The 60490-nt window shown below is 51.4% G+C and overlaps 1 protein-coding gene across 3 annotated transcripts; it reads left to right on the top strand.

Moving 5' to 3' along the window:
* The first annotated feature begins 13488 nt into the window (after positions 1-13488).
* Positions 13489-37080, top strand: FGD2 (FYVE, RhoGEF and PH domain containing 2). Of its 3 annotated transcripts, none has more exons than XM_028120523.2 (16): positions 13489-13693; positions 17007-17241; positions 18859-18939; positions 19639-19787; positions 21740-21896; positions 22111-22249; positions 22791-22849; positions 22932-23078; positions 23788-23880; positions 30855-30934; positions 31020-31050; positions 31437-31529; positions 32128-32259; positions 35436-35582; positions 36139-36285; positions 36630-37080. In XM_028120523.2, the coding sequence occupies exons 2-16, from the start codon at positions 17140-17142 to the stop codon at positions 36843-36845; spliced, it is 1773 nt and encodes a 590-aa protein (XP_027976324.2). In that variant the 5' UTR covers positions 13489-13693; positions 17007-17139; the 3' UTR covers positions 36846-37080. The 3 variants fall into 3 exon arrangements, with proteins under 3 accessions (XP_027976324.2, XP_027976323.2, XP_027976322.2); XM_028120522.2 differs by having other exon boundaries at positions 13489-13745; positions 36672-37080; XM_028120521.2 differs by having other exon boundaries at positions 13489-13745.
* Positions 37081-60490: the final 23410 nt, after the last annotated feature.

The raw sequence follows: 60490 nt of genomic DNA, 5'->3' as shown, positions 1-60490 counted from the left end.
ACAGCAAGTACCCTGTCCCTGTTTGTATCCGGGCCCACCCTCACCCCCAACAGCACCTGGAACAGTGCCCTGCTGGCAGAGGAGGTGTTCAAACGTTTATCAAAACAAATTGAGTATCCCAGAGTCTGCAGGGATACAGCAGTGGGGCACCCGCTCCATTTGCCGGTACTTATCCTGTGTTCTTTGTGAAAAAGTGCTTTAGAATAGACGTCTGCCTTCTGACCACCTGGTCCGGGTTTCCTTCAGTCAGCCCTGACTCCCTTCCTCCCTTTCCCCCTTAAAAGCCACCTCCTCCCCCCTTGCCACTCCCGACAATAAGTACTCCATACACTGCCCACATCCAAATCCTGCCCATCTTTTTGTTTTTTTAAGATTTTATTTATTTGACAGAGAGACACAGCGATAGCAGGAACACAAGCAGGGGGAGTGGGAGAGGGAGAAGCAGGCTTCCCGCTGAGCAGGGAGCCGGATGCAGGGCTCGATCCCAGGACCCTGGGAACATGACCTGAGCCGAAGGCAGATGCTTAACGACTGAGCCACCCAGGTGCCCCAAATCCTGCCCATCTACCCCCTTCCCTTCCTCTCTCCCCTCCTTGGGCTCTCTAACCCAGGCTTGTTCTGGTCTCAATCACTACAAAGCTTTCTAGCCCTTTCAAGTTACACGTTTTCCTCTTCAAACACAACCTTCATCAAACCTACCGCTAACCCCCAGGAGCACTTTAAATGACTTCCTTTTGCCGGGATTCTGATTTAGCTTTCTTAAAGAAATCTTAAAGTTAAGTTCATTCACAGCCTCAAGTAACGTTGCAACAGCACACTCACTCTCCACCCAGAAATCAGGCTTCTGGATGGGGCGCGGTAGGGGTAGGGTGGGCTGGGAGAGGAGCTTGCTTCACCTTACTTCTGAAACTTTTTCACACAAACCTCCTTTTCTGGGCTTTTCCTCACCATCTTTCTCCACTTGTTTTTCCTTCTGGACTTGACTGGTGTTCACTGCTAGGCCTTTAACTCTGTCCTACTTACATGGTCACCTAACTTTTTGTGTGTGTTTGGTCCTTGGAGTCTGAGGCTCCATGGAAGGCAGCTACATTGTGTTGTGTGGTCTACAATGTAGCTGCCTTGCATTGTTTTGTATCTTCCTCCGCAAGGAATATGGGATTATGGGGACATACATCAAGTAAGTGTTCAGTAAATTGGTTTTAAGTGATTGAACAAGTTCCCTAAGCAAAGAGATTAAAGTAAAAATAGATCAGCTAAAGCAATTATATCTCTAGGGATCTGAGCAGAAGCAAATGCAAACTGCACCATAGCTATATTTCCACAACCCAGGGCTCGCAGGGGCACCAGTAGGAAGAAAAAAATCCTCACAGGAAAAAAACTACAAACCACTCAAAAACACATCCCGTCATGAAAGTGAATGGGCAAAACAGGAGGATTAATACTCCTGGGAACTTGACGTAATAAGGCAATCTGGAAGAGACTTTTAAGGGGGGAAATGTATTTTCAAGTGAAGGCAAAAATAAAGACTAAGAAGTACTGGAGGAAAGGACAGTGTGCAAAAAGAACAGGAATATTTGAAAAGAAATCAAACAGATCATTTAGAAATGAGAAGTATACTTATTGAAATGATTGAATGAAAGAAAATCTTGCTCAGGATTCCTTCTGCTGAGCAACCTAGAAATAGTACTTAGAGCCATACTTAAGTACTTATACTTAAGAGTACTTAGAACTATAAAGCAGTTAGCTCTGGGCTGGATTAGTGGCCCCCTGTGGTCCCATGACCATCTGCAATTACTTACCACAGTATTGTGGCTGCCTGCTTTCTTGTCTGTCTCCCTTGTTAGACTGTAAATTCCTTGAGAGCAGGACTGTCCTATTCATGCTGGCACAGTGCCTGGGCACATGGTAGAAACCCACTAAATGTTTTCTAGAAAATGAATGAATAAGCAAAAATACTTTAAAAAATTGTACAAAGTTATTATGGTAGCACCACTTACAGAATGAGAACTTTAGGAAGACCCATATGCCCCAAAGTAGGATAAACAGCAGAAAAATTAACAAGAAATAGGACTGTTGTAGACCTTGAGAATTGCCAAGTATATAAACCACCAATCCCTGGAGTGTGTGGGGAACTATTGTTACAATGAAAAGAGAGTACAAAATACTAAGTACCCATTATTGCAACTAGGTTGACATCACACTAACCAGGTTAGGAGTGCAGCTGAGATAATACTAAGGTCGGCGTGAGATTTTAGGCCTCACGCGGGGAGGGGCAAGGCAGATACTGGAGAATTGGAGATATTGGAGAATTTACTCTGCTTTAAAGAAGATGGGCTCGTTCTAGATGTAGGCTCCCTGTTTACTAGTTCTGGGTGAGAACATTCTGGCTGCTGTCTCTGTTCACTCTGGGTGGGGGTGGGGAGCACTGGCCTTCCTTCTGTCATGGAGCCCTGGGGTTCTGTGCAAAGCAGGTTGGTTACCTTGTGGTGTAGGAATGCTTCCACCCAAGGAGTAAGGAGTTTCTCACTAGCTGGTAACCGCCCAGCTGTTCCTGTCCAAGGGGACTCTCTGAATTAGGGGAGCAGAGAAGCGTGCTAAGAGAGAGCCACCCAATTCAGGAAACACCTCTTGTTCTAATTATGCCAAAAGAAGGTACATTATAACTGATCATCTCAGGAATCCTGGCATATTGTGCAGGTCACCAGGAATGTCTTGGCATGAGGAATCACTAAACCTTCTGAGAGAAACATGGGAGACAGGCTGGGCTGACATGTGCGAGAGTGGAGGGGCGCCTGGGGGGCTCAGTCAGTGAAGTGTCTGCCTTCGGCTCAGGTCAGGATCCCAGGTCAGGATCCCTGGGATCGAGCCCCACATCAGGCTCCCTGCTCCACGGGGAGCCTGCTTCTCCCTCTACACTTACCCCCTGCTCATGATCTCTCTTTCTCACTCTCTCTCTCTCAGATAAATAAATAAAATCTTAAAAAGAAAAGAAAAGAAATGGTGCAGGTGTGGAGAGGGGAATTAGGGCCTCTGCACCATGGGGAGATGTGGCATCTCACTGAGCATCGTGCTCACCCTGGTGTCAAGGGATCAAACGCCTGCTTGCTTTGTGCTCTGCCCTAAAGCTCCTCTTGGTAGAGAAAGGTGCGTGTATCTGAATCTCTCATGGCCAACGTCTATTTGTCCTAAGAGGCGGGGAGAAGTTTCTTCTGCTGCAATCCATAAAAATCAAACATGAGTGGGCCCTTGTCCAGAGCTTTGGGTGAATCTGGGGATTAAGATGGTATCATTCAGGGGCGCCTGGGTGGCTCAGTCAGTTAAGTGGCTGCCTTCAGCTCAGATCATGATGCCAGGGTCCTGTTGGCTCCCTGCTCAGCAGGGAGTCTGCTTCTCCCTCTCCCTCTCTCCCTCCTCCCTGGAGCTCATGCTCTCTCTCTCTCACTCACTCTCTCTCTCTCAAATAAATAAAATCTTGAGAGAGAGAGATGGTATCATTCAATGGGAGACTATCCAGCCCTGCAAAGCAAAGAGCTACTGATAGCAGGCAAAGGCACAGATGAGCCTCAAAAACATTATTCTGAGTGAAATAATCCAGACACGAAAGAACTCCTGCTGTATGGTTCCATTTATATAACATTCTTAAACAAGCAAAATTAATCTGCGGAGATAAAAATCAGAACAGTGGCTGCCTATGGGGGAGGAATGGCTGGAAAGAGGCCTGAGGAACTTTCTGGGGGGTGGAAACGCATTCATCTTTGTTGGGGTGGTGATTACACACGTGGATGCCCTTGGGAAATCTCACCAAGCTGTTCTCTTCAAACCTGGGCATTTTATTGTATGACCGTGATTCCTTGAGGAAAAACTATTTCAGGACTAAGATTCTTGTTTCCTCTTAGTGGGTATCTAGGGGAAGGTGCTGTCAAAATGTCAACTGCACACATTCATGTGAGTCCTTATGTAACTAGAAAAACAACACGACTCCCTTCTCTACTGCTTCCCTACCAGCCCTTGGCAGAGTCTGAATCCTTGTATGTAGTAGCATGCTGGTCGGTTCGAAAACCGGTCCTCTAGGAAGAAAAAAATTCCGATTTGTAGCACTTGCCAATTCACGAGGTGGAAATACTCTCACTGTGACTGATTTCAGGCTGCTAATGTGACATGTCACTGGGCAGGGAGTTGGGAAGAGATAGGCGCGACTGACTTGCTCAAGCCAGTGGGAATGGACCCCAGCCTTTCTTGTGAAGCTTCAGGGGAGTCCTGACAAGAGCTGAGCGAGCAGCTGTTAAGCATCGTGTGGTTCAGGAACCAGCAATCTCCTACTATCCCGAATGTGAAGGATGGTGGACGCTGCCCCAAATCGATTGTGTGAAATCCTGACCCCATCTTAACTGGGGTCAGCCTTGTAAGATACAGCAGGGTAGCGACTTTATCACGGGGGTTAGCAACATGTTGGCAGCATCAGGATTTTTAAGTGAAAGGATGGGGTTGTCTCATTTAAAATTCCCCAATTTAGGGGCACCTGGGTGGCTCAGTCGTTAAGCGTCTGCCTTCGGCTTAGGTGGTGATCCCAGGGTCCCGAGATGGAGCCCCGCATCGGGCTCCCTGCTGTGCGGGAAGCCTGCTTCTCCCTCTCCCACTCCCCCTGCTTGTGTTCCCTCTCTTGCTGTGTCTCTCTCTGTCAAATAAATAAATAAAATCTTTAAAACACACACACACAAATAAATAAAAAATAAAATAAAATGCTTTAAGAAAGCCATACTGGTGATTCCAGTGTGCACCTTTTCTTTTTTTCAGGAAGCACTATTTAAGGTGTCTTACCCTTGGACTAGGGAAAAAGTCACGGGCAGTGGCCAGTATTCTTCCCTTCTCAGGTTGTAACTCCCATTCCTGCCTGTAATAAAGGGGCCGGGCAGTGAAGGAGGCGTGGCTTACCCCAACCCTGCTGCTGGGGACGGAGTGGAAGAGGCATCTGGTCTAGAAGACTGGGGCTGGGCTTCCAGCAGGGACCAGAGGCAGAATGAGCTTTGGCTCACAGTGCAGGCAGCTGGATGCCCTGGAGCTTCTGCCCTGTGAGAGCTCAAGAGGGACAGAAAGTAAAAATTCCTCTTGATTCTTTCAACCAATATTTATTGAGTACCTACTGTGTGGCCAGGCATTGCTGTAGATGCTGAGGATATAGCAGTAAGCAAAACAGACAAAAATGCCTGCCTTCCTGCACTGACATTCTAGTGGGGGAGACAGACAGTACACATAACCCACAAATCAGATGAGAAATCATCTGTATGAGAAAGTGAGAAGCGAGGAAAATAAAGCAGGGAAGGGGGACTGGGAATGTGTGATGGGGTTACAATTTGGGGAGTATGTGGGAAAGAGGAAAGGCCTTGGTGAGAAGATGACATTAAAGCAGAGATTTGAAGGAGGTGAGGGGGAGGGCCGTGCAGGTATCTGTCTGTCTGGCAGAGGAGAGTTCTAGGAAGGAGGAATGGCAGGTGCAAAGGCCCTGAAGTGAGCATTTGGCAGTTTGGAAGGCAGAGAGGAGCCCAAGTGCTTAAGCAGAGTGAGAAAGAGAAGAGTGGTAGAAATGAGGTCAGGGAGCCGGTAGGGCTATGGACTTGGCTATGACTCCCAGTGAGACATAAACTAGACATATCCCTGATGTAGACCAGTGGAAGGTAGCTTTCGAAAATAGTGGGGAAACTAAGACTAGAGTAGTGGACATTCAGCCAGGCTTTCTTTCAGATTTGCCCTGTGGGGACCTGGGGAGGGGGGTCATTCACATTGGAGCACTCAGGAGAGAACTGGGGTAGATGGAAAGCCAAACTCAGAGAGGGCAGAAGATTAAGGAAGAATCCTGCACTCTCCCACGACCCCTCCCGACATGCTCAGAATGTCCTGTTGCCAACTCAGGAGAGATCTGGGGAGGGCCTACTAAGTGGCAGGCACTGTGCTCACTTCTGGACCCAGAGATAAATAAGCCAAGGTCCTGCCCTCTCAGGCTTTTTTGTAAGGACTAAGGCCTCAGGCAAGCTTTGGGCATATCCTTTGTTGTCTTTTCTCAAGTTCCTAGGCCAGGGGCTATCTGTTGAAAGGAGGAAGGGAGAAAGCTGGTAGGAAGAAGGGAAGGAATCGTGCCGCTCTTTGATGGGAGAACTGGATTTGAGTGGGCTCGTGCGTGGGGGGGGTTATGGAATAGCACTCCCGGAACCATGTAAGAGGGAGCTGAGTAACAGAGCAGGTGCCTTAGTGGGGTGCACACCCCAGACACTTCTCACAGGCAGAGAAGTCCCACTGTTGTGTGGGAAGACGGGAAGAGGTAGCTCAGGTTGGGAAGTGGGTCATGGAAGAAAGGTCGCCGTGGGCAGGGCAGCGGGCTGTGCAGGAACAATTTGTTCTCTTGTTTCCACTTGGAAGCCTGTCAGTCCTCTCCAAACTGCTCGTGTTTCTCCGTGAGCTGCTGTGGAGGCCCCAGCAGTCCTCGAGAAAAGGCCCACAGCTGTGTGGAGAGAAAAGGAGTGACCCTGGGTGTGAGGCGCCACACGCTCGCCGTGTGCTCACACCCTGGGCGTCCACTCGGGCGCGGCCTGGCACCATTCCCGGGCTCTGGCCTTGCCCGGCTGGCTCCCTTCTTGGCGCCCGGGCCCTGGCTGTGCAGAGGGGCCCCCCCTTCCTCCCCCAGAAACACAATCCCTCCCTCTGCCCCTTTGCAGCCTCCCAGGAGCCTATCTCCTGCCTCCTGCACAACCGCACCTCCCTCTTCATTCCTGGTTTCCCAGGCCGCCTCCCGCGGCCCCACCTGATGCCCGCCTCTGGTGACCTTGAGCCCTTCCTGAATAGTGGGGTGGGTGCCGGGGCCTGGCACAAACCTTGCCCAATCCGCGAGAATGCCAACTTGGAAACCTGATCGTTTGCACACTGAAGAAGAAAGAGCTGTTCTGTTCTTCACTGACGTCCCCGTGGCCACCCACGTCAGGGCTGACACACATTTGCTGTCTTGTCCTTCAGCCATCTTCGTGGCCCGAGAGCAGCCCCTCCGCCCCGGTGGCCAGCCCTCGGCGAGCACACACTGACAGTTTACTTTGGCCTCCCCGTGGTCCCCGTGGAGCAGACTGGCTCTGCATAATGACGCCGCACAGCCCGAAAGCATGGAGGACCACCCAGACCACAAAGGGGCAGGGGTATACAGCAGCCACATCAGGGAGGCTTTCTGGGAAAGGTGACGGGCAGGAAGGCAGACGGCCACCTGAGGCCTGCCACCCACGCCCGCTGAAGGGGGCCGGCGGCAGCACCGAATCCTCCAAGAAGGCTTTGGTGGGATTTCCGCCTTTCCGCCCAAGGGACAAGTGGGACCATTCTGGCTGTTTGGGGGAGGACAGGGAAGTCTATGAGGGACACTAGCTTTTTCAGCTTCCTCCCCCTAAGTCAGGGCCTGGCAAGGCAGGCCATTGACACGGGTGGTGTGGCCTCTTCCCCCTTTCCCCCCCCACCGCCCCAACACAGAGCCTCCCAAAGACTGGTAGTGGGGTAGAGGACAAATGGGGGGAGGGGGCGCTGGGAGGTGGCAGGCGCGGAGTGGGGTGGCAAGGCTGCACCAGCCGCACAAACGGGTTTCAACTGGCTGCCGGCATCTTCCCTGGAGCCACATTATCCCAAACTCGCCAGCCCGTCTGTCACAGACCATTAAGCTCTCAGCAGGTGCTGTGCTTGCCTGAGGCTGGGGGCGGGGTTGGGGGCAGATACCTGGGAACACACCGGTCTGTCCCCTCCTGGCCTTGGCTCGCTAAAGAGAAATGCTCCTCTCAGGAGTCTTCATCCCCCCTTGTGAAAGCTATGCCCTCATGAACCCCTGGAGATTTCCTGTGTGTGCACACACGTGTACCAGCACACACACCACATCCACACATACATACCACCCTCACACCACACACCCCAGACACAAACATATCACACACACACACACACACGCACACGCACGCACACACACAGCATCCAGGTCCTAAATCCTGACACCTCTTCCCTGGCAGCCCCCTCTCCCCAAATGCCCCCTGCTGCTCCAGGGCTGCCAGTAAGAGACCCTTTGGATGCCTCTAGTCTGCACACAAAGTCCTTTGCCTCTCAGGGCAGAGCGGTCTTGACAGCCAGCCGTGACTGCCCGGCCCTGCAGTTCCTGCTTGGGCATCCCTCCCTGCCTCTGTCCCTCCAGCTTTCCCCCTGTCTGGGCTGCAGGGGATTGAGCTCTTCCAGCCTCCTTAGGGCTTGAAAGCAGAGGAGTGAAAACATGAGACTTACCCATGCCAAGGACCCCAAGGGCCCTGGAGATGTTGCCCTGGGCCCAAGGGCCCTGGAGAGGGAGACGTGTTCCTGCCTAGAGGATCAGGGACTCCTCTGCTTAAAACTCTGTACCCACTCCCCTTGGCTCGCAATCACCTCAGCTCAGCAGACAAAGCCCCGCCAGGGCCAGACCCCTGGGCTCCCCTCAGCCTGTGTCCCTCCATTCCCCAGTGCCAGGACACCCAGATGTGCTAGACTGTCTGCTCTTCTTCCTGGTCTAGCCTTGGTCTCTCAAGTCCACACCCCTTTGTACATGCTGTTCCTTCTGTTTGTTTTTAAGATTTTACTTATTTATTTTGAGAGAGAGAGAAAGAGCACAAGCAGAGGGGTGTGGGGGATGGGGAAGAGGGAGAGGGACAAGCAGACCCCCCGCTGAATGGGGAGCCTGACAGGGGCTCCATCCCAGGACCCCGAGATCATGACCTGAGCCGAAGTCAGATGCTTAACTGACTGAGCCACCCAGGTACTTCTATTCCTTGTTTTGAATGCCTTTTCCTACCTTGTCCACCTGGAGAGTTAATTCATCCTTCACCCTTCAGGTTGCCTCTGCCAGGAAGATTTCCTTAATAGCACCCACTATTGTCTGCAGACTTTGATGCCCTTTCTTTGGTCCCTTGTTCAAAGCATTTCCCACATTATATTTTAGTGGTTAACAGGCACATCTTCCTCATTAAACTATGAGCTAAGGGGCAAGGGACTGAATTTCATCTATAACTTCTATCCTAAGTCTGACACATAGTAGGTGCTCAAGAAATACTTGGCAACTGCATGCATGACTTAATAACGTGGGGCAGAAGAGATCAAAATAAATAGAGAGGAACACCGGGTCTCCCTCAGGAGGGAAAGGAATGCCAGTGGTAGGTAACAAGGAAGGCTTCCTCGAGGAAGCGAACAGGCTCTTGACAGAGTAGAGACATTCCAGGGAAAAGGAACTGATTGGTCAAGACAGGGGGGTAACCATAGCAAAGGTCTTCAGTCAGGAGCAAGAATGTTTGTAGGCACCATTCCCTGAGTGTCTACTCTGTACCAGGCCTTACTCTGAGCCCTTACATGTTACTAACCCATTTAATCTGCGCAACCACCACGGGAGGTTGGCCCTCTAATGATCCCCATTTCACACATGAGGAAAAGTGAAGCTCAGTTACTGGCCCAAAGCAAATAGGTTGGATTTGACGAAAGAAGTAGAGCAACCAGGAGTGATAGAGAGTATGGGATTTGACCTTCTATGACAGGGAAGCTACTTAAAGAAAATCTTTTATTTTTATTTTTTTGACAGAGAAAGTGGGGTGGGAGAAGGGCAGTGGGTGAGGGAGAGAGAAAATCCTAGGCAGGCTCCACGCCCAGCACGAGCCCCACCTGGGGCTCGGTCCCACAACCCTGAGATCAGACCCTGAGACGAAATCAAGAGTTAGACGCTTAACCAACTGAGCCGCCCGGGCACCCCAGGGAAGCTACTAAAAGAATCGATGCCTCTGAGTCTAAGCTCTTCACGCAGGCGGTGGGGAAGGGAAGACGGGCGTGAAATGGGGGGGAGCAAGAATGGACCGAACCAGTGAAGAAGAGCTGGGGGTCTGCAGGATGGACGGGCCGCCACCTCCAAGCCAGCAACCTCGATGACCGAGGTGACCTGCAGAAGCAGCCAGCGCCGTTTGTCCTGGAGCTAACCACCCAGATGTCCCGGGAGCTAGACAGGCTGAGGGAGCTGGGTGGAGAAGCCACTGACACGCTTCAACAAGTGTGAGCTACACTGGCATGTCCTCCGGAGCCAGCATGGCGGCGGCAGCCCCTCCTGAATCCACGGTCAGTTTGCGGGGGAGAACATTCTGGAACTGGGTTCCACTCAGTTCAGGTGACATAGCACGGAGCCACCGCTCAAGGTCACAATCCGGACCTGGAAGAAATGGCTGGGAAGGTTAATCAGAGCCAGACCGGGAGGGTCTTGAGGGCATACCAAGGAATTTGGGATTTTTCTGGCTTTGAGTTGGTGGCGAAGGTGGGACGTGTCCCTGGTGATGTCCTGAAGGTGTTGGGCATACTCGGGCTGAGGGGGGAGGGCAGGAAGAGGTGCCTGTGGAGCCCGGGGGTAGGTTCTGAGTTGGTGGTGCAGGCTGTGTGTCAGTGAGGCCACAGGGCCTGTGTGGAGCCCCGGGTGGTGCCGGCAGGTGAGAAGCAAGTCAGGGAGGAAGGCCAGCAGTGAGGGGCTGAGGTCAGAGAAGTGGGGGGACGAGGGAGGCCGAGCCCTGGAAGACTGTTCGGGCATCATGGCTCTCCTTCCTGGGCCGATGCAGCTCTGATGGCGCCCATGCCACGTTCAGAGTTGGGCCATTAGGTGGCCTCCTGCCGGTGCCCCTGTGCACTCTCCCAGCTCCACGGGAGGGGCAGGTCGTGCCTAGACTGTGCTCTAGAAACCCAAGGCACTGAGGGCTGAGACAAGCCTCTGGGCTCAGGGTGTAACATTTGTCCATTCCACATGCCTCCTGAGGCCCCACTATGTTCTAGACACTGGGCCAGGTTGGGGATCCAGGCCTGGGGACATGCCCTGCCCACAGGGAGCCGGTGTATAGTCTGGCGGGAGGCAGAGGAAGCAACTGGGTCCTGCAGTCGAGGGAAGAGGAGCACCAAGGAGAGAGGCCTCCCCAGACCTGGAAGGACATCCAGGAAAAGCGGGGCTTAAAGATTAGATCTAAGCAAGCCCCTGGACCGAACCACCGTGGATAGGAAATCCAGGGGTCAGCCCTGCAACCGGCAAAGTCCTGACCATGGGACCTGTAGGGCCAGCAACCCAGTGTCCTCTTAGCTGCATTGTGTGGGAAAACAAAAAGAATGAAGTAAACCTGTGAGTGGAAAGAGAGTTCATAGATGGGACATTGTAACATGGGGACTTTATTTGAATCCTGATTTTTATTTTTATTTTTTTTAAGTTATTTACCCCCAACGTGGGTCTCGAACTCACAATCCCCGAGATCAAGAGTCACACGTTCTACCGACTCAGTCAGCCAGGTTTCCGTCGCTCCTAATTAAAAAAAAAAATGATGATGGATGAGTCTGCTCAGGCTGCCGTAACAAAATACCACAGCCTGCGAGGCTTAAAAAGAACACGAATTTATTTCTCACCATCTGGAGGCTTGAAGTTCCAGATAAAGGCACTGGGGTTCTGTTTCAGGTGAGGTCTCTCTTCCTGGTTAGCCTCACGTGGCCTCCCCTCAGAGAGTGTGCAGGCTGTGGGGAGAGGTGGGTGTGAAGAGATTGCTCTTCTTAGAAGGCCACCAGTCCTTAAAAGGACCTTACTCATATGACCTCATTTAAGCTTAATTACTTCCTAAAAGCCCTATTTCCCAATATAGACACCTTGGGGGCTAGGGCTTAGTAGATGAATTTTAGGGGAGGACTCAGTCCATAGCAGATGACATTTATGAGGAAATTGGCACTTTGAATGCTGACTCAGTATTTGATTATATTGAGGAATTATTGGTAACTATCTCTCGGGGTATGGTAATATTGTTTTACGTATATACATATACATGTGTATAACATATGTATGTATGTATGCATATAGAAAAATATTACCATATATGGATGTGTGCGTGTGAGTATATATGTGTCTCCTTATCTTTTAGATACACACCAAAATATTTATGGGTGCAATCATCTGACATCTAGGATTTGCTTCAAGATGATAAGGGGGAGTGAATGTGGCTGCAGATGAGGCGGGGCTGGCCATGAGTTGAGGGTTGTTGGGTCTGGGTTATGGGTTCATGGGAGTGCATTATGTTATTCTGTCTACTTTTGCATGTGTTCTAAATTCTCCATAATAAAAAGTGAAAACAAAAAGTGAAGAGGATTTGGGCGCCTGTGTGGCTCCATTGGTTGAGCGTCCGACTCCTGATTTCGGCTCAGGTGGTGGGATCGAGCCCCCCCCCCACCCCGCCGCTGCCCCTTGGGCTCCATGCTCAGTGGGGAGTCTGCTTGGATTCTCTCCCTCTGCCCCTCCCCCCACATGCTCTCTCTCCCTTTCTCTCTCTCAAATAAATAAATCTTTAAAAAAATGAATAAATAAATAAAATCTTAAAAAAAAAGTGAAGAGGATTAGTGAAGTTTAGGGTTGGGGGGAGGAGCCAGGCATCTGCTAGAAGAAATTGCTGAGGCGAAGCTCTGAGCTGGTGGGGCAGGTGGGTGTGTAAGGCCCCAGGGGTTTATAGGCGCTGGGGCATGAAGCTGTGCCAGGCACATCGAGTATCAAGATGACTAAGGCTCAGTCCCTACGCTCCAGGACAAAGACGAGTCTCAATGGGGGGGCCTGCTTCAGGACCAGTGAGACTAGAACCCAGTGGGAGAGCCCTGAAGGGCCAGTAAGGCTGGAATCAGAGGAATACAGGCGATGGGCGTTTGTTGTGGAAGGGCTGGGAGACCGGGTGGTAGAGGAAGCTTCCAGCAGAGACAACCCAGCATGCTAAGAGCCGGGAAGTCTGAGGATGTAGCAGCAAGAACGTGGTCATTCCAGTTCTCAACCAAATCTCTGCTGGAATTGTAGGCCACTCACCTTTGCTTTGGAAATCTGACTTCTTTTGTGTCCTTACTGGGTGACTTTGGTCAAATTACTTGATCTCTCTGATCCTCAGTTTTTTCTTCTGTAAGATGGGGACAGTAATAGGGCCCGCCTCATAAGGCTCTTGTGGGATTAAATGAGAAACTCAAGCACTAAAAAGAGTATGCGTTAGCTGTTACTATCGGAGTTTCAGGGAGGAAGCTGCTCTCCCTTGGGGCAAGGAGGTGGAGATGGCAGCCATTAACATGAAAGCCCCGATGGGGAGGTGAGAACAGCTCTGTACTCCTCCCTGCTAGCCCTTAACAGGTTTGTGATCTATTTTTAATTTAAAAAAAGTGGTTTCCTCACAGCAGTGAGCAGCTGGTCAGATGCAGAAAAGAAGTTGCTGAGAAAGCCTCAAGTAAAATCCACGGGGCCTTATGCAAAAGCATGGTTGGCCAAGATCAGCCATGGGCTGGCTCCAGAAACTACCTCTGGGCCCTGTTGCCCTCTTAGGGTGGCATTTGGAATGAGGTGTGCAGAAGTGAAAGGTCAGACCCTGTGAGGGAGGGGTGGGGCCTGAGTGGGCTCCTCCCTCTGTGAGGAAGCACAGGCCTTTCCCCTTTGGGGCTGTGGCTCTGGGACCACTTCCTCCTTCCTTCCTCTGAAGCCGGGAGCAGACCTACTGAGCCCTCTGGAAAGACCAGAGCACGTTCCAGGATGCCTTAGCCCCTCTGTGACCCCAGGTGGGGGTGGCTGAGGGTGCTGATTGGAGGTCTCCCTCCCTGCTTCAGGGGTGGCTGGGGACCACCGTGGAGGCCTGAAGAATGGAGGGAGAAAGTAAGAAGCTGGCATCTCTGTCCAATCTGGTGACTGTGTTTGAGAACAGCAGGTATGGGGTGGTGGGGGTGGCAAGGGTCGCCAGGGCCAACTGGTGGCCTCCTGTAGCTCCTCTGCCTGGCCGGGGCCCCCCTCTGCCCACCGCCAGGCCCTGGAGCACAGACCCTCCCAGTCTCCAGGCTGAGGATCAGTGCCCCAGCTACCTTGGGCCCTCACACTGAGCAGTTCTCTCTCTGGGCCCATCCTGGACACCTCCTCCTGTCTGGGCAGGGCCTGGGTTCCTTGCAGCATAGAGGAGTGTGGTCAGGCCCCAGGAGCTGGGCAGCGGGGAGGGTGTGTGCACTGATATGTTGGGGAGCATCCAAACATGTGTAGTTATGAGTGAGCGTGGGTGGGCCCAACACAGCGTTTGGGCTGCAGGACTCCACCCATTGCCTCTCCCTCAAAAATAATAGTAATACTTACTGAGCACGCACTCTTTATAAGTAGGACAGCCATATCATTTATCATTCAAATCAGGGCACAGTTAAAACTGGAAGTGGATGCCATTAAATTTTTTTGGCAGAGGGGAGGGGGCCATAGGAAAAGCTGAGACTATCAGGCAAACCCGGATGTATCAGCAGCCTACCTTTGGGGCACTGTTCTAAGCGACTTGTGTGACTTTTTTCATTTAATTATTTAACAGCCTCCTGAGGGTAGATCTATTTCTATTCCCATCTCTTGATGAGACAGTGGGTGTACAGAGAGGCAGGGAGGCTTAGAAGGCTTTAGGTTCGTGGGTAGGGGCTTCCATCTGAAGGGAAAAAAACTGGGCCAGATGTATGGTGGTCATTGGTGGCCCCGGCAGGGGTGGTGTGTGTGTGTGTGCGTGTGTGTGTGTGTGTGTGTGTGTGTGTGTGTGTATCTATCTGTCTGTCTGTCTGTGTCTGTGTGACATTAATCTACTCTGCAGGCATTTCTTTCTTTTTTTCTTTTTTTGAAGATTTTATTTATTTATTTGTCAGAGAGAGGGAGAGAGAGAGCACAAGCAGGGGGAGCTGCAGGCAGAGGGAGAAGCAGGCTCCCCACTGAGTAGAGAGCCCGATGCAGGACTCGATCCCAGGATCCTGGGATCATGACCTGAGCCGAAGGAAGACACTTAACCAACTGAGCCACCCAGGCGTCCCTCTGCAGGCATTTCTTAAACCCAGGACTGTGTTAGGAACTGTCTGGAAATAGACTCTAAAGTAGAAATTTGCTTCAGTAGATTTACTGGGGATAGTTTTGGGAATGACACCTGTCAGGTGCGGGATGCAGCACTGGGAGAAGTTGAACTGTGCGTACTTGCAGCAGAAGCCCCATCCTGTCCCAAGGAGCTCTGAAGCTGAGATGTCCCTCAGGTTATTCTAACTGAGGCAAAAGCAAGTCCACATGGACTAGTCATTGGATATGGACTTGACCTGGGATGAGGCAGCTGTCTTCCAGGGAGGAAAACTCCCAGAGAGGGACCCGGTCTGCAGCTGTCAGCCACCATACCACCAGCATCTGGGGGAAGAGAGCCTCAGTCCTGAACGGGGTGTGGGTGGCACAGCACAGCATCACCCAGGAACCGTAGTGGACACAGGAGCTGTAAGAATGATCCCTGCCGGGAGGATTTCTCTCTTTGAACGTGAAGCTCATGGAATTACTGTGATGCCAGGTCACAGACAATAGATATCCTGAGAGGAGTCCAGATCCTGTGCTGAGGGCCCTCAGAGCAGACAAAGACTTCTGTGGGCTTCATGGTGGATGTGGCATAGATGTGGGCCTAGAAGGGCAGCTCAGCTTCTTGAGCTGGTGACCTTACCCCACCTCTCCCAGGGTTCTTTGCCAGGCACGTTCTAGTTCAGCACCGAGGACAGCTCAAGGCACCGCCATCCTGACCCACCACCCGCCTCTTGGGGTGTGGGGAGAGAACACCACCCCACTCAACAGGCCAGGCCTGCCTGGTGGAGACCCTCGGCATGTGTGCTGTGCCCAGGCAACACCGGGCCGGAGGAGGCAGCCCACAGACAAGAATGGGGTCAGAGGAGGCCTTGTCCGCAGGGTGAGAGCCACCCCTTACCATGTGAGAGGCCCCATGCCAGCAGCCTTGGCTTTGGCTTTCTTGTGAGGTCTCCTAGAACCTTAGCTGATCTGAAACTGAGGAGTGAAAAGGAAACAGAAGCTGGCCTGGGGCACTTGGAGGGAAATGCAGAAGCTGAAACCAAATGTAGAACAGAAAGCCTGAGGCCCAGCTATTTCCGCGGGCTGAGGAACCAGGCACTGGGGTGCCACACAGGGGTGGAAGAGCCCATGAGGAGCCACTGGGGACTGGCTTCCAATCCTCTCTCTACCGCCAACCAGTTGTGTGACTTGGGGCGGATATGTTGACCTTCTGGACCTGTTTTTCCTTGACTCAAATGGGGAGGGGCAGTTTAGGGCAAAGGCTCAGGAGCCAGCATGCCTGATCTGAATCCCACATTTGCCACCCCCTAGCTACAGGTTACTTAGGCTCTCTGTACCTCAGTTTTCTTAGCTGCAAAACCAGAGTAATGAAAACCTTTCTCAGAGTTTTGGAGACTTTGTACCTGTCTGTGTCCTCCACCAACCAGCCTGTCTGTCTCATTGCAAGCCTTTCCATACCAAAAGGAATGGGCACAGCCCAAATTGTGGGATATATTCAGTGAGGGTGGCCTCTTTTATCTAAAGAATTTACCTAGCCTGTAGACCCTGTAGGTAGAATAAACACACACAAAGTTACACTTCAAAGGCCCATTCCTGGAGGAACAAGGAAACTGCTTCCAGACTGGTTTTTCCCCCCACTAGAGGTATAGAGAGGGCACAGTTCCCATTGAAAGGCCCCAGCTTTAGCAACTCTGCCCTCCCTGTAGAGTGTTCCATGGCTCCCACCTTCTCTCCATATATAAGTTACTAAGATTTTAGGGCCTTTCCTGCTGCAGAGACCAAAACCAGATGTGAGGCATACAGGTGAGGGTGATCTGGGGCCACTTAGAAAGCACTGTATGCAGAGGAGGGGTTCCTCATTGCATTTTTAAAGAGGGAAGTATGTAGTTCCACAGAAAACAAAACAAGTCCATGCTGACTCATTTTGAAGACTGGAGTTCCCTCCAAGAAGATGATGGGGAAGGAAGTGGATGTTTTACTTAGCAAATTCCTCCTGAGCGCCAGGCACTCCGGGGCCACTTCATATCTGTGATTTGCATTAATCACCCCTCGATCCCCACCAGGGAATTGCTATCCTTCTTCCTATTTTATAGCCAGGAAACCCTCAGATCTGTTTTGTTCACCTCAGGACTCCAGGAGCAGCATCCAGAGTCTGCAAGCCGGAGATTGAACATTGCCACCCTGGGTGCAGTCCTCCCCCACCTGCAGAGCCGTGGAAGGAGCCCAACCTTGGGGAGACCCTCGAGGGGTCCGAGCCCAGGATGGTCAGCAGGAGGTACCTGAGCTCCCTGAAGAACAAGCTGTCCAGTGGGCCCTGGAGGAAATCTTGCCAGCCTGGGACCCACCCTGGGCCAGGGACACAGGTGCCTGAGGGCTAGAGCGGAAGTGGGGAGCTGGGGGGACCCCTTCACTGACCTCCTCCCAGCAAATTCTTTCCCAGCCAAAGCCAGCACTTCCCAAAGCAGGGGTCTTGTGTCACCAGAGATCAGTTGAAAGCTAGATTCTCCCCTCTTAATGGCCTTAGATTAAATGCCTACAATGCACCTCACTGTTGGCATGATTTCGGTCCCCCTCACTGTGGGAGTCTTTTAGGCAAGGACATTAAAACTCAGCTTTAAGAATTTGTCCAAGGCCACACAGTTTGGAATGGTCTCCATTTTGTGAACCTGGTACTCTTCCCAGGTGTGTCCTCAGTTTACCCACCGAAGAGGCAAATAATCCTCCTTCGAGGGGGTGATTAATGCAAATCCAGGAATATTAGTGCTAATCCTGCCCTTAGACTGATTCTGGACAGGCCACCTCCCTGGTCTGGGTGTCGGTTTGGTCGTCTGTGGAGTTTAAGGGCTAGGCAGCATGATCCCGCATACTCTAGAGCCAGATTGCCAGGGATCGTGCCCCAACTCTTCTGCTTCCTAACTGTGACCTCGGGCAAAGTACTTTAACATCTTTGTGCCTGTTCCCTCATTTATAAAATGGGGATGGTGATCATAGTAGTAAGTTCTGGTTACCAGTCACTGCATAACAAAGCATTCCAAAATGTGGTGGCTGAATACAATTTATTATTTCTCACAATTCTATGGGTTGACTGGAATGCTCCAGGATGGTTCTTCTATTGGTCTCACTTGGGGCTTTTGGTAGTCAGCTTGGGGCTGCCATGACAAAATACCACAGACTGGGTGACTTACCGGAAATAGATTTCCTTCCAATTCTGGAGACTGGAAGTCCAAGATCAAGGTGCTGACAGGGTCGGTTTCTGGTGAAGCCTCTCGTCCTGGCTTATCGATGGCTGTCTTCTAACTGTGTCCTCATGAACATACTCTCCTGGTGTCTGTCCCTCCTCTTCTAAGGACACCAGTCCTATTGGATTAGGACTTCACGCTTATGACTTCATTTAACGGTAATTATCACCTCAAAAGCCCTATCTCCAAATACAGTCATATTGGGGGTTTAGGGCTTCAACGTATGGATTTGGGGAGGGGGGCACAATTCAGCCCATAATAGGGTCTCTCCCATGACTGCAGTCAGATGGTGGCTGGGGCTGGAGTGCCCAAGATATCTCAATTCTCAAGCCTGGTGCCTGGGCAGGGACAGTAGAAGCTGGGTTCAGCTGGGGTGCTGGCACAGCTGGGCCCTTGGCTTTCTCTCTATGAGTGAGGTCTTTGGGCCTCTCCTCTCAACGTGGCCTCTCCATCAGGGCAGCCAGACCTCCAGATGTGGTGGTTCATGGCTCCCAAGACACCATAAGCTTCCTAGAAGTTTCCAGGCCTCTTAGGCCTTAGGCCCAGAACTGGCACAACCTCACTCCTGCCCCATTCTTTCTTAAAGCGATCCCAGCACCAGCCCAGATGCATTGTGGGAGGGCATGAGCGCCAGGTGGTGAGGATTCACTGGGACATCTTTGGAGACTCACCCGGGGTCCCCATCAGAGGAGACCAAAGCTGTTTCTCTCCTTCTCCTTCTCCCTCTTGACCCACCTGCAGGAGCCTGAGGAAAAGAAGATCGTCCAGGAGCTCCTGGAGACAGAGAAGGCCTATGTGGCACGCCTGCATCTACTAGACCAGGTAAGTGGTCAGAACACCACCCTATCCTGCCCCGAGCCCCAGCACCCAGGTCTCCTCACCCCACCTCTGTTGTCCCTTCTGTATACCTCACCGGTGCTGAGAGTTAGGACCTGGGATGTGATCCGAGGAAGCTTCAGTCCTTTACCCCCATTGGTTGGAGTTGGGGCAGAAATCAGGATTTAGGGCATTCATGCCACTTGCCATTCCAGCCCCGGTGCTTGGGCTGGCCTCGAGTATAGCAGAGTACACATGGCCTTCCGGCCCCACACAGCATCCTCATCTCTCACCCGCATGCCCGACATCTTCACCGTTATTACCCCTTCACACGTTCTTAAGAAAGCCCCAAGCCAGAGGGTTAAATATTCGTGCATCTGGTACAGGATCTTTAGCTTGGTGAAGTCCAAGACCTTGGAAATGGGCAAGATGGGCCCATTTCTGACATTCACCAGCTGCCAGCCCCTGGCCAAGTCCCTGAGCCTCTAGGCCTTTGTTTGCCCATCTGTGAAGTGGCCAGAATACACCCCTTTCTATCTCTTCCTGAGGCTGTTTCGAGGATGATGGGAGACTGAGAAAGCGAAAACATCTGGTAGACTGCGGAGTGGCCCCAAAAGCCCCAAGGCTGTGCCTGTCTCCCCCTGGGCGGGTGTGCGGGTGGCTCCTCTCTGCCACGGGCCTAGTGACCGGCCGTGGCGGCTGCAGGTGTTCTTCCAGGAGCTGCTGAGGGAGGCCCGAGGCAGCAAGGCCTTCCCCGAGGATGTGGTCAGGCTCATCTTCTCCAACATCTCCTCCATCTACCAGTTCCACGCACAGTTCTTCCTCCCGGAGCTGCAGCAGCGTCTGGACAGCTGGTGAGAGGTCCTGCACAAACCCCCGAGCACCGCAGCCCCGGCCGGGTCAGGGTGCTGCCCCCCGGGGCACAGGGATCGGCCTGGTCGGTCCCCTACCCTTGCTGTGTGGCCATGACGGTCTCCTCCTCTGGGCTCAGCCTGTCCTCACAGTAAGGGGCTTGGACACATGAGTGCTGAGGGGCTGTGTGTGTGTGTCCTGGGGGAGGGGAGGGGTCAAGTCCCCACTAGGCTGAGGGACTTCGGAGCCAGTGCTAACTGAGGGCTTCCTACATTCCTGGCCTTGGGCTTCACACCTATGAACTCACTGAATCTTCAAACCCACCTGCTATGTGATGATGCAAGAAACTCTTCATTTTCAGACATGACCATTGAAGCATTCGGTGCTGGAATTACTTGCTTTATGTATTTTGCTAAAGAAATGCTGTGAGGACTGAGGTGTCCTTTAAAATCCTTCAACTGGGCGCCTGGGTGGCTCAGTCGTTAAGCATCTGCCTTCAGCTCAGGTGATGGTCCCAGGGTCCTGGGATCGAGCTCCGCATCAGGCTCGCTGCTCGTCGGGGAGCCTGCTTCTCCCTCTGTCTGCCGCTCCCTCTGCTTGTGTTTCCTCTCTCACTGTGTCTCCCCTTCTACCTTTTGCATAATGAGTTAGCTAGAACAACTTAACAAAGAGAACTTAAGCTAAGCTCTGTCAAATAAATAAAAATCTTTAAAAAAATAAAATAAAATAAATTTCTTCAACCAAAGAGAAATGTCTGTAATTGTTAAATCCAGTGTTGGATATATAGGGTTTCATTATCATTTTCTTATAAAGATTTATTTATTTATTTATTTCACAAAGAGAGACACAGCGAGAGAGGGAACACAAGCAGGGGGAGTGGGAGAGGGAGAAGGAGGCTTCCCGCGGAGCAGGGAGCCCGATGCGGGGCTCGATCCCAGGACTCTGGGATCATGACCCAAGCCAAAGGCAGACGCTTAACCGACTGAGCCACCCAGGCGCCCCTAGGGTTTCATTATTATATTCTTTTTCCTTTACCATGGCTTAAAGTTTTTCACAATAAAATATTGGTTTGTTTTTGTTATTTTTATTTTTTTATTTTAAAGATTTTTTAAAAAATATTTTATTTATTTGTTTGAGAGAGAGAGTGAGCAGGAGGGTGAGGCAGAGAGAATCTGAAGCAGACTCCGCTCTGAGCTCAGAGCCGGACAAAGGGCTTGATCCCATGACCCTGAGATCATGACCTGAGCCAAAACCAAGAGTCGGATGCTTAACCACCTGCATCACCTAGGCACCCCTGGGTTTTGTTGTTGTTGTTTTTAAAGATGACCCTATGCCTACCATCATTCCCATTTTTTCCCGATGGGAAAATGGAGGTACAGAGAGGTTAGGTGACTTGTCCAAGAACACACAGCTAGAGTAAGTGGAACAGTTGGGAATCACACTCAGGCAGGCCAGCTTCAGTGATCGTGGGGCCCCTCATCGCTCTGCTGTCACAGCCCCTGGCCTGACCTTCCGGCCCTACCACAGTATGACCCTGGATATGTTCTTACCCCTCTGAGGCTGTTCCCTCATCTCTAAGATGGGCCGATGACCACCCCCCACAGAGCTGTGAGAATTAAGTGGGATCAGACCTGCCGTGTGTCTTGGACAGTTCTTGGCTTGTGGTCTCTGCTGCCATTATGTCAGAAGCCTCAAGTGGTTACAATGTGTTGTGGGCCCACTATGCTGGGTCTTTGGGTGGAAGAGAACAGCATCTGCCCTCAGGCGCTCAGAGTCTGAGGGGGTTGGACCACACACGGTGGGTGAGGATGACATGCCCCCACGCCTGCACCCAAAAGGGCAGCAGAAGGACTGTTTGGTGGGGGGGTTTAGAAAGCCTGGCCTAACCTGACCCTGTCAAGTCAAGAGAGGAGGTCCTCAGGCTGAAGGCAGTACCTGGGTGGCCTTCTTGCAGGACCGCAACCCCCCGCATCGGTGACGTGATCCAGAAACTGGCTCCATTCCTGAAGATGTACAGTGAGTATGTCAAGAACTTTGAGCGAGCGGTTGAGCTGCTGGCCACCTGGACTGAGAAGTCCACACCCTTCCAGGAGGTGATCACCCGCATTCAGGTGAGGCTGAGTGAGGGCCGGGGCCGAGCCCGTACCGCCACCCCCAGTGTGCACTGGCTCGGTTTCCCCGAGGGATTTGGGGCACCTCCGGCTCAGCTGCTTGCACGGGCTCCCGCGCCAGCCTGCCCCGCCCATTCCCCCAACCCTCTTGGCAGCCCAACACGCCCTTCCCCACTCTCACCCCACGCTCTTCCTCCTCCCATCCCTCCCCAAGAGCAGCGAGGCCTCCGGCAGCCTGACTCTGCAACACCACATGCTGGAACCTGTGCAGAGAATCCCACGCTATGAGCTACTGCTCAAGGAGTACGTCCAGAAGCTGCCAGCCCAGGCCCCAGACCGGGCTGATGCTCAGAGTGAGGACAGCCCCCGGGAATGCACGTGGCTGGGGAGGCCTGAGCTACTCCCCTTTATTGATTGAGCACCTGCTAAAATGGTCGGAATAACTATCAGCTATCAACATCGATTGCTGACACTTCATAGACATCATCTATACTATTAGCCATTTTTTATAGACACTAAGGCCCAGAGAGATCAAGTGACTTGCCCAAGGTCACACAGCCAGAAAGGGGCAGAGCTGGGATTTGAAGCCATGCCTGTATTATGCCAAAGCCTGTGCTCTTTCCACAGCACCCTCTGGGTCTGGCTTGGTTTGGGAAGCAATGAGATGGTCACAGAAGCCCAATGCCTAAGCCCTGTCTTTCAGGGCTTCCAGTTTCTCCACTCTGGGTGGGAAATGGCCCCCATCATCCAGTCATCTCATGTGCCGGGCCAGGTTGCTCCTACGGTCACTCATAGCAGGCCCTGAGGCCACTTTGTTAGGCCTCAAGGACTTCCTGCCTCAGCCCCCAGTCCCACATTTTCAGGAGTTAATTCTGGCCCTACGCCTCCCTTCAGAAGCGCTCGACATGATCTTCTCAGCCGCTCAGCACTCCAATGCAGCCGTCACAGAGATGGTGAGCCGCCGGCCCTCAGGGTGGGAGCAGCAGGCAGGTGGGTCCTGCCTGGCCTTGGCTGAGGGTGCACTCCCTGCCCCAGGAGCGGCTGCAGGACCTGTGGGACGTGTACCAGCGCCTGGGTCTCGAGGACGACATAGTGGACCCCTCCAACACCCTGCTCCGTGAAGGCCCGGTCCTCAAAATCTCCTTTCGCCGCAGCGACCCCATGGAGCGCTACCTTTTCTTGGTACGGGGATGCTAAGTGGGCCCCCTTGCACTGGAGAGGGCAGTCCAGGGACCACTCTGCCCCAGGTCCTGCCTGCCTGGTGTCTACCTGGCACTGCAGGAGAAACAGGGAAGAGCCTGCTTCTCTGCCCTTCTCTGCTTTGGCACCTAAGCGACTTTAGACAAGTCACATGCTGCCTCTAGGCCTCAGGGATTTCCAACCGAGGGGTTTCTCAGATAGGCCCTAGGAAGCAACAGAGTCAGAATTAGAACCCAGTCTGTTTGGCTCCAAACTTTGAGTATTAAACTGTGCTGTAGGGAGTGCAAAGCAGGAGAGAATCAGGTTAGCTGCTAAGAAGAACTACCCAGATTTGCACTAGAGAAGCCAGGGGGTCTCCTGGAAATCTGGAAACTGGTCCTGCCTGGAGGTCTAGGGGAGGGAGCTGCAATGTCCCATAAGCCCCTGCGGCCCTGAGCCCCCGTTGAGAAAGGCCCTGTAAGTCTAATGCCCACAGACGAGGCGACCCTTCAGTGACCATCCTCGTTGGATTGGAGGCTAGATAGGCAACCCCTTCCTCATCACACCTGTGACTCCGGTGAGCTGGCCCGGAACGTGGCGAGAGGAGAGGGAGATGCGGGGGTGCTCCCCCTATTCGCAGGGAAGCCCTGCCCCCCGCATCTTTCTTGCCCCAACACTACACCCCCACTCACTGTTCTGTGTCCTCCGGCAGTTCAACAATATGCTGCTCTACTGTATACCCAAGGTCATCCAGGTGGGCGCCCAATTCCAGGTGAGGACCCGCATCGACGTGGCCGGAATGAAGGTGAGAGGCACCCCACCCACTGTCAGGCTTCATCCCAAGGGTGGGCTTGAGTATGGGGAATAGAAGGAGGGTCCGTGCTGGGTTCTCAATCCAGGAACCTAAATCTGGCAGATCCTGGGCCAACATGGAGGTGGAAACCTTTGGGATTGGAGCTCTCCCATGTGGGCACCCACAGGCCTGGCCCACTCTTTGGGGCAGCGCCCACCCTGGCCTGGCCTCTCTCTGCTTTTCCTCTCCACTACCCCAGTGCTTTGACAACTTTAATAAGTGCATGAGGCCCCTGGGAGTCTTGTTAAAATGCAGGTCCTGAATCAGTGGGTCTGGGGCAGGGCCTGAGACTCTGCATTGCTAACCAGCTCCCAGGGCACACTTGGAGTAGTAAGGGGCTACGCTGTCAGCTCTGCTGCAGGACCCTGTGTGTCGCCAGCCAGAGATGGCTACAAATGAGTGGGGACAGCATAAGAGTGCCCACTGACTGCCTGGCCCCCGTGTATCAGGCCCTGCATCACCCCATCAGACTCTCATATTTCCCTATAGTGGACGGGCTGTAATTTTCCTTTGCATTTTGGGTTTTTTTTTCTTTTAAAAACAACAGTTTTGTTACTTAAAAACATAGATGATACACATCCCCAAATCAAATATAAAAAGTGTATACAATGAGAAGTCTCCTCCCCAATCTATCCCCCAGGCTCCCTCCTGGAGACAGACTTTGCTTCTTCAGAGGCCTTCTGGGGGCAGTCTTTACAGACACCAACTAATAATATCTTTATTATTGCTTCCTTACTTATGTTCCACGTAAACAGTGAAACCGTTTTCCATAAACACTGTTCTGCACTCTGCTTTTTTTCACAAAGTGCTAACTCTAGTGATCAGTGCGCGTCAGTACACTAGGAGCCCCCTCACCCTTCTGCAGGGAGCTGCGGAGCATCCCCGTGTGTGCAAAGTACTGTAATTCATTCAGCCCACCCGCTACTGAGGGACGACTAGATCGTTTTCAGTGAATAACTACAAATGAATAACTAGGTACATGCCTGTGTGTGAGGATATCTGTAGTTAGTCCCATTTAAAAAAAAATAAGGAAATAAACCGTGGCACATCTAGACAACGGACTATTATTCAGTGATAAAAAGAAATGAGCTCTCAAGCCATGGAAAGGCAGACAGGAAGCTTCAGTGCATTTTGCTAAGTGAAAGAAACCAATTTGAAAAGGCTACACACAGTATGGTTCCAGCTATCTGACACTCTGGAAAAGGCAAAACTGTGGAGACCGTAAAAAGCTCAGCGGTTTCCAGGGCTTAGCAGGGAGGGACGGACACATAGGTGAAGCACGGAGGATTTTAAGAGCAGTGAAACTATTTCGTGCAACACTCTAGTGATACCTGTCATCACACATTTGGCCAAACCCACAGAATGTACAACACCAAGAGTGAACCCTAATGGAAACTGTGGACTCTGGTGATCATGACGTGTCCATGTAGGTTCATCAGTTCTAACACATGTCCCCCTCTGGCGGGGGATGTTGATAATGGGGAGGTTCTGCGTGTGTGGGGGTGGGGGGGGTATATGGGAAATCTCTGTATCTTCCTCTCCATTTTGCTATGAACCTAAAACTGCTCTAAAAAAAATAAGTCTTTTTTAAATTAGTTTCAGGGGTAGCATTTAGTGATTCATCATTTGCATATAACACCCAGAACTCATTACATCACGTGCCCTCCTTAATGCCCATCACCCAGCCACCCCATCCTCCCAACCCCCCTCCCCTCTAGCAACGCTCGGTTTGTTTCCTATGATTAAGAGTCTCTTATGGCTTGTCTCCTCCTCTGTTTTCATCTTATTTTATTTTTCCTTCCCCTCCCCTATGTTCATCCGTTTTGTTTCTTAAATTCTACACATGAGTGAAATCATATGATAATTATCTTTCTCTGACTGACTTATTTCGCTTAGCATTATACCCTCTAGTTCCAGCCACATCGTTGCAAATGGTAAGATTTCATTCTTTTCAATGCCTGAGTAATATTCCATTGTATATATATACCACATCTTCTTTATCCATTCATCTGCCAATGGACATCTGGGCTCTTTCGATAGTTTGGCTATTGTGGACATTGCTGCTATAAACATTGGGGTGCAGGTGCCCCTTTGGACCACTATGTTTGTATCTTTGGGATAAATACCTAGTAGTGCAATTACTGGGTCGTAAGGTAGCTCAATTGTTAACTTTTTTTTTAAGATTTTTATTTATTTATTTGACAGAGAGAGACACAGCGAGAGAGGGAACACAAGCAGAGGGAATATGAGAGGGAGAAGCAGACTCCCCGCTGAGCAGGGAGCCCGATGTGGGACTCAATCCCGGGACCCTGGGATCATGACCTGAGCTGAAGGCAGACGCTTAACCAGACTGAGCCACCCAGGCGCCCCATCAATTGTTAACCTTTTGAGGAACCTTCATACTGTTTTCCAGAGTGGCTGCACCAGTTTGCATTCCCACCAACAGTGTAAGAGGGTTCCCCTAAAAGTCTTTTGAAAGGAAACCAAGGCCCAGAAAGGTTATAATTTGCTTGCGGGTCGCACAGCAAATCCTGGTTTGAGCAATCAAACCAGGTAAAACAGAGTCTAGAGTCCCTAATCACCATACTGGACTGTCTCCTATTAAGACTTCAACTCAGAGGGTGCCTGGGTGGCTCAGTTGGTTAAGCGACTGCCTTTGGCTCAGGTCATGATCCTGGAGTCCTGGGATCGAGTCCCGCATCAGGCTCCCTGCTCAGCAGGGAGTCTGCTCCTCCCTCTGACCCTCCCCCCTCTCATGTGCTCTCTCTCTCTCTCTCTCTCATTCTCTCTCTCAAATAAATAAGTAAAATCTTAAAAAAAAAAAAGACTTCAACTCAGAGGGCAAAGCTTATGCAGAATTGCATCATGGAGTAAGTCAGGGAGAGGGGATCTTTCTTGACAACTCTCGGATCACTCCTGAGCCGCAGTGTGTCCTGAGGGCTGGGGCTGGGAGAAGCAGAGGTCAAGTCTGGCCTATCTTGGTATGCTTCCATTTCCCCCATCCCATATGCCTGTCACGCCCTCCCTTCCCTCTCCCAGGATCTGCCCCAGGAGGGAGGTGCAGGTAGGAGTTGAGCCAGGACCCTCTGTCCTCTGGAGAACCCCTGGGCCTCTGAGAGCCCTCAGCAGAGAGGACCATGCCCTTGCTCCTGACTGGGCTTGCCTGGCATTTGGGGTCCAATTAAGGGCCTGGAAATGGGGTGAAGCCTGAGCATGATGAAGTCCAGTGGGGGGAACTGGGCTCCCTGTGGGGATTCCAGCCTCCTCCCCATGCCTGAGCTGACGGAGGTCTTTTGTTGTTGTTAAAATTTATTTATTTATGTGACAGAGAGAGAGGGCCCACAAGCAGGAGGAGCTGCAGGCAGAGGGAGAGGGAGAAGCAGGCTACCTGCAGAGCAGGGAGCCTGATGTGGAGCTCGATCCCAGGACCCTGGGATCATGACCTGAGCCAAAGGCTGACGCTTAACCGACTGAGCCACCCAGGCGCCCCTGACTGAGGTCTTTTACGAATGCAGCCCCTCACCCCAGGGCATCCTGTTTCCCTTCCTGAGTGGTCAGAATGTCCCAGAGGCCAGGGTGTGTGCAGGCTTGTGTGTCCGTGAGCCTTGGTGAGTGAGATTGAGAAAGGCAGGTTTATGGAGAGTAACAGACAGACAGAAATGGAGACAGGCAACCCTGTCTTAGGGCTGGCAGAGACCCAGGCATAGAAAAAGAGAGGCAGAGATTGACAGAAAAGCCAAGAAATAGAGAGGCCAAAACAGAGTCTTTTTTTTTTTAAAGATTTTATTTATTTATTTATTTGACAGAGAGAGACACAGCGAGAGAGGGAACACAAGCAGGGCGGAGTGGGAGAGGGAGAAGCAGGCTTCCCGCCGAGCAGGGAGCCCGATGTGGGGCTCGATCCCAGGACCCTGGGATCATGACCTGAGCCAAAGGCAGACGCTTAACGACTGAGCCACCCAGGCGCCCCAAAACAGAGTCCTAAAGAGAAAATACACAGAGACAGGACCAAGAGCATGAGTGCATGCCGGGTCCTTGGCGCCTGCCAATCCCAGTGAACACATTTCCTGCACGGAGTGTCGGATTCTCCAGTGGCTGCACGGCACCTTCTCCTGGATGGCAGAGGCCAGGCAGGAACCATCTTCCGAATCTGCGGTCTGAAGGCAGGTCTGGCCTTTGACCCCCATGACAGTTCCCACTGGCCTATGACCCCCTGGCCTCCTCCTTTCTGGATAGCAGGGAGGCCTCGTTCTCAGCAGCAGATTCTCCCTCAGGTCCAAGTTGGTCCTAACGTTATACCATCCTGCACAAGGCCAGCCTGGGAAGAAGGAAGGGGTGCAGGCACATCCGTACCTAGAGTCTCCATGTACAACGGTGTAGGTTGGGCACTGCACAAGCACACTCCCCTAAGATGAGCACACATCCACAGCCAACATCGTGGATTGTTTATTTACAATTCTCATTGTCCGGCAGATGGCAGTCAAGCGTCTTGTTCCAACAAAATCTGAATATCATGCAGTTTGCCAACAGATGTCAGTAAAGTGTTTTGAAGAAGAGGTGTCTTTTTCTAATTAGCACAAAGGCACTGTATGGGTTAGCAGGGGCCTGAACCGGCCCAAACCTGGGGAGTGGTCGAGACTGGGCACAGGAGATGCTGGGAATGTCCTCTAGAAGCTTTCATCCTGCCCCTCTGCAGAGGTGGTTCCAGCCCCTCTGGTTCCCCTTTTTCTACTTAAAAGCATCATATTTCTTTTTACCTCTGGGCCCCAAACCTTAGATGTCTCCTTTCTTTCCCTCTCCCCTCTCCCTCACCAATTAGTCATGGAGTCTTGCCAGATTCCCCGATATCATCCTCCAGGGAGAAACCTTCTCTCTTCCCAGGTGCAGGCAGGCCCATTTTCCCCAGATCCAGCCCCTCTTCGTCCCTTGCACACAGCCGTTGGTGTGGCTTTCCCAAACACCTCTTTCCACATGAGCTTCTCCATTTATCAACCCTCAAAGCCTCCCCATTGTCATGGGGTTCAAGTGCAAATCACATTAGGCCCCTTCTAGAGGGAATAGACCGATTCTGTGGGCCCAAAGGATAGAGCAGGCCTAACGTGAGGAAGGACATACCCAGACTCAGTTTCCCTGGGACACAGTGGGCCGCCCTGAGGGTGTGCGAAGGCCTGGTCACCACATGGCAGGGATCCAGCAGAGGGGCTCAGGTGGCAGGTAGAACAACAAAGTTCCCCACACCAGGGCTCTTGTCTACGTCTTAGTTTCCCTTTGTGACCCTTCACACTGTCTGGGACAGGTCTGTGCTTACGGGACTCTGGGGGTGGGGTGGAAATAGATGTTCTTCCCCCTTCCCCTTGGGGGCCAAAACCCTGAATTTGAATCCTCATTCTGTCCTTTAGCTGCTGTGTGAGCTCAGGCAGGTCTCTTGCCCTCTCTGAGCCTCCATCTCCGCATCTCCTAAATGAGTGGTAACATCTCTCTCCCAAGATCACTGTGAAGATTTTCTTTAACTTTTTCTTTTTTATTTATTTACTTATTTATTTATTTGAGAGAGAGAGAATGAGAGAGAGCACATGAGAGGGGGGAGGGTCAGAGGGAGAAGCAGACTCCCCGCCGAGCAGGGAGCCCGACGCGGGACTCGATCCCGGGACTCCAGGACCATGACCCGAGCCGAAGGCAGTCGCCCAACCAACTGAGCCACCCAGGCGCCCCTTCTTTAACTTTTTCTTATGGACAGTTTTAAGCTGAGAAAGTAGCACAGTGAACCCCTGTACGCTCATCACTTGGTTTCAGCAATTGTCAACTCAAAGCCAGTGTTGTTTCCCCAGCATCCCCCTCCTAATCCTCTTTCCGCGGGATTATTTAAGAGCAAATGTCAGACCCATAATCATTTCACCTATAAATACTTCAGTATGTGTCTGAAAGAGATGAGAACTCTTTTTTTTGCCATAAAAGGTGACAACAGTACCATTATCACATCTAGCAAATTAATACTATTTAATGATATTAAGATCCTTTGGTTTTCCTTGACTCATAAATGTCTTCTCACAGCTGATGTGTTTGCATCACTTGGGATGTGTTTCTGACATCCCTTCTAATCGTTACACATCCCCTCCTTCCTCTTTCTTCTCATGTAGTAATTGAAGAAATCAGTTCATTCTCCGGGAGCATTTCTCACAGTCTGTGTTTTGCTGACTGCACCCCTGAGGTGTCACTCAACACATCCCACGGTCCCCCATATTTCTTGTAAACTGGCAGATAGCCTAGAGGCCTCTGCAAGATCGCCACTGGCTGCCACTGCCCTCGGGAGGCTTAGCGGCTAAGCGTTTAGGGTTGATCGCTGGGATCCGCAGTTGTACCAGTTAAATGCGAACGTGTATGTATGGAGAGCCCTGAGCTCAGTGGCCGGCACATAGTCAGGGTTCTCTCAGTGGCAGCCTTCACGATGGCCGTGGACTTGTAGGGTTCTGGGAGGAAGACAGTGAAAGATGGGAAAGTGGGGGGTCTGTCGGATCTCTGGATTGGGCAACCAATTTCTTCCTTCACTGTATGAGATAGAGGGTCTTATTCTAGGCCGTAGGTCTGCTCTTGAAAAAGCTGCGTCCCCAAGCCCAATTTATGACCCAATTTCCATTTTTGGTGAATCCTTTGTCGGGAACTGTCACTCTGACCTCACACGGAGTCGACTTAGCTGCTGCTAAAATTCCAGGAGCCTTGACGTCCTGTTTCCTCAGAGTGCAACATAGTTGCAGGTGCATTTGCCTGGCCCTGCAGATTTTGGGAGGCCGTGGAGAAGGTCCTGGTTCCTGTCCCTCAAATTCGAATTGTTCCCTGGGCATGATCCACCTCCATCCACCCCACGGTGCCTGGAGTGGGGCAGGGTGTGACAAGTCTGATCGAGTCATCTCCCTCTGGTTCCCAAGCAGGTGCGGGAGCTGACTGATGCAGAGTTCCCCCACTCCTTCCTGGTGTCGGGGAAGCAGCGCACTCTGGAGCTGCAAGCCCGGTAGGCATGGAGCTGGGGCCCGGGCCAGGGCGGGAAAACTGGGAGCAGCTGCTCTCCTCAACACCTGTGTTCACTTTCCGAGCAGGTCCCAGGAGGAAATGATTTCCTGGATACAGGTATCAGAACATTCCAGGGCCCCTGGGGTTCTGAACCCAGCCTACCCACCCAGGCTGAGGGGGAGGGAGGGGTGTGTGTGCGTGTGCATGCGTGCCCAGCTGCTCCCTGTGCTTACTCAGGAGTCGCTCTGTGGTAGTTTGGAATGAGACCTTTCACTGCCTTGCTGGGTGGCCTTGGGCAGGTCACTTAATGTCCCTGAGCCTCAGTTTTCACATCTGTAGTCTGGGGCTAACAATTTCTCCTCCCCTGAGTCAGCCACAGTGTGTTTAGAATCCAGCAACTGGCGCCCAGTAGGCTTCCAGCAATGTCTGTTGACAGTGTGAGTGGATGGACAGATGAGCGAACCTTCCCTGCCTCCCCCTAACCACTTCCTGTGCCCCCTTAGTCCTGCCAAGCGGCCATTGACCAAATCGAGAAGCGGAATGAAACCTTCAAGGCTGCGGTCCAGGGCCCTGAGGGAGACACCCAGGAGCAGGAAGTAAATGAAGACTTTACATCCCTCGCTGAGCCACCAGCCTCACACAAGCTTATGCCCTCTCTTTGCTCTGCCCAGCCTAGCCTGGAGGGCAGGGAAATGTCACCCTCCAGAACTGACTTAAAGGGACCCGAGAAAGCCCACCCACCCCCACATAAGAGGTTCAGTGCCAAAGGTTCTCCCATTAGCAAAAATGTCCTTTGGTGGCCTCTATATGCAGCCCTCCCTAGGAAGGATTTCCCGTCTAGGTGGCTTGGGCTGTGGGGCGGGCAGGTTTGGGTTGAAAGTGCCCAAGAAATGTTAAGACCAAGGGAAGGTGGGAGGCGGGTGGGGTGGGAGAGGGAGAGTGTCTGGGACTCGATTTCCACTCTGAGCTCCGAACTCTGGCTTGCTGGGTGTCTTTGCTGAGTCCCTCGACCTCTCTGGGCTCAGCTTCCTCACATAGTACCTGACCCACCGTTATAGTCTTTGTGAGTTCGTATGGGAGCCCCTGGAATGCACAGCACACGTGACCCCTGCCACCAGTGGTGGACAGAGGGCCCCAGGGCCTTGGGGCGTGGCCAGAAGGGGGTCCTGAAACGCCCACCCTACTGCCTGACAGCTGCAGTCCGAGGAGCTGGGCCTCCGGGCACCGCAGTGGGTCCGGGACAAGATGGTGACCATGTGCATGCGCTGCCAGGAGCCCTTCAATGCCCTGACGCGCCGCCGCCACCACTGCCGAGCCTGCGGTTACGTGAGTAGTCCCGGCAGCACCTGATTACCTGTCCCCCTTCTGCCTCACCTGTCCCCCTTCTGCCTCACCTGTCCCCCTTCTGCCTCACCTGTCCCCCTTCTGCCTCACCTGTCCCTCCTCTGCCTCACCTGTCCCCCTTCTGCCTCATCTATCCATCCTCTGCCTCACCTGTCCCCCTTCTGCCTCACCTGTCCCCCTTCTGCCTCACCTGTCCCCTTCTGCCTCACCTGTCCCCCTTCTGCCTCATCTATCCATCCTCTGCCTCACCTGTCCCCCTTCTGCCTCACCTGTCCCCCTTCTGCCTCACCTGTCCCCTTCTGCCTCACCTGTCCCCCTTCTGCCTCACCTGCCCCCCCGCCTCACCTGTCTCCCCTCTGCCTCACCTGTCCCTCCTCTGCCTCACCTGTCCCCTTCTGCCTCACCTGTCCCCCTTCTGCCTCACCTGTCCCCCACTGCCTCACCTGTCCCTCCTCTGCCTCACCTGCCCCCCCCTCTGCCTCCACCTTCCCGGCTCCTGGCCACTCAGGCCTCCCCGCCAACTCTGCTGGCTTGAACCCATGCCACCGAGAGGCGCTGGGTGCTGACTCTGGCCCAGGTACGTGGGGGGCCTTGTGTGGACCTCAGGGTGGCCCCCTGTGACGCAAGGGCTTCTGTGATCCCCGTTCTGCACGTGGGGAAATGAGGCTTGCAGGCGTTAGACAAGGTCCTCGAGACACTCCCCAAAGCTGGCCCTACGCGTTCATCTGCTCTTACCACCGTTTCCTGAGAGCCCCAGACCCAGCACTAGGAGACAGTCTCCCACTCTAGGTGGGGCGTGCCCACCTCTCAGCGCCCCTCAGGCCTGGCACCCACCACCCCACCAGCCCCAAGCCTGTCCTCCTGTCTTCTTGAGCGACCTTGGCTAACGGGCCCCTCCTCTCCGGGGAAGTCCTCGGCCCTCCAGCCCCTGCTCAGTGCTGTGGCTAGCTGTGCCTCGGTTTCCTCACCTGGGCAGTGGGGATTATAATACCTGCCTCCAGGGTGGTAGTGAGCTCCTCCTTCCCTTCCTCAACAGTTCAGGCGGGGCTCACTCAGAGGAGCAGCACCAGCTGATTGAGGAAGGAACCTGTCCCCTCCTCCTTCCAGCTCAGGCCCGGTTATGAGAGGCAGATCTTGCTTGGCTTTTTAAGCACCTGCTGTACTTGAACTGTTCTCTGTTGACCTGACAACTCCCTCCGTTTACTCAGCAAACAGAGAAGCCCTTTACGACCTCAGTCTTTAATGACCTCCAGGAGACAGGAGACCAGCCAGGCAGGTTGGGGCTGGTCAGGGAGGTGTCCCCAAAATGTATTACATGGCAGTTGGGGCATAGAGTAAATTTCAAGGACTGGGAACACACCTGTGTTCAGACGGAAGCGATGAGTTCTATCAGAGCCAAATAGAAAGGTTCTGGGGATTAGCTACTGTTCTTGGTGATTCATGTCTGTAAATAAGGGTTGAGTCAATTCACATTTGCAATTTGATAAGTAGTTCCTAAAAAATTATTTAAAATAGTTAAGAAATACAAAGAGGCACAAAGAATAACAATATCCATGTACCTACCTTCAAGGTACAGGGAAGAAATATAACATTCTGACAACTAAATGAAATGTATGATCCTTGATCGAATGAATCATGGATGGGAAAAACAAAACCAGCCACAGAGGCTCTTATTGGGAAATTTGGGGAAAATTTGATCACAAGCAGTAATCCTATATCGATGTTAAATTTCCCAAGTGTGATCATGACATAATGAACAGGCAAGAAAATGCCCTTGTTCTTAGGAGACACCAGCAATTTATTTGAGGGTGAGGTGTCATGACGACTGTAATTTATACTCAGATGATTCAGAAAAAAATACATATATGTATATGTAGAGAGAGATAAAGCAAATGTGGCAAAAATGTTAACAATCAGTGAGTTTGGTGGGGCCGGTATCATTGTATTATTCTTCCAACTTGTCCGTAGGTTTGAAATTTTTCAAACTAAAGAGCTGGTGGAGGAGAAAATAAATACACCAGCAATATAAAAAAATAAATGTAAATCTCAACAAAATAAAATATTCCCAAGGTAGTTGAAGCCCCCTGTGTGGGGCTCTATGAGCGATCCCTGGCCCAATTTCGGGGTTTCTCATGCCTGCGCATACCTTTGTGCTCTGTGAGTCATCTTTTCAGTGGTTTGGGTGCCCAGTTTCTGTCTCCCCACCTGCCAGACGGGAATCCTGGTGAGGGTGGGGCAGGCCAGGCCTTCTCCCGTGGGTCCCTCCCAGGCCATGTGCTGTGCTGGGCACCCAGATGAGCCCCCTGGTCTCTGTGTCTGGCCCCTTGTTTCCAACCCTACATCCGGGGCTCTCGGTGACACCCCGGTCTCCCTGGAAGTTCTATCCTGCAGCCCTCGTGCTTCTCTCCTCCGAGTCTTGCCATGCCTCTTTCTCCTGGCCTCGGCAGCAAGATCCACGTTGGCCTGCCTGGGGGCTTTCTCCACCCTCGCGGGGGTTGGGGGGGCGGGGAGGCATTCCACCGAATGCACATGACAGGCCTTCCTGGCAAAAACAACCAGCCCTTCAGTTTTATATTAGAACACGCTTGACTCTAGCACTGAGTGGAATGCAAAATTTGCATGAATCTTAAAGCTAAACCGTGGAACTTTAAATACCTGTCCTGTTCGGGGAGGGCTGGCTGCTGCCTGTGAGTGGAGTGGCCCTCGGCAGGTCACTGCCCCCTTGCTGTCGGGTGAGGATGAACGAGCCAGCGCTGCCCACCTGGTGGGGAGTCTGGGACGATCAGGGGAGATGGCAGAGGGGAGAGAGAGCTTGGAGAAGTGAATTAGATGCAGGGGTGTGTGCAGGGAAGCCCCTGGGATTAATAGCCACCCTCATAAAAGGGGAATCGAGGGGCACCTACGGGGGGGGGCAGCTCTTGAGCCCCCAGCTGGGGGGAGTGCAGTCTGAGCTCTCCCCCAAAGCCATGGCCTCCAGGCTGGGCCTCTGCCGGCACGGGCACCACCTGTGTCTGCGTCCATTCCTCTCCTGAAGTTTGCTTTGTCTTCCTCCTGTCCCTGGGTGCTCTCATGCCCCCACCTCCCAGGGCCAAGGCACCAATGCGGCCCTCCCCTGCCTCACCTGAGGCCCCAAGCCCCTCCTGCCCGTCCTCCCCCAGGTGGTGTGCGCCAGGTGCTCTGAATACCGGGCTGAGCTCCAGTACAATGACAACAGGCCCAGCCGCGTCTGCTTCCACTGCTACACCTTCCTCACTGGAAGCGTGCTCCCCGAGGACAAGGAAGACAAGAGACGGGGCATCCTGGAGGTGAGGGCCGAGGGCACCCCCCCCAGCAAATGTGTGCGGGCACCCACCACGTGCTGGCCCTGTCCCCGGGGCTGAGCAGTGAGTCAGCCGCGGCCACATGCCCCATCCTTCTCTCTGCCCACGGTCCCAGGGAGGTGGGGGAAGACCCCTGCACGTTGCAGCTGAACGCAGCTCCCAGGTTTCAAGGCAGTGCCCTTCTGCGGACCTCTGCCCGCTTCCCAGTCATCCCCATTCCCTGCTCATGCCTTCCCTGCCCACTAGACCACATAGGCCGCTCCCTTCTCAGGCCCCAGCTCTGTTCCCTGGGGCCACTCCCAGGTGATAAGCACCCCCAGCACCTGCCCCAAGCTCGGGCTGGCTGGGGCTTGACCACAGCTCCGCCACCGACCACAAGCCCCTGATGGGAACTCTCTGAGGCTCGGGGAGCCAAATGACCCCTCCCCATAGGGGAGGCTGCAAGGATTAGAAATAGCGATTGTCAAGCCCCCCCGTCCAGTGTCTGTCACACAGTGGGTGCTCCGTTCCCCAACAGTCTCTCTCTTTCTCTGGTCCTCAGAAAGTGTCCGCGACAGGGTCCGAGCAGAGCCTCATGTGCAGCTTCCTGCAGCTGGTTGGGGACAAGTGGGGGAAGAGCAGCCCCCGGGGCTGGTGTGTGATCCCCCGGGATGACCCCCTGGTCCTCTACGTCTATGCTGCCCCTCAGGTAATGCCACCCCTACCTCCCAAACCTTGGCCTTCTTGCGGTATGTATGGGCATGGGGAGTATTGTTGGCCCCATATGCCAGAGGAGGAAACAGACCCAGTGAGGACGCGGTTCCCTCCAATCAGAGGGTTAGTGGCTTTCAGAGCTGGCCCAGACTCCGGGTCACAACAGCTTTGCCCAGCGGGCAGCCAGTCCTCCTCCTCCCTGAAGACTTCCCACCAGTCCACCCTGCTTCATGGGTGTTTGGGGAGTTGTGTTGTGGCTGTTACCTTCACACTGGCTGTCCTAGGCGGTGGGGCTGACCAGAAAGACAGTGGCCCATGGCTCTCTCCCCCCGCTCCCAGGACATGCGGGCTCACACGTCCGTCCCCCTGCTGGGCTACCAGGTGACTGCAGGGACCCAGGCAGACCCCCGGGTCTTCCAGCTGCAACAGTCAGGCCAGCTTTACACCTTCAAGGCCGAAACCGAGGAGCTGAGGGACCGCTGGGTGAAGGCCATGGAGCGGGCGGCCAGTGGCTGGAGCCCCAGGGGACCCAGTGATGAAGACCTGTCTGACTGACCCCCAGCCGGCCCCTCTCCCCTTCAGAGCCTGGCTCCTGGCCCGGGCTGACCCTGCGGCCTCTGTGATCCACCACCCTAAGCTGAGCTTTCAAATAACCGATTTCCAGGGGCACTTGGCCAGCTCAGTCTGTAGAGCGTGCAACTCTTGATCTCCGGGTCATAAGTTTGAGCACTGGGTGTAGAGATTACTTAAAAAAATAAAATAAAATAAATGAATAGAAAAAAACAAGCAAGCAACCGATTTCCAGTCATTGGCGCCCAGACTGTGTGTCTTGATCTGGGATTCAGAAAACGTGGGTCTGTTCCTTGGGGGAGGGGGTGACCAAGCATCCCTGTTTGCCCAGGGCTGAGGGGTTCTTGGCGTGTAGGACTTACAGTGCTAATACCTGGAAAGTCCCAGATAACCCAGGACTGTTGGTCACCAGTATGGTTCTCCTCCTGGGCTGTACACATTAGCATCACCTGGGGAACTTAAAAAAAAAACGATGAAGGGGCACCTGGGTGGCTCAGTCGGTTAAGTGTCTGCCTTCGGCTCGGGTCATGATCCCGGGTCCTGGGATCCAGCCCCATGTTGTGCTCCCTGCTCAGTGGGGAGTCTGTGTCTCCCTCTGCCTCTGCCCCTCCCCCCGACTCGTGCATGCTCTCTCTCTGTCTCAGATAAATTTAAAAAAAAATCTTTTTAAAAAAGATAAATAAAAACAAACTAAAAATTAAAAAAATACCAATGCCCATATCCATTACAAAGATTTCCGATTTCATGGGTCTGGGATGAGGGAGGCACGGGAATGCTTTAGGAGTATCATCCTGAGTCTCACCTTGGGCTACCCAGATGAAGAAAGCGAGCAAACTAGCAATGGTTGAGCACCTGTCAAGAGCCAGACATGATAATAATTAGAATAATAAATAATAAACATCTACTGGGCCAGGCACCTTGCTGGGTGTGTCACATGAATTATCTCATTTCACCCTCAAGAGTTATAATCCCCATTTTCCAGATGAGGACACTGAGTCCCAAAGAGGTTTAGCTCGAGGTCCTACGGCTGGTGGGTGCCAGAGCCGCGTCAAAGCTCTTTCCACCAGGCAAGCAGAGGGGAGGAGAGTGGCAAAGAGGGAAAAGGTGAGAGGAGGAGGAGAGCACAGGAACTGGTTTGGCCCAAGGCTTGGGGGTGAAGCTGCTTTTCCAAAAGGGACCACTAGGGGGTGGCAGTGGCCCCGGTGTGGGCCCTGACGCGCTGAGCCCCTTCCGTCAGGCCAGCGAGCCATAGCTGGGCTCTGCCCTTAAAGAAGGCAAAACGGAGGGACGGGGAGGGCCTCTGGGCGGCGCAGTCGGTTAGGCGTTCGGCTCAGGTCATGATCTCAGGGTCGTGGGATCCACCCCACGTCAGGCTCTGAGCTCAGGGAAGGGTCCGCTAACATTTCTCTTTCCCTCTGCCCCTCCCCACGCGCTCTCTGTCTCTCAAATAAATAAATAAATCTTAAAAAAAAAAAAAGGCAAAATGGGCAAGCCATAGATCTCTGCCCCATTCCTGGCCCAGCAATTTGCCTGCACCCAACCTGACGCTACCTCCCTGCCGTAGGGTATTTTATTTAATTTTTTTAAAGATTTTATTCATTTATTTATTTGAGAGAGAGAGCACACGAGATCCAAGAGGGTCAGAGGGAGAAGCAGACTCCCTGCTGAGCAAGGAGCCCAATGCGACTCGATCCCAGGACTCCAGGATCATGACCTGAGCCGAAGGCAGTGGCTTAACCAACTGAGCCACCCAGGCACCCTGCTGTAAGGTATTTTAAAAAGCCCAAGAAAACCTCATTGGCACAATCTCTCTGGAACCAGGCTGGCCATGAGTTCATTCTTTAACTGAACAAATATTTGTTGAGCATCTTGATAGGAGCCAAATGCAGTGCCCATACTGAGCAGATAGCAGTGAATAAGACAGACAAAAATGTCTGCCTTCATGGAGTTTATATTCTTAGATAACAAAATAAATACGTAAAATGTAGAGCCTATCAGATGTGATAAGTGCTTAAATAGAGTGACAAATCATCCCAGACTTTCCTAGTTTTAAAACTGAGACTTCTCAGGGGCGCTTTGCTGGCTCAGTTGGGGGAGCATCCAACTCTTGATCTCGGGGTCGTGAGTTCAAGCCCCATGTTGGGTGTAAAGATCACTTAAACAAAACTTTAAAAAAGCACAGAAAGTTCTCAGGTCCCAGGAAACCCCTCAGTTCCAGGCAAACCAGAATAGTTGATCACCCTAGTGGAAGAAAAGAACAAGAAAGGAAACAGGAGAATGGTGTGTGTGTGTGTGTGTGTGTGTGTGTGTGTGTGCGTTTAAAGGAAAACTAAGGAAGCCCTCACTGAGAAATTGATGTTTGAAAAATAACCTTAAGGAAAGTAAGAAAGGGAGCCACACAGATATCGGAGGGAAGAGCATTCTGGGAGGAGGGGACAGCAAGTGCAAAGGTCCTGAGGTAGAAGCCTACCTGGCACAGGCAAAGAACCATGAAGAGGTCAGTGTGGCTGGAGCAGAGTGGTCAGGAAGGAGATAAGAGGAGAAGACATCCGATAATCGCTAAACTAGGGGTGAGGTCGGGGGAGGAGACCTAGGCCCATAAACTGACACCCATCCAGAGGGACTCACGCAGGGGGACACCGCACGGCTGTTGGACGAGAAGGCTTAAATCTTAATGTGCTGTAGGAAGACAGCCATGAGGTGTTAAGTGAGGAATAACAGCAGAAGGAGCTAACACTTTTTTTTTTTTTTTAGATTTTATTTATTTGAGAGAGAGAGTGAGAGCACGAGCGGGAGGGGGAGGGGAGAGGGACAAGCAGACTCCCTGCTGAACACAGAATCCGCCACAGGGCTCTATCTAGGACCCCCGGACCATGACCTGAGCCGAAGGCAGACGCTTTACCGACTAAGCCACCCAGGCGCCCCAGGAGCTAACACGTCTAAGTACTCACTGTGTGCCAAGCACTGTACTAAGGCCCTAGAGGAGATTATTTCATTTGATTCCTGATAACATTAGAAGTAGATACTATATTCAGATCCTCATTCGACAGATGAGGAAACCGAGGCACTGCTAGTTGAGTAACTTGTTTGTGGTCACATAACACGGGGTAGAAGGGGCAGCCTTCCAAGCCACTGTGTGGTGGAACATTCTGGTCCTGCTTGGATGAAGATAGTTTATATCTGCACCATCTAAGGGGCTACCCAACATACTTTAGGAGGGGTTGGTTTGCTTTCTTCTTTAGATGCTTCTGTGGTGTCTGAATTTTTTTTTCAATAGCATATATTACTTCTATAATCCCAAGAACAAAGCTGCTTTCCCATGTTAAGGGGAAAATAAAGGAAGGAACAAAGGAAGACTCACCTGCTCTGTCCTCCTTCTCCAGGGGCCCGACCTGTTACTGAGCAGGGTCGCTAAGGCATCGGTGCCAGAGTCCAGAGGCTGCGAGCCCCAGCGGCCACAGGGAAACGCTACCTGGAAACACTCAGTGGGAATGCGGTCACTTGTTAGTCCAAGAATGAGTATGGAGACATGGAAACATAGGGGAGGGCCTGCACTTGGCAGAACTCGGGGTCCCACCAGAAAGCCAAGGACACGGAGAGGGTGCCATCCTCGAGGATCTTCTCCTGGGAGCTCAAATGGCCCAGTGGGACCCAGGGGAGCCCCGATCTCTCCTGGCAACTCCTCACCCTGGACTCACTCGCTCACTGACACTGTGCTTCCCAGGCTCTGGCTGTCAGGCAGCAAAGACTCTAAGGGCTTTGGATTTCTTTTACGAAAGGTCCCCCTAAAAAGCTGGAGGCTGCCTTAGGTGTCTGGCAGCTCTGGTGCCCATGTACCCCCACCCTGGAGGGAGAGTTCAGAGGGAGGAGGGGGGCCAGCAGATGCCAGGGTGGGGGCATCTCTGAAGGGCCAGGGGGACCCAGGCGCCCCTCGATCATTCATTTCTTGCCATATTCATCAGTGTTAAAGAGTATTTCATTATGCAGGGAGCACTTGCTCCCATCATCTCATTTCATTCCGTAACTGCCTTTTGACATCATTTCAAGCAACCACATTTTACAGATGAGGAAGGTGAAGCTGAGCAAGGCTAAATAACTTGTCCCCAGTCACCCAGCCTGTAAGTCAGGAATGAATTCAGATTCAGAGCCAGGCCCGTCGGACACTACAGTCTGGCCCCAGCTGGCCCGAGGGGGCAGTATCTCCCAGAGGCTCGTGGGTCCGGGCCGCCGCACAGCTCCGCCACTGACCGGCGATGTGGTCTTGGACAAAACTTCGCTACTCTGTATGGGGCTTTCCCCACCCATCAAAGAGGGATAAGCATGGTCCTACCTCTCTAGGGACTGGGGTGTCAACTGAATGAATACATGGCCAGCCCTCAGCCCACACGTGATTATTACAGGCATTCAGGGCCATCAGATCTTTCCCACGTGAGCCACAATGCACCTATTTATGGAGGACCTGGGGATATAAAGTTGAAAAAAAATCATAGTTCCTGGTCTAAGGGAGCTCAGTGTCTAGGTCATTAACATCACTTGGGAAGCTTTCAATAATACTCCCAATGCCCAGGCTGCACCCCAAGCCCAAATAAGAACCCTGAGTTTGGCTGTGGCTGTGGCATCAGAATTTTTGAGCTTGCTGGTGATTCCGATAGACAGCCCACTCTGAAAAGGCAGGACCAGTTCTTGAGCCTGTGAGCTCTGGCTCTGGTCCCTAAGGGATGGGGGTGGAGGGGGGTTAGGCCGAGTGGGGGTGTGGGAAGTGTCCTTCCTGTGGTGCTAAATGAGTTAGGTTTATTGAGGTGTTATTTACATATAGTAAAATCCACCCTTCATCGTATAGTTTTATGAGTTTTGACAAAAGTACAGTCATGTAACCACCACCACAGTGAGAACACAGAACAGCTCCAAGCCCCAGAAGTTTCCCCGTGCTGCCCCTTTGGATCCACCCCTTCCCCTCACCCCCAGTCCCTGGCAACCACTGTTCTGTCTTTTTCGGAATGGCACATAGACGGGACCATACGGTACGTAGCCTTTTGGGTCTGGCTTCTTTTCAGAACCATGTATTTGAGACTCATTCCTGCTGCTGCATGAATCAGTGGTGCGTTCTTTCTCGTTGCTAACTCGTACTCCCCTCACAGTTTGTTTACCCATTTACCAGCTGCAGGACGTTTGGGTTATTTCCAGTTATTCCAGCAATTAGGAAAGACGCTGCTAGGAGCCACACACATTCATGCTCAGGTGTTTGTGTGAGCACACATTTTCATTTCTCTGGGGTAAATATCTACAATGGGATCACTGCGGGCGCCTGGGTGGCTCAGTCGGTTAAGTGTCTGCGTTTGGCTCAGGTCATGATCCCAGGGTTCTGGGAGGGAAACCAATGTTGCAACCTGCTCGGCAGGGAGTCTGCTTCTCCCTCTGCCCCTCCCTCCTCCTCATGTTCACTCTGTCTCTCAAATAAATACATAAAATCTTTTAAAAAATTAAAATAAAAATAAAATTGGATCACTGGGCCACATGGTAAGCATATGATTAACTTTCTCAGAACCGGCCAGCCTGTCTTCCAGGGCGGGCTGTACCTTTTTGCATTCCCATCACCAGTAATGAGGGCCCCCCTTGCTCACACCCTTCCCAGCATTTGGCACAGTCAGGGTTTTGTTTGTTTTTAATTTTAGCCATTCTGGGGTGGGGGTATTGCTCACAATCTTTTTAAAGTTTATGAATATATGAAAAATATCATGTTTTACACCTTTTTTTTTTTTAAGTAAGCTCTTTGCTCAACGTGGAACTTGAACTCACGACCCCGAGATCAAGAGTCACATGCTCCACCAACTGAGCCAGCCAGGCGCCCCATGTTATACACCTTTCATCTATATAATTTTTATTTGTCAATTATACCTCAATAAAGCCGGGGGTGAGTTTATGAATGTAAAAAAAATAATAATAAGAGCCATTAATAGTAAACGTTTTGCAAACTGATAATCATTTAAGCACCTACTACGTGCCAGGTAGGATCCTAATCCTTCCAAAGTCCCAGGAGCAGCTGGTATGATGGGAAGGGTACCCATGAGGGTCTGAAAGGCTCAAATGCCAGCTCTGTTGTGGGCTTGCTGTGGGACCTCGGGCACATCACTCAACCTCTCTGAGCTTCTATTTGTTTATGGTAACTAGACTGAGCAATGCCCTCTTGCAGATTTGGTGTGAAAACCAAAGGAGAAAAAGCAGGGACACTCCTGGCTCACAGGAGGATCTCAATAGCTGGGAGTTGTTACAAGCCTTGTTCTTTTTTTTTTTTTTTTAAGGTTTTATTTAGTTATTTGACAGAGAGAGACACAGCGAGAGAGGGAACACAAGCAGGGGGAGTGGGAGAGGGAGAAGCAGGCTTCCCGTGGAGCAGGGAGCCCGATGCGGGGCTCGATCCCAGGACCGTGGGACCATGACCTGAGCCGAAGGCAGACGCTTAACGACTGAGCCACCCAGGCGCCCCACAAGCCTTATTCTTTATGTAGCTAAGTACCTGCAAAGTTTTGTTACAGCAAGTCTGGTTGCTTCTACCTTCATATTCTAAACGGAGCCCCTCCTCACATGTCACACCACCACTCTGGTCGGAGCCACCACCTTCTCTCTGGAGGGGGGGTGGGGTGGGGGGTTCCTGTACTTGTCCCTGGTTGTCCTACTCCAAACAGAAGAGTTCTTCTCAATTTGACCCCCACCTCCACCACCCCCCTGTCCAGGGTCCCGGTCCCAGCCCTCCAGAGGCATCACGATTTGAAGTCCATCTGATGTCTCCCTCCCACCACCCACCAGGAAACTCTTCCCCCCGATATCTGCATGCCACACCCCCCAACTTCACTCAGGTGCCTGCCTCACAGGACGGCTCCCTGTCCACCTGCCTTACCTAGAGCACCTTGCCACTTTGTCTCTTGCCACTGCTCCACTCCCTCAATCACAACGCCATTATACGGCTTGATCTGGTTTGCAGTAAGACTAGCATCTATCTCCACCACTAAAAATGTAAGTTCCTGGGGGCCCCTGGGTGGCTCATTTGGTTAAGTGACTGCCTTCGGCTCAGGTCATGATCCCAGGGTCCTGGGATCGAGCCCCACATCAGGCTCCCTGCTCAGCGGGGAGCCTGGTGCTCCCCCTGCTTGTGCTCTTGCTCTGTCAAATAAATAAATAAAATCTTTTAGAAAAATAAATAAAAATAAAAATAAAAATGGAAGTTCCTGGAGGGCAGGGATTTTGCTTCTCGTTCACACCATGTTTCCCAGCCTCTGGCCCATACGGAGTCCGTCCTCAGTCAAGTTCTGGGGACTGTTAGATGAATGGTGTGGCCCAGATGCAGCAAGGCAGTCACTGTCCTTATGAATCATTGCCATGGCCACACAGATTTGGTCCTAGAACCTTCACGCCTGCCCTTCCCTACCACTGACCCTCTTTTATTCGTCTCTGTATCCCAGAACTCGGCACATGGCAAGTGCTCAAAAAATACCCTCTGGCCTGGATTCACACTAGCTCCGTCAGGCCACCAACATGGCAGGTGCTGTTTTTCTTCCGTTGAGGTGACTGGAGGTCAAAGAGGTGAAATGGCGTGTGCGGGGTCATGTGGCACTTCTGTGGACTTTCTCAGGGACCAGAACGAGGGGCCCCTAACTCTGCGTGTGGCCTCATGCCTTGGCCTTTTCCTTACTGCTGCCTGCCTCTCCCCCATGGCTGGACCCCTGGACCCTGCTTCTTTTTGAAACTGGTCATGGTGGGTGCATTCACACAATGGAAATCAGCAAATCAGCCCCTCTTAAAAATGAACAACTCGGGGGCGCCTGGGTGGCTCAGTCAGTGAAGCGTCTGCCTTCGGCTCAGGTCATGATCCCGGGGTCCTGGGATGGAGCCTCGCGTCAGGCTCTCTGCTCAGCGGGAGCCTGCTTCTCCTTCTCCCTCTGCTGCTCCCCCTGCATGTGCTCTCTCTCCGTCAAATAAATAAATAAAATCTTAAAAAACGAATGGACAACTCGTTTTTACCGCTGGACACCCAGGCTGGCGTCCAGAGAAGACCGAGTGAAGCCACTTGTCCATGCCTTGAGCTTACAACCCTCAGGGTGGCCCAGATGCTCGGTCGTCTGTTTTCTCCCCGGCCTGGCCTTGTGCTCTGTCCTGGGCCGCCTGCCAGCTGGCCTTGGGCCTATGCAAACAGCGAGCCTCTGCAGGTTGAAGGCCAAGGTGGGGGTGAAGACGCCTTCCTCCTGGTGCTCCTGGCCTGACCCTGGCCTCTGCCTGGCCGCCAGCTTCCCGCTCTCACTGCCTGAGCCGAGCACGGACATGCTGCTGCCTCTGAGTTTTCTTCTCACACTCTTCTCACCACATTTCTCTTATTTCTCATCTTTGCCATTCTCCTCATACCCCTCTTTATCTTTGGTAGTAAAAATGAGAGCTGACTTTTTAAAGATTTTTATTTATTTATTTATTTATTTGAGAGAGAGAGCAGAGGGGAGAGGGAGAAGCAGACCCCTCACTGAGTGCAGAGCCTGATGCGGGGCTCGATCCCACAGCCCTGAGATCATGACCTGAGCCCAAACCAAGAGTCAGAAGCTTAACGGACTGAGCCACCGAGGCATCCCAAGAGCTAAATTTTAAAGAGCACTTACTATGTGCTTTCCACATATCAGCTCATGTAATCCTCACACCAGCTCCATGGTACAGATGAGAGTAAGGAGGCACAGAGAGATTCAGCCACCTTGCCCCACGTCACACAGTAGGGAAGCAGAGCTGCCCCTAGTTGCTCTGTGACCTCTCTGGGAAGCAGCAATAAGCACATCAGACTTAGAATTTTAAAACACGGTGTTGAGGGGCACCTGGGTGGCTCAGTCAGTGAAGCATCTGCCTTCGGCTCAGGTCATGATCCCAGGGTCGTGGGATCAAGCCCTGCGTCAGGCTCCCTGTTCTGCACAGAGTCCGCTTGTCCCTCTGCCCCTCTCCGTGCTCATGTTCTCTCTGCCTCTCTCAGTTGAATAAATAAATCTTTAAAAAAAGGGGCACCTGGGTGGCTCAGTTGGTTAAGCATCTGCCTTTGGCTCAGGTTTTCATCCCAGGGTCGTGGAATCAAGCCTCACATCGGGCTCCCTGTTGAGCAGGGAGCCTGCTTCTCCCTCTCCCTCTGCCCCTCCCCCTGTTCATGCTCTCTCTCTCTCAAATAAATAAATAAAATCTTTAAAATAAAAAAAAACAGGGGTGCCTGGGTGGCTCAGTTGTTAAGCGGCTGCCTTCGGCTCAGGTCATGATCCCAGGGTCCTGGGATCGAACCCTGCCTCAGGCTCCCTGCTCCAGCGGAAGCCTGCTTCTCCCTCTCTTACTCCCCCTGCTTGTGTTCCCTCTCTCGCTGTGTCTCTTTCTGTCAAATAAATAAATAAAATTTTTAAAAATAAATAAATAAAATAAAATAAAAACAAAAAAAAACATGGTGTTGGGTCCTGGTTCTGTCACCCCCTTGTGACTTCAGTCTAGAGGCCCCAGCTTCCTTCCTCATTCATAAAATGGGATGACCAACACGTGCCCCAACCATTCATAGGCTTGTTTCGGGGTCAAAGTATATAGTGGGCGTAAAAGGGCTTCAAAATGCTGTAAAGGGCAGTAAAATGCTGAGTACATGAGTGGATGATTAGCATATAGTTCTGTTTTCCAATTTTCATTTTCTCTTGCCTCTCAGAAGACTTCTCTGCCTCAGTTGTGCCAGTGTGTGTGGAACCCAGTTAGGCTCCTTCCCAGATATGGAGGCGCTCGGGAAGTGTGACTTCTCTTCCTCTCTTCTCCGCTGGGCTCCTATTTCCAAAGCTTTTCAGGAAGACTCACCACCTGTCCCCTTCTCCCACTACTGAGCACAGACTCAGAGGGTGGAGGGTTCGCCCTAGCAGCCTTCTTTTTTTTAAAGACTTTATTTATTTATTTATTTATTTATTTATTTATTTATTTGAGAGAGAGAGCATGAGCAGGGGGAGGTGTAGAGGGAGAAGCAGGGAGCTGAGCAGGGAGCCCAAAGCAGGGCTCATTCCCAGGACTCCAAGATCATGAATTGAGCCGAAGACAGATGCTTAACCAACTGAGCCACCCAGGCGCCCCACCCTAGCAGGCTTCTAATACTTGGATCCAGACCAGCACTGGAATTAAATCCATGAATACATCTTAGACATTATAGTAGGAACCAATCAGAAATTATGCTTCATTTTCTAGAAAACTGGAATAAGGAAACTTTTCAGAAATACATCTACTTTTATGGAACAAGACAATAAATCCTGGTCTGACTTGATTTGTCTTTTTAAAATTTATTTTAAAAATATATTTAATATTTTTTCATGAAAAGTTATCACTCTATTGGAAATATAACTTAAAGGAAAGTGCACAGATCTTAAGTGTACAGATGGATGACTTTCCACGTTTGCTCACCCACATCACCACCACTCAGACCAAGACCCAGGACATTTCCAGCACCCCGGATATCTGCCTCATGCCCCCCACCTCAGGCAATACATGCTCCCACAGAATTAATTTATTGTTGGTACAAAATTCAAAAGGGACAAAGGATAAGCTGAAAAACCTCCCTCCCATTCTGATGTCAGACACGAGTTTTTTTCTCCAAAGAGTCAATAATCCTGGTTTCTTACAGATACTTCCAAAGAAAAGAGGTGCACCCACACACAAACGCACAAAGTTATGTTGTTATATTATGTTATCTTGTACGTATATTCTCTCCTTTTTATACAAAAATAACTATGCAATTGTTGTGCACCTTGTGTTTTGTTTTGTTTTGTTTTTTTACTTAACAATACATCTTAAGACACTAGAATCATTTTAGAGACTCCGGGGTGGCTCAGTGAGAGACCAAAAAAAAATAAAAAGTGACTAAAATTTGGAAGGTAAACTGGAATATCTCAAAGGCCTAAATTGCTGGAGCTTATTAGTTTGGGGTGAATAAAAGGGAAAAGAAATATTTTGTACTTTCAGATGCATCAAGCAGTTTTCCTGTGAAATTGGTCAAGAGAATCCACTGGTGGTGTATGAACTTCCCCAGGGAAGGGCAAGTCGGCCGTGCCAGAGGGCAACTGAGGGGACTGGGCTGGGCTGGGCTGGGCTGAGAGTTCCAGGAAGCAAAGTAGGGCGCAGTCAGGAGCGGGAAGTCTAAAAGATAATCCAAATCAAAGTCTTCAGATGCATCAGCAAGGCCAAAGAGCATGAACAGGGCCCCAAACCAAGACACAGCCAACGGGCAGAGCTTCAGAGCTGGACTGGCTGAGAATGGAGTTAGGAACGAGCTGGCAGTCACCTGGTAGTTGTCAAGAGCCAGGTCAAAGTTCACTGGTGTCTGGATGCACGTGTGCAGCATATCGACCCCCGCGGATGGACCTAGTGGAGCATCGTTACAATAATGGCCCCCAACAGAAATTAGCCCCACCCCTGTGCGCATGCCCCTTTGCAATGTGACTATGCCGCTTCCGCTGTCACAGGTGGAATCCACTTCACCTCCCCTTGAGTCAGGGTTGGCCTTGCGACTTTGCTTTGACCAATAGGATGTGGTAGCGCTGATGTTGTACAACCTCTGAGGCAGGGGTTCTGCTTTCTCTCTTTTGGAATGTTTCTTTCTTTCCTTTTTCCTTTCCTTTCCTTTCCCTTCCCTTCCCTTCCCTTCCCTTCCCTTCCCTTCTTTCTTTTTCTCTCTCTCTTTCTTTCTTTCTTTCTTTCTTTCCTTTCTCTCTTTCTTTCTTTTTCTTTTTTAAGATTTATTTATTTAAGAGGGAGAGTGTGCAAGCTCACACACAGAGGGAGAGGGAGAAGCAGGCTCCCCACTGAGCAGGAAGCCCATCACCTAGCTCGATCCCAGGACCCTGAGATCATGATCTGAGCCAAAGGCAGACACTTAACCAGCTGAGCCACTCTGGTGCCCCTTTCTTTCACAGTGTTTCTATCACCACGTGAAACCCATCATGAAAGACCCGACAGAGAGAAAGGCTAGACATCCCGGCTGTTCTCCACCGCCCAAGTGAGCCGAGCTGTCAGCAGACTGCAGCTACATGAATAAGACCAGCAGAGGAATCACTCAGCCAACTCACAGGCCCGCAAGAAATAACAGATCATTGTTTTAAGTCATTACATTTGGGGATGGTGTGTTACACAGCAACAGATAACTTATATATCCCTTTACCCTGATACGGTTACTACATGAGTCTGCAAAGGGTCTCTCGTGTTAGGCAAGCTCAGAATGATGAGACCCAGAATTACAAATATCTTACATGTTAATAACTATATTCTCTGAATCCCTTCACATGTAATTTAATGTCATGACAATCCAGTGAGGAAGAGGAATGTGGCCTGTCTCTGTTAAACACACGAGGAAACAGTGGCACAGAAAGAATATATGACAGTCCCAGGATCACTCAGCAAGTTAGTAGGAATACTATTATGGACTGAATTGTGTCCCTCCCCACCTCAAATTCGTATGTTGAAACCCTAACCCCCCCATGTGACTATATTTGGAGGCAGGGCCTCTAAAAGAGGTAATTAAAGTTAAATGAGGTCGTAAGAGGGAGTCCCAATCCCATAGAACTTACAAAAAGAGGAAGGGACACCAGGGATGCATACTCACAGAGAATAGGCCATGGAGGACATAGCAAGAAGGTGACTGCAAGTCAAGGAGGGAGGCCTCAAGAGAAACCACGCCCTACTGACACCTTGATCTTGGATTCCCAGGCTCCAGAACTAGGAGAAAATAAGTTTTTAAAAAATATTTTATTTACTGGGACGCCTGGGTGGCTCAGTCGGTTGAGTGTCTGCCTTCTGTTTGGGTCGTGATCCCAGGGTCCTGGGATGGAGTCCTGCATCAGGCTCCCTGCTCAGTGGGGAGCCTGCTTCTCCCTCTGCCTCTGCCTGTCACTCCGCATGCTTGTGCACGCGCACTCTCTCTCTCTCTGGCATATAAATAAATAAAATCTTTAAAAAAGTATATTTTGGGGGCTAGGGGGATGGGTTAGCCCGGTGATGGGTATTAAGGAGGGCACATACTGCATGGAGCACTGGGTGTTATATGAAAACAATGAATCGTGGATCACCACATTAAGAACTAATGATGTATTGTATGGTGACTAACATAATAAAATTAAAAAAAGAAAAAATATATATTTTATTTATTTGAGAGAGACAGAGATAGTGAGAGAGAGCAAAAGCGGGAAGGAGGGGGAGAAGCAGGCTTCCCACGGAGCAAGGAGCCCGATGGGGGGCCCAATCCCAGCACCCTGGGATCATGACCTGAGCCGAAGGCAGACATCCAACCGACTGAGCCACCCAGGCACCCCAAGAAAATAAATTTATGTGGTTTAAATAACTCAGTTTGTGGTATTTTGTTATGGCAGCCCCAACAAATAGTGATACTTAAGTTTAGGCCTTCCACTTTCCTAGTAGGAATTTTTTTACAGCAATGAGATACCATTTCTTGCGTATCAAACTGGCAAAGATTTTTAAAAGATAAGCTTAGTTGTAATAAGGATGTAGAGAAATGGACTTTCTCAAACACTGGTGGGAGTCTAAATTGGTACAACTTTCTAGAGGGAATCTGGTAATACATATCAGAGGTCTTTAAGATGTAGTTACCAACATGTTTTCATAATAGCAAAATATTGGAAATGGCATATGGCAGATTAAATTTTCTAAAGAAACGCTGGGGCATCTGGGTGGTTCAGATGGGTAAGCATCTGCCTTCGGCTCAGGTCATGATCTCGGGGTTCTGGGGTTGAGCCCTGGGTCGGGGGGGGGTCCCCTGCTCAGCGGGGAGCCTGCTTCTCCCTCTCCCTCTGCCTCTCCCCCACCCCGCTCATGCTCATTCTCTCTCTCTCTCTCTAATGAATAAATGAATCTTCTAAAAAATAATATATAAAGATGGAAACACTGATATAACTCATTTCCCATGCTCTTCCTACAATGTGATGTTAGCACTCCTGCACTGAAGGGCAGGGTCTATTCCCTCCCCTTGAACCTGACAAACCTATGTAGTTGCCACAACCAATAGAATACAGTGGAAATGAAGATGTGTGACTTTCAAGGGACTGTAGCTTCTACCTTGGCCTCTTGGATAAACACATTGTGAAAATCAGCCACCTTCTCAGGAGGACACTCATGCAGCTCCTTAGGAAGGTCCATGCAGAGAAGAACTGAGGCTTCGAGCCTTCAGCCAGCACCACCTTGCCCGTTACATGGGTGAGTAACCTTAGAAGTGGATCCTCTGATCCCAGTTGAGTCTTCAGATGACAGCAGCCCCAGCCAACATCTGACTGTGGCCTCGTGTGAGACCTCAAGTGAGAACCGTCCAGCTCAGTCCTTCTGAAATTTCTGATCAACAGAAAACCTAAGAGAAGATACATTTTCATTGTTGTTTTTTTTTTTGTCACTGTGTTTTGGAGTAATTTGTTATAAGCCATATAAAATTAACACACAACCTATATGTCCATCGATAAGGAATTATTTAAATATATTACGGTACATGCCTATCATGAAACACTGTTCAGCTGTTAAAAACATGAGGAAACTCCTTAGGTACTGACAGGGAAAGTTCTCCAAGGTAATTCATTAGGTGAAAAATGCAAAGTGCAAAATAATATATAGAAGATGCTACCATTTGTGAAAAACTTTATGTATATAGATATACGTGTATAGAGAAATGCATATATATGTACATATGCATATTTATAGAGAATACACCTGTATTTTTTTAAAGATTTTAATTAATTATTTGAGAGAGAGAGAGCGAACGAGAGAGCACAAGTGGGAGCTGAGAGGCAGAGGGAGAGGGAGAAGCAGGCTCCCCACTGAGCAGGGAGTCCATCTTAGGGTTTGACCCCAGGACCCTGGGATCATGAACCGAGCCAGAGGCAGATGCTTACATGACTGAGCCCCCCAGGCCCCCCAAGAATACACCTGTATTTTATACTTGTGTGTGTGTAGATACACACATACTATATATATGTATGTATAATTTATATACATGCAAAATATCTCTGGGAAGAACATAAGACCTTGATAATAGTGATTGTCTCTGGTTGGGGAGGAGTTGGGTGACTTGAGAACAGAAGTGGGGAGATGCCTTTGAAATTTTGAACCTCGTGAATATATTCAAAAATAAAGTGTAAAATTTTTAAATAGTGTTTTCTCTTCAACTCAGAAATTTCACTTCTAAGAATTTATACGTAGTAAATAATCATGGCAAAGATTTAGCTATATGAGGATGTTGTCACCGCTTCATTTAATATCATCAAAACGGTGGGGCGCCTGGCTGATTGAGCCGGAGGAGTGTGCAACTCTTGATCTTGAGGTCGTGAGTTTGAGCCCCACGTTAGGTATAGAGATTCCTTGACTAGATAAATAAATAAGCTTTAATATAGTGAAAATGGTAAACCACCCAAGTATTCAGCAATAGGTAGTTTGTGGAATGGCTCATGCCACTCTCATAATCTGCCACCATCAAAAATGGTGCCAGAGAGAACAATTCGGTGCCTGGTGAAGGGATCATGATAAAGTAATTGACAAGAAGTTATGAAATGGTACAGCTTAAACTTATCTTTAAAGTAAATTTAACTGTATAAACGTAGATGGAGATCAAGACACATGGATAGATACAGATAGAGAAACCAAAATGTTAACAGTGATTATCTCTGGGAGGTCTGATTCTCGTTAATTTTGTTTTCTCCTGTTTCATCTGTGTTTTCAAAAATAAAGGTGCCACGTTTATAAAAACACAAAGGCTAAAAGTTTGTGTCTCTCTCTCTCTTTTTTTTTTAAGACTCGTGGATGATCCTATAAATAGCAGCTCTGGGTAGAGAATTTGAAACTTTGTATTTAAAGAGGACAGTTCTTCAAGAGCAAAGGTCACCAGACCTTCATCATTGAGTAGAGAAAGCAGCCCACCTTGCTAAGAGGTCCTAGCATTTTGGTTGCAACATTGACCGCCTCCCAGCCCTCTGGCCAGTGGGGGCCACGTTGCTATGTCCAGTTGCTATGTACCCCCAACTACCCCTGATCAAAACTGGTAGGCAGGGGAAGCTCCAGAATTTCTAGAGGAAGGTGGTCATCACTGAGGAGTGATCTTGGGACAAGTCTCCAACCTGCATTTCCAAAGTCAGCACGCTGTTTTCACTTCCATTTGTAGGTTAAAAATCACCGAGTGTTATGGGCTGAATGTTGTCCCCCCCAAATGTGCATGTTGAATTTCTAGCCCCCAGTATCTCGAAATATGACTATATTTGAAGAGACATCTTTATAGAGGTAATTAAGGGGGGGTCTGGCTCTCGGTTTCAGCTCAGGTCCTGATCTCAGGATCATGAGATCAAGCCCCACATCAGGCTCTGACCTCAGTGCGGAGTCTGCTAGAGATTCTCTCCCTCTCCCTCTGCCCCTCCCCTGCTTGCATGCATGCTCTAAATAAATAAATAATCTTTAAAATTTTAAAATAAATATATTCTTTTAAAAAACAAATAGATAAATAAAGAGGTAATTAAGGTAAAATGAGGTCATATGGGTGGGCCCCAATCCAATATGACTCGTATCCGTAGAAGAAGAGGGGGGATGCCTGGGTGGCTCCGTTGATTAAGCGTCCGCCTTCAGCTCGGGTCATGATCCCAAGGTCCTGGGATCGAGTCCCACATCAGGCTCCCTGCTCAGCGGGGAGTCTGCTTCTCCCTCTGCCTGCCGCTCCCCCTGCATGTGCTCTCCCTCTCTCTCTCTCTGACAAATAAATAAATAAAATCTTTAAAAAAAAGAAAAGAATAGAGGAAGAGGAGGTGAGGACACAGACGGCACAGAGGGAGGACTGTATGAAGACCCAGTGAGGAAAAGAGAGGTCTCAGTAGAAACCAGCTTTGCTATCACCTTGATCTAAGACTTCTAGCCTCCAGGATGGTAAGAAAATTCATGTCTGTTGTTTAAACGGCCCTTCTGGTGGTACTTTGTTACAGCAGACCTAGCAAACGAATACACCAAGTTTCCCAGAGATACACTTTCATGTAAGATTGAGAAAATGCCCATTGTCCAGAGGCACCTGGGTGGCTCAGTTGGTTAAGCGTCTGCCTTTGGCTCGGGTCATGATCTCAGGGTCCTGGGGTCGAGCCCCGCATTGGGCTCCCTGCTCAGTGGGGAGCCTGCTTCTCTCTCTCCCTCTGTTCCTCCACTCATACTCTCACTTTTTCAAATAAATAAATAAAATCTTTAAAAAAAAGAAAGAAGAAAGAAGAAAGAAAGAAAGAAAGAAGAAAGAAAAGAAAGAAAGAAAGAAAAGAAAGAAAAAAGAAAGAGAAAGAGAGAAAGAGAGAAAAAGAAAAAGAAAGAAAGAATATGCCCATTGTCCACAGCGAAGGGTATTATCTTCTGCTAGTAGCTCTGAGGTATGGAGCTGATGGTGATTACTGGGGCCTCCCTTGCCCCTTAGTGCCACCACCGCTGGGGTACATTAGCATCGCTGGCCTTCCCAGAAGTAATCCCAGCACCCATCCAGCCTGAGGGTTTGAGATGTGGCCTCCAGTTCCCTGCCAAGGCTGCAGCCCTACATGGAGGGGCAGCCTGGCCCTGAGGTCCCTGCGCCATCTTGCCAGTCCCCTCTCCAGGGACCATGTAGGACCCTGACCCTCCTCCCAGAGGGAGCCTTCCTGGACCTGCCCACCGCCTCTATCTCCAGAGAGGCTCGCTGCTAAAGTTCACCCCACACAGCCATCAGATCTTGGAATACAGTGGCTGGTCTGGAGGGAACTCGCTGTCACCACATCCTAGTGACTGCCCTTTGTGGGGCTTTAAAGGCCCTGGACATTCTTGGGGCACCTGCGTGGCTCAGTAAGTGAAGCATCCGACTCTTGATTTCGGCTCAGGTCATGATCTCAGGATCGTAAGATCGAGCCCCGAGTTGGACTCTGCACTCAGCACAGTCTGCTTCCCTCCCTCTCTCTCTGCCCCTCCCCCTGCTCTCTCTCTCTCTCTCTCTCTCAAATAGATAAATAAATCTTTAAAAAAGGAAATAGTAAAGGCCGTGGGCATTCTCACTCTCAAGGCCACATCCCTCAAATGTATTCAAATGCACCCACGTGCCACATCACATATAATTTGCATAAACTATAGAAGCCGAGTTGCAATTGTCTAGTTAACATTTTGTAGACATTTAATTATTTCATCTTTATAATATGCTTTTCTAATTTTGGAGCTAGTAACAATCCTCACTGTGGCTCAAGTGTTTCCATGGATGTTTGAAAATCTGGCTGGTCCTGGGCGCCGCAGCGATGGACACAGCTGTGGGTGGTACCTGGGGCCTTTTCCAAGGAGGTCCGGCGTGCACGGGCTGTGCCTGACCCAAGAGGAGCCCCCCAAGCACCCAATGTCCGTTTGCAAAGCCCCAACCCCCTTTCAGAGCTGTAAGGTAAGAGGACCACTCTGTTCCCGGCAGAGCTGGCCTCTTCCTCCTTCTTAAACTTGCTCCTTGGCGAGCTTGCACCTTCTCTTGCTTCCAGCAGATTTCCCCTGGGTTGGAAAAGCCAAGGGCTAGGAAGTCCGCAGCCATCATAGAATCCAAACCTCCCCCCACTACAGAGACGAGAAAACTGGAGTCCAGAGAAAGGAGAGTCTCCTTCAGGAGCCCCCATGCCCTTTTGTGGAATTTGAATGCAGAACTCTGCCCTAGGTTGAGATTGAGGTTTGGCGATTCCTCAGGAGGAACCCTTGAAGCAGAGTGTTCCCACCCTTCTCTGACCATTGCAAGTCCCGGGTTTGCTTTCATCCCAGGCCAGTGGTCTTCTCGCAGCTGTGGTGTTGCTTACTCTCAACAGCACCCCGCTGGGACCCTGGGGAAGGTGCGGGGGGGGGGGGGGGAGGGGGAGGTTTGTCCCAGGTGCTTTGTGTCTAGTGTTGCCAGATACAAAACAGGATGCCCAGTTACATTTGAATTTCAGATCAACAACATGTTTTTTTTTTTAGTATAAGGCTATCCCAAACGTTGTTGTTGATCTGAAAATCAAATGTAACTGGGCATCCTGTATTTTTATTTACTAAACCTGGCCACCCTCAGAGCATCCTCTTTTGTTTGGGTCAGGCACTTCCGACCAGCAGCTGTGAATTTTCCTGCCACCTCACCAGTGTGTGAGTCACCCAGCAGCGGATCTCCAGGCAAATGTTTTTGAACGGAACACCATCACGGTTTGGGGGAATCCCCCCACTGTCCCCATTACATACGTGGGGGCAGAGAACGATGCCCGTGAGAGGAAAATAAGAGGCCCACAGGAGTTCCCACCACCTTAGGGACAGCCCCAGCCGTGCTAGCTCTGGGAAGGCAGCTCGAGTTCAGCGGCTTGCTCTTTACTTCTCGGAGAGGCACATACTGCTGGGAGAATCTTCGGGGTATCGGCAGTCGGACCTTTCCAGCCAACTCCTCTGAAGGTCTGATAAGTCTTCCTTCCCCGCCTTTCTGAGAAGAGTTCTACCGGGAAGAATGGGTGCGCGGGCTGTGAGCTGGACAGGTGGCTTGACTTCAGGGATCACCACTGTATCTTCATCAGGGATCACTGTGGGTAATACAGGAGGAAATTAATGCAAAATGCTTGGCTTACCATCAATAGTGGCTATTGTTCGAATACTCTAAAGGCTTTTGCTTTACCCCCAAGCCAGTGGGTCTTCCTGAAAAGGCTGCTCTCAGTTCTCTGGGCTCCCACACTCTTTGTCCTCATGAAGCTTTGGGCCACCAAAATGGGCACATCCTTTGGACCAGAACTGGCATTCAGCTGAAGTCGTCTGTCAGTTCTTCATGTGGGTTAGATTTTTCAGTTGCCCAGCAGAGCCCTGAGGAAGCAGGGCTCAGAATAGGTTGGCTTTAGGGGCGCCTGGGTGGCTCAGTCGTTAAGCATCTGCCTTCGGCTCAGGTCATGACCCCGGGGTCCTGGGATCGAGCCCCGCATCGGGCTCCCTGCTCAGCGGGAAGCCTGCTTCTCCCTCTCCCACTCCCCCTGCTTGTGTTCCCTCTCTCGCTGTGTCTCTCTCTGTCAAATAAATAAATAAAATCTTAAAAAAAAAAAAAAGAATAGGTTGACTTTGAGGGTTGAGGAAATACGTTTCCTACCCTGGCGTCCCTGAGGGAAGGCAGACCACATTTGTGCCTGTCAGAGGGAGCCGGGAGGGGGCTTGGGGTTGTGTCCCTGGAGAGGAAAAAAGGAGGGGCCGTGGGAAAGGGCCTGCAAAACACACGTCCTCGCTTTTCTCTTCTGGAACTTCCGATACCAGGCCCCAACAAACGCGCTTTGGTTGGAAGTGAGGTGGGAAAGCCCCTAAAGTCAAAAGGTCTCTCCCTTTAACATGAGGCTCGGCCAAGGGCCCTTGGGTTGGGACACTCCGGCTTCTTAGAAAGAAACTGAAAGCCCTTAGGAGAAACTCCACCACTTCCCCTTCCTCGGTAAGAGGAACTTGGAGTTGCCCTGACAGGAAAGTCTTGGTGGGGTTTCTCGGAAGCTGCCACTGCTTCTCTACTGAGGAAAACCACAAGCCCGGGGCCAGGCCAGGGGCCAGGCCAGGGGCCAGGCCGGGGGCCAAGCTGGTGGAGAACCAGCCATTGACAAAGTCATGGCCTTCAGCTAGGCTCCTGAGCAGGACTGGGGCGCTGTCAACGTTTCCTTTCCAGTACCACCCACCACCCTCTCCGTGGGGTATTCATGCTGCTCCCCTCCCTCTCAGCGGCCAGGTTCCCTCCCCACTGGCCGCCCCCTCCCCAGCCTCTTAACCGAATTGCCCTTGTGTTTGTGCTCTAGCTCCGCCACTATGTTCACCACCTGTCAAAACTCATGCATCTAGTTCACACCCCTGGGAGAAGCACTGACTCTCCAGTAGGGAGGGTACCTTGGGGGTACCCAGTGGGCACAGGGAGCGATGTCCTGGAAGCGGCCACATCTTCCGTGCTATCTCAGATGGCCTACCGAGTGAAGAAAAGGCATCTACTGGACACACAGGGATGCCTGACTTACGAGCGGCTTCTGTTAACTTCATTCATTTCTAGACTGGACACAGGTTTCTCTCTGGGGACTGGGGTGCCTCTCCCCCTCTTAGACATACCCAGGGGCAGCTGCTACAGCAACAAAAACGATACACAGGCACAGATCACTCCCGGGCCCAACCCCAGAAGAAGCCGAGACACCCTCAAGGTCCTAAGCTTTTGTACAAACGGGTCCATATGATACGGCACCAGAATTTGGCTGTAGTACCCTTGCTGAAAACCTTGCATGGCTTCCCGCTGCCTGGAGGACGGAGTCTGAGCTCTGTGGCCTGTGTATAAGACTCTTTGCCAAGGGCCCCAGCTGTCCTCTCTGGCTCGTCCTCTGAGCTCTGATCTGATGAGCCTCTGCCTCCTTCACCCAGCCATCTCCCGCTCACATAAGACGTAGCAGGGCATGGATTTCCTAGGCAAGTCTTCGCGGCTCCCCCATTCCAGTTCAAATGGGCTGGGGGCTGCTCTCGGGACCTCACTGGCTGCACCACTCCCAGGACCCTTATCCACATCACCTTGTGATCGCTAGTCTCTTGACCATCACCCAGCTGTAGGATCCTGAGGGACAGCGACTGAGGGCTTGGCATATCTCAGTGAACGTTCTGTGAGGGAATAAATGAATAAATGAGTGAATTTAGTGCTATCTGCCAGGCCGTGTGGCTGAGAGCCCCACGTGCCCACAGGCCCAGACATCCACGTGTGGATGTGGACGCCCACGTGCAGTGGGAGGAGGCACGTGCATGCCTGTCACGGTGTCCCCGACATGTGTCTGTGGGTCCCTGCGTGGATACGCCAGCATCCGCGATGGCGCGCTTTAGGCCAGCAGGTGGCGCTGCGCCCTCCCGCTGCGGCGTCGGTCCTCCCTGACCCGCGCCGGGTGTCCACGCGGAGGGGGCCGCAGCGGGGGCACAGAGCAGGCTCCCTTACCCCACGGCCGGGGGGCGGGGGGAGCCAGGCCTGCCTGGGTCTCACGGGGAATCAGTCTGGTCCTCCAACTGAGCAGCCGGGGCTCTGACGTCACAGTGCCCAAACTCCAGCCCAACCCGGCTCCGCGGCCCTCTGTACGCCCAAGGCCAAGCCGGACCTCGCAGGAGAGCCCGAAGCCCAAGCAACCGCAAGGCATAAAGAGTAAAATAAAAACATGGGCTCAAAGTTCCAGCTCAGCTTCTGGCTGGCTGTGTGACCTTGGGCCAGTCCCCTACCCTCTCTGAACTCATTTCTTCGCAAAGCGGGAATCGTGCCAATTTGTGAATGAGAGAATCAGTGTAAACCACGGGCCACAGTGGGGTTGTGCCACAAGGCAGCGGTTCTCAAAGTAACCTTGGAAGGCTTGCTAAAACACCGATGGCTTGGGCGCTCCTTGCGGAGGCTCAGATTCAGCAGGTCGAAGGTGGGGCCTGTGAATTTGCATTGCTAACGGGCTGCAGCCGTCTGGAGAACCCCTGGATCCAGGATGCTCACAGGCGTCAGGGGAGACAGGCAAGGAACAAAAGCGTTGGGCCTCTGGTGGGATGTAATGGAAGCAGAGGAGAAGCCGAAAATCCTGAGGGCTGCAGGGGCCCGAGGGACAGAGGGGGGTGACCCGGGCAGTAAGAAGGGACCTGGCTCTGTTCCCTCCTCCAGCCCTGAGCAGTCACCCTGGAGGAGGTGAGCCCCGGTGCTGCGCCCGCTGCCGGGCACCACATGGCTGCCGCCTCTCTCTGTTGAAGGGATGGGGCGATCGGGTCTCTGCTCCCGGCGTGGCCGCCGCTGTGCTGCCTCACCTTCTGGGAACCCACATTTCCTTTCTCTGTCTTTTCTAAATACTGCTTTTTAATCAAATTGTCATAAAGGTGACGCACGTCCATCTTGGAGCATCAACAAGGCAGAAACGTGTAAAGAAGTGGGAATAGCAATCCAGCATCCAGTCCCTCAGAGATCAATCGATCTCTTCTCCGTGTCTCTGCGCCTCGTGCTCAATCCTGCGTCCACCTGACGTTGTAGCCCACGTCTTGTCCTTTGCCATGAAAATGCTTAGGAAACATGAATGTAAGGACAGCGCAACAGTCTAAGTGGAGGTCTTATGACCTTATGAAACGCTGCCTGCATTTCAGGTGACTTCCCCAGGGGGGAGCTTCCCTGAAAGGGGCTCACTGGGTCAAAGAGCACGAAACGTTTTCTTTTTAAAATTTTACTTATTTATTTGTTTATTTATTTTGTGCATGAAAAGTTTTAAGACTCTTGACACATAGGGATAAAGGGCTTCCTAAAACCATTGCGCAGGTTGACAAGACAGGAGGGTGACGGCAGCTGCTGGGCCCAATTCACAACATTTGAAAAGAGCCGAGGCGGCCCAAGCAGCCACAGGGAGGGAAGAAGGACTCCTTTTATTTATTTTAATTTTTAATTTTTTTAAAGATTTCTTTATGTATTGTAGAGAGAGAATGTGCACATGAGCTCTGGAGGGGGAAGGCGAGGGGGTGGGGCAGAAGGAGCGAGAGAATCTCAAGCAGACTCCCCGCTGAGCGTGGAGCCCAGTGCAACCAATCTCACCACGCTGAGATCATGACCTGAGTCGAAATCAGGAGTTGGATGCTTAACCGACTGAGCCACCCAGGTGCCC

The sequence above is a fragment of the Eumetopias jubatus genome, unplaced genomic scaffold (assembly GCF_037043125.1).
Source record: "Eumetopias jubatus isolate StellerSeaLion01/CBP00866 unplaced genomic scaffold, mEumJub1_p1.0 scaffold_6, whole genome shotgun sequence".
Taxonomy (NCBI): domain Eukaryota; kingdom Metazoa; phylum Chordata; class Mammalia; order Carnivora; family Otariidae; genus Eumetopias; species Eumetopias jubatus.
The sequence above is the reverse complement of the archived record's forward strand: the minus strand, read 5'-3'. Positions and strand labels throughout refer to the sequence as shown.

Excerpts from the sequence above, each read along its gene's own strand:
- FGD2 (XM_028120521.2), top strand. The coding sequence starts at position 13,681 with ATGGAGGGAGAAAGTAAGAAGCTGGCATCTCTGTCCAATCTGGTGACT. Across the intron at positions 23,079-23,787 it reads TGGAGCGCTACCTTTTCTTG|TTCAACAATATGCTGCTCTA; the intron begins GTACGGGGATGC and ends GTCCTCCGGCAG. Across the intron at positions 30,935-31,019 it reads ACTCTGGAGCTGCAAGCCCG|GTCCCAGGAGGAAATGATTT; the intron begins GTAGGCATGGAG and ends CTTTCCGAGCAG.